General features: G+C 35.5%; 3 protein-coding genes across 3 annotated transcripts; 1 reads left to right on the top strand and 2 right to left on the bottom strand.

Annotated features, from left to right (window-relative positions):
* Window positions 1-1,541: 1,541 nt before the first annotated feature.
* On the top strand, window positions 1,542-9,709 carry LOC100377908 (neuronal acetylcholine receptor subunit alpha-5-like). Its single transcript, XM_006812457.3, has 7 exons — window positions 1,542-1,707; window positions 2,523-2,651; window positions 3,266-3,405; window positions 6,424-6,468; window positions 6,724-6,833; window positions 7,340-8,348; window positions 8,712-9,709. Exons 2-7 carry the CDS (start codon window positions 2,540-2,542, stop codon window positions 8,835-8,837), a joined length of 1,542 nt encoding a protein of 513 aa, XP_006812520.2. The 5' UTR covers window positions 1,542-1,707; window positions 2,523-2,539; the 3' UTR covers window positions 8,838-9,709.
* Window positions 9,710-13,979: 4,270 nt separating this feature from the next.
* On the bottom strand, window positions 13,980-19,563 carry LOC146737912 (uncharacterized). The gene is made up of 4 exons (XM_085504732.1): window positions 19,310-19,563; window positions 18,509-18,952; window positions 15,568-15,685; window positions 13,980-15,270 (listed from the first exon to the last, which is right to left on the bottom strand). The coding sequence occupies exons 1-4, from the start codon at window positions 19,512-19,514 to the stop codon at window positions 15,183-15,185; spliced, it is 855 nt and encodes a 284-aa protein (XP_085360858.1). The 5' UTR covers window positions 19,515-19,563; the 3' UTR covers window positions 13,980-15,182.
* Window positions 19,564-32,691: 13,128 nt separating this feature from the next.
* Window positions 32,692-49,145, bottom strand: LOC144363545 (uncharacterized). Its single transcript, XM_085504731.1, has 6 exons — window positions 48,905-49,145; window positions 47,923-48,071; window positions 41,727-41,940; window positions 40,744-40,833; window positions 40,178-40,289; window positions 32,692-33,261 (listed from the first exon to the last, which is right to left on the bottom strand). Exons 1-6 carry the CDS (start codon window positions 48,969-48,971, stop codon window positions 33,165-33,167), a joined length of 729 nt encoding a protein of 242 aa, XP_085360857.1. The 5' UTR covers window positions 48,972-49,145; the 3' UTR covers window positions 32,692-33,164.
* Between the last annotated feature and the right edge of the window lie 6,606 nt (window positions 49,146-55,751).

The following is a 55,751-nucleotide window of genomic DNA, read 5'->3' as shown; positions in this document are numbered from 1 at the left end:
GAGCAAGTATAACGTTTTGTCTGCATCTATTGCGAGCTTTTACATATTTTCTCGTTATATTATTATCATAAATTGACAATGAAATCATTTTCCTAATCAGATTAAAAGCAAAATGTCACCTTGTTTACTTTATGACGTCATAGACCCAAAACATATATATCCAGGCGATTTGGTTAAAAGCACGGGAGTACACAAAATTGCTATATTGGGAACATATTATTCAGTAGAAAATATCTCTACGTTCAATGTTTTGAAGTCTGCGGAATTGACGTCCATGTAACAGATGGAGATGAATGAAAATACTCACATATATGTATACATGTATAACCATGGTGAACCACGCGGCGCAAATAAAAATATTCGACATTTAATTTGATATAAAGAAAATTTTAAACTGGTCACTGATAGCCTAGTAGTTGTCGCATCAGACTCATGACCGGTAGACCCAAGTTCAAATCACACCTTAGGCTGAACATCTAAATGGTCAACCTCTACCCTGCGTGAGTGTGCCACAGACTCAATGAGAATGCCCTTTCCACTTACCGAGATGCATTCACTAACGAAAGCGACTTTGGTTAAGGTCATCAGGTGCTTGTGTTCGACCGAGCCTGGTTGACGCCAGGATAGCGCATTAAATTGCCATTTGATAGAGAGATGGCCACACAGCCCTGTCATGTAGTCCCAAACATGAATATGACTTCTATGGCAAAATGCACTATGTGTCAGCACTAGAACTTGCAATTGGCACATATAAAATAAGTCAGGAGAGACAGCAGTGACATTTAATGTCCGGAGCTGTCGCCTGGCACAAAAATGTATTTAAAAAAGTACATTTTGTGAACTAGATTAAAAGGTTTAGTGTGAACAAACAGTGTGTTTTATGTTTGTAGAAATATCTTGCTCAGAAACTTGAGAATCCACTTATACTTAGTAGGAAAATCTATCTAGATAATTTCTAGTGTCTTTCTCACAATGTTATTGCTATGGCTACATACTGATGGCGATATATGCAGTTTGTTTAATGTAATACACGTGTCAATTTACGACCCGACAAACAGTGAGTGACCTGCATCACAGTTCACCAGTTTAGGCTCTGACGTAAATATTATATATTGAAGGCAATTCTCACACTTACTTCAGTGAGATCGCACAATGAAACGATAACAAAACGAGATTTATATTGAGTAATCAATGTAAAAAAACGCATTCTATTTGTTTGGGTGCAAATATCGTAAATACTTCTTTAGCTTGCATTTCAATTATCCAGTGTTTTCGGAAAATATACGCTCAGGATAGCCCTTAAGTACTCCGTACTATGCTACATGATAATACTTAGACATCGAGAAATCCACCCACGTGATATTATACCTTAGATATACTCCAACCTCCCACGTACAACGAATTTGATTTTTGTATCACTGACATCAGCCAATCACATATCCGAAACGGAACTATTATTCGATAAACCTTTGAAGAAATTACTAAGTAATATTTTAGTGTCATTTCTTCCCATGTCTTGGTGTGTTTATTCAGCAGGTACATTTGATATGTTTTTACAGTAAACACGGGACACGTAATAAATGTACTTGTATGTACTTGATGGATATATAAATTAAGTGAGTGGGGCGGTTGAAAATCATGCTGCTTCAAAAATGACAACCAGTTGAACACACTGGCACGAGTATTTGAGCGATCTACACCTAGTAGGTAAGGAAACACTCAAAACGATACCAATACATGTCTGGCGATTGTTTAAGTGTTCATGTTATTAGCTTGTATATAGTGATGTGGCGTTTGTTTCCTATAAGCTACTTGTATTCAACTGATTTTGAAATACGAAGTGAGTTGTATTGTGTCACACGATTGTGCCGTGGATTTAAATTAATTATATTAAATGTCTGGCACAGTTGGCGGATGACGGCAGTCTGTGTATAAACGCAAATACAATGATCAGCAAATCGAGCGCAAAGATTTTTTTCGAAAAGATATTTGACAATACTGTTACTGTAAATTTTACGATCGAGTAATGCTGTTTAGGGTTATACAGACGGGAACTAAGTGTGAAATTAAACTATCAAAACTCATGCTTAAATAATGTCGAGTTCTGGTTCATGTTGGTGTGAGTTGTTAGCAACGATACTTAGCGTGACGAACGACACTCTCATGTTTCCCACTCCCAACACTTGGCAGTGTCATCGAACATAATAAATGATTCTACGCCATAAAATATGCATTTGTTAAGATAATTTACTGTTATGAAGCTCAACTTTCGATGTCGTATATTAGATTTCTATCAGTTTAAATACTGTTCCACGTGCCTTTCTATGTTTCCTTGTACTTTCAGCAGCGCCTGGTTATTATCGGGTTTTGGCACTAGTTTGTTGAGTTGTCTTGTGGCCAGTCATCTTGTTAGAAAATACACAGTAGTGATACTGTGCCACGAAAGGATATGTATCCTTATAAGGTTACTATGAATAATATGAAGATACATTTTACATTTTTTATTTTGATCACACTTGTAGAAAACGTGACGTCACTGATGCCACAAGCCAAGTCTGCGAGATTTAACTATTCAAAACGTTCGTGGTTCCTGTTTAACATGGACTGGAAATGCTTATATGCGCTCGTTGTATGCGTTGCACTGATAAACGGTAAGTAACAAAAGAACACGACCAACATGAAATCCATTAATCTAATTTGATTATAATGAAAAATTGTGTTTAGTAGTTTTCTCTGTAATATTATAAATGTCCAATTTTCATCGACTTACTCAGATTACTCAGATAAAGTCGTATGAACGCGCGACATATCAATATCTTGTGCCTTTATATTGTGGTAAACGTACGCGTCATGATACTTTCTCTGTGCTCGCGCTTTGCAGGAGGGGTTGGTTTGGTTAAAGTGATGTAATGAAATGTGTGTATTTACAGTTGAAACGGGAATTTATTCATAATGTGTTTTCATACGATATATTAACGCTTATTATTTCTAATGCCGATTGAATCTTGTTTTCTAACAACAACCTATATTGTGATATTGTCGATATCAGGATAAACCCTCTATAGGAAATCAAAAATATCCTTGGGTTTTATAAAAGTAGTGGTCCAGTGGTAATTTCATTGCTGTCGCATTCATGCTCCCGTCCAGCTAAGTTCCTTCACATATCTGTGAAATGGTATCATATTCAATATGTGCATATATTACTTTGTAGATTGTCTATTGCAAATATTTATTATTATATTTGTTCTTTATTGTTGTTGAACAGCATGCTCGGGTTCACAAGTAGAAGACCGTTTGCAAAGTTTGTTATTTACTAATTATAATAAAAATGTACGCCCTGTGGAAAGCTACAATGAATCATTAGTTTTGGAATTTGGGTTATCAATTACGCAACTGTTGGAAGTGGTAAGTTTTTCTCTTAGCAATTCGTGTATATTGCGCATGCAGCACACATCATCAATCTAACGAATGTGCCGGGGAATGTTTTTTATTATCAATCGAGCATTCATCAACCTCCATTGTTTGAGTTTAGGCGCGATGAAAAGTAAAATTATTCGAGGTCAAAGGTGTGCGTAGCCCGGCGTTAATTATTGTATTATTGTGTTTCGAGCGTTTCACAGGATCGATTCGTATAATTAAATTAATCATCGTTGTTTTTTTGTTTTTTTAAATGCAAATCACAATACAATGTTATCAAATGTTTAGCGACTGGGCATATGTATGATGCATATAGGGCATTTGAACGCATTGAAAATCGCTGTGTTTACTAATATTGTGACAAGTGTTGAAAATCAGTAATCAAATTAGGATCACTCTATTAGACAACGTACAATTTGTTCAACCCCCTCCAAATGTTCACTGTGACCCAGAATTTCAGATTTCAACTAAAACAAACACACTCACGCTTAGTAAAACATATTTTTGTTACGCTTATTAACATTTTCAGTTGCCTTTGGTCATGATTATATTGATTCTATATGCCAACTCACAAAATTTCACTTAAATTTGGTGTTCCTCAGTGTGTGGTCGGCTGAACCGCCTACACCATGATGACTGCCTTAATTTGACACAGACAATCAAGTTGCATCCAGTTATTTTATGTCTATACAAAACTGGATTAATTCTGGTTTACGCCAGTAAGACCGTTCTAAAATGTATTTACCAAGTATTGATTGCCATGTACTGTCACAATGGGATATACCGTTCAAAGCAAAGAAGGAATCTTGAATTCTTAGCAAATAAACAAAAAATAGACGCAAATTCTGCAAGATTATAAGGCAGACAAAGGTATGCATTCTCAGCCTAGGGGCTCGGTCTCTAATGATATTGAGTCCCCTAAGAGCTAGAAAAACATCTAATAAAAACAACCCTATTTATAAAATTGTATAATTCGATAGCTCGTGGTTCTAATGTTACTCTTAGGAATAAAAATGTTGAAAATTAGGGTGATGAGATTTTAAAATTAATGACTACTGCTCGTTAATTTAGATATAGTTAAATCAGAACTGATATTTCTTTTGGAAAGTTAATGTTCATTGAACTAACTAAACTAAATTATACACTGTACGATGTAACCTGTAAAGCAAAAAACATTTGGTTTTGTAATTGACAGTAAAATGCGAGCTCGAATGAAGTAAACCATAGTTCGTGGTTATTCGTACGCAAGTTTTCGGGAGTCTGCTGTTACCCATTCGATTTCAAAATTCCTTGATTTGATTTATGAATGAATTATGAATTTATGAATTTTATGATGCGTCACAGCATTATGGGAAGACGACAAAACTGAAATTGGGCGCCGCAATAAACATATTAACAGAAAACGTAACTGTCTAACGTAAAGTCGTAACACACCCACTGAATTTCAGTTTCTGACAAGAGTTATCCGATTTGTTGGCAGGAGCCATCGCCCATGAACGTAATAAACTGTTGACGGGTAATCCGAGTGTGGCCATATAAGAGGCCACCGGCCGTCTACTGGTATAGATGATCAGTCGACAAATTTATTAATTAGACACCATGCGAAGAACTCAAATACTATTTCACTTTAGCCAACATGCCGGCACTCCATGGTGCTGTTCGGCCACCTGTTCTGATAAAATATATTGAAATTATTTTTAGGCAATATCACGAGCAATGACAATAATGCGCTCGTAGGTTTTTTTAAGTAATATCACATATTTGAGGATGATTCTTGCCTACGACTCAGAATGATATAGAAGTGTTACGTGTGCTCAGTGCTTCCGAAACATCAAAATTTGGCTTTATTCATCAAACTCCATAAATATTCCACCTACTGATTTATTTTGCTATACAATATACGTCATTGAGTGCAATCAAATACTATCAAATTGTACAGTAGATTACGTTACTGGAATATAATATACCGAAAATGGTAATTGGTAACCGCAATCGTTTGTAATTACTCAACATAAACATACGGATAATGATCCTTCGTCTAATATTTGAATAAGGAATAAAACGTAATAGAACTTACGTAATTCCCAAGTGTCTAAAGTATCGTTTTGTTTGTGCTGTGAACCACATTGTTCACTGTGTGCCGTGTTTCACTTACATATTTTATTTCACACTCGTGGAGTAAAATGTGCTCACTCTAACACCATCTTTTGAAGATCATGTAACTTTTCATCTGTAACTCGTTTCATTCATTCATTGTGATTAACATGTCAATCGCTGGCATAATATCTCCGTATTCGTTATTAAATCACTTTTCGGATTATGTTTCTTGATATCGGTTAGGTATTGTATGTGGGATTGGTTGGTTGAGGGCACTGTCAAAACATCTAATAATAAAGATACAATAACGGATGAGAATATATTGTGTTCGGCACTGAATGTTGAAAAATCCGTTTGATTATGACTCATCGTAAACTAAATACGTTGTTTTTGTACTGCCACACAAAATAGTATTCGTTCAAAAAACTAATACGCTTAATATACATGTAGCCTCGTTAAAACGAACTCTTTGGGAGACATGCAATTAGTTTGTTATAGTGAAATGTTCACTATAATGAAGCACATACTACATTGGGTTTGTTATGAGCGGGAGACATGTTATGTGTTCATTATATCAGGAAATTCATTATAAGGTTACAGTGTAACTGTTACTATGACTACAACTCGTCTATAAAACATTTAGAGCGCATGCGTATTAGAGTTCTCAATTGTTTCGTCTAATGAATATTAAGTTGTGCTCAACAAAACAACGTTGTTGCGTAAAAGATAAAGCGTGTTAATTGTTAAGCACTATTATTTTCATCTTTTGCATATTCAAACTAGCAGCGCAAACTATCGACCATTATTTGATACAATGTACTAAATATGTGACGTCATCTAAGCTTGTTCACGTTACGGAGCAATTCCAGTATGACATTTTTTTAAATAGCTTTGATTTATGTTTTGTAGCATGAAAAAAATCAAATCATAGTATCAAGTTGTTGGGTTGAACAGGTTAGTTTTTCACTTTGTTTTTATTCTTATTTGCATAAAAATATTCATTTGAAAATAAAGTACATTTTGTGTTGTTATGTGATAATTGGCAATCATTCTATAATCTTGTTGAAAATTGTATTTTTTGTACACTGTGTGTTTACACAATGTCTGTAAATATTCAATATATTGTGAATATTACAGTGTTTGTGAATTATGATCCAATCACACACACAATGAAAAAATAACAGATACAAACGTGTTTTAACTTTACAGGTCTGGGTTGATTATCGGTTGTCATGGAATCCATACAATTTCAATAATGTTAGTTACTTAGTTATACCAACAGATTGGGTATGGCGCCCAGATATTGTGCTTGAGAACAGGTATGATTTTAACATAAAAATTGACTTTGGACGCAAATTGTCGCCGAGATCTCGTTAAGAGCGAGACTCACGAGTGTTTCATTAAACAGAGAGCCGATGAGTTCAGTACATTTAAAATAAAATAAAAATCGAATGCGTTGAGATTCTTAATAATGAAGTCAATTTAACTATGTCCGCTTTTCAGTTGGTTTTTGCTACAATTCACAGATTGAATAAAACAGTTTGGAAAATAAATATCTCTTGCAAAATTTTTTTTTCAAAATAGAAAATATTAAATTAATAAAAAATCAACTTATAGCATTGAATCGATTACAAGTTAATAACCAAACGCCAAAAGTGCGGTCTGTGAAAGTATCTTTTATCAAAACATTTAGTAAACTGAGTAATCCATTTTCGCCTGTTTCGCATCCCAGATTGTCGTCGCTGATCTAGAATCTAGACAACAGAATGATCCATTGTTCGAAAAATGTTCCGACAATTGACGTTTACACACTTTCCCTTTTCAGCGGCAATGGTGTGTACAACATCCCACTATCACAGTTCGTGACCCTGGAATCCGATGGCACGGTCTACCTGACACCACCGGCCATCTTTGAAGTGCCCTGCAAGCTGAATATTAAATATTTTCCTTTCGACGTCCAGCAGTGTAGCTTGCACTTTGGGCCTTGGGAATACACTGGCGAACACGTGTCATTGCGGCCATTGTACGATGTGGTTATTAGAGATAAATACACTACAAATACTGAATGGAATCTGATCAATTCAACGGTAGAAATAATAGATGATTTCCCTGAATGTTGCCCGGATGAGGTATACAGCGTTCTTGCGTTCACTCTCACTTTCGCAAGACGACCTCTTTACTATATAGTTAATATTTTAGTACCATGCCTGATGATGGCGCTGTTGACTTTATTGATGTTTTGTCTGCACCCGGATTCAGGAGAAAAGATTTCTCTGGGTATCTCCATACTGATCGCCATGTCTGTGTTTAGTTTGTTAGTGGCTGATATTATGCCCCCAACGTCGGAAATGATACCTGTGATTGCACAATACGTAATGTTTAATATGTTCCTCATTGCATGCTCTACTGTGATATCAGTAGGCGTGCTTAGTTTGCATAATCGCAACGTGCACAGCCTGCACATGCACCCGGTCATACGCAAGATTTTTATGCACTACATTCCCAAAGCATTATGTATGCAAAGATGTCATGCTAGCATTATGAAATCTCATTCGATCACGCATGATTTGTCACCGCATGTATGCGGGTCAGAATTAAAAACCGACAGCAAGACGGGTCAAGTAGTTGTTGTCACACACACGAACACAGTGTTCGATCAAGACGAGCCACAGGAGACAAATTGCAATTCATCTGTTAATATTGGGAACGGAAGACCACACAAAAAAGCAAAACACCGACATTGCCGGAAAGCGGATAGCACTACACTAGAACAGTTGTTGGAGGAGGTTATGCTCATTCGACAACGGGCGCAGCACGTCGAGGCAGAGAAATTAGTAAGTAAACATTATTTTCATAAACAATTTTACGCACGACATCTGTTCATAATGTAAAAACTGAAATCATCATACACCATAAGGAGTTTGTTTTGATTCCGAGTGACGGTTGCAACCTTAGTTTTGTAATTGCGAATACACCTGTCCAGTATGTACACCACAACAGGTACGAATGGGTAATATGACTTGTTCTCTGGAATTTCAAGAGTCGTACACATTCATCATTTAGCCTGCGTGCAACAATCCATTTAACAAAGAAACATGCAAACGTCGCTAGTAGTTGAGACAATATAACAAAATAGAATGCCGGATCCAGGGTCTAATGTTTTTTGACAATGTTTTTTTTCTCTATATATATTATAGATGCTTGATGACTGGAAATATGTCGCTGCTGTCGTAGATCGTATGTTTCTATACGTATCTACGCTCGTTTACATCATAGGAACATTTGTCATATTCGCACAGCCGGAAGTGTTGTCGTCATTATAAACCGAGAGGGGTATGGCGGGAGATTCTAACGTTATAAGTGGATCAAATCATCATTAAAAACTGGGATGGTAACATACGTACAATTGCAGAACGAAAACTGTTATTTACAGTAACTGTTCATTTACATGAATACGCAAAAATAACAGAGAAATATGTGTGAAATGTGAGAGACGTTCCATGCAAATCATATTTTGGGATGTGGTTAACTTCAAAGAGCAGAATGTGCCATATTCCAACATGTCCGATATTTTTCACAATGTTATTGTCGTTTTGATCCGAAACAACGGAACATCTGATTTATACACGTGTTCGTTTTTTTTTCAATTTTGTCTTGAATTTTTAATTTAATTTGAAGGAAGAGTCGCGTATAAAGTCTAATGCAATCGTGAAAACACATAGGAAATCAACAGAACTTAAAAAGGACGGTAGTCGTCGCTTCGCGAATGTGCGTAGTTTGTGCTGATAAACAATACGCCGGTGACTCATTCGAAACCCTCCAAAGAAATTATCTAGTTAAAACTTGGTAACGTCTCAGCCAAACTCGCCATCTTTGTTTGCAAGAGTCCCATATCTTGCGCATGCGTGTTGCGACGACCACCACCCTTTAAAGAACATTATGACAATATTGACCGTTATTTCACGACAACCGGATGTGTCTTAAAACCTAAAACACGTATGTTGTGTGTATATACAATCATATATAACTTTTTACTTGTATATATATATATATATATATGTATATAGCTACTCGCGAGATACTCGTATAGCTTTGTGTTATTTTATACCCACTCCCGAGGAAGTATGTTTCATCTAACTAATGTGCATTAAAGTACGCATGCCAAGAACATTAAAAAGTGATTGTTTGTCTGTCAGTTTGCAAAATATATTCAGTATAGTTTGGTTAAGGTATAGTTTTTGCTACAAGTCACCAAATGACGCCAATCAGTATATATTACGTTCCTAATATTGTCACATGACCATGGTATGGGTCAACCATGAGCTTATTTATTCATTAATTATTTAAAAACACAAATTATAAACATGAATAAGTGAGCGGCAAGTGTCGAAATAGATAATGCATCAGGTAGTGATTCGACAAAACTAGTGACAACACTACCTTTACAGACAAAATGAAATTAAGTGCCAAAGGAGTGGGATGATATTTCAAATTCGAGTTACGATTCCCAACCCATGTGAGAAACTTCATTTCACGTGGCTGACAAAAACATAGCCACTGATGCTCTTAGCTACGTGAGGGTAGGGGCAATCGAATTGGAGCATGGGTATCTATGCTCTAACATGGCATTATAAAATACTTGAAATACGTACAAACATTTTCCAACAAATAATAAACAAACTATATTTGCGAGTGGAATCCCCGGATGCAGAATCACACGGAGAAAAAAATACCCTTTTGGAAAAAAATACCCTTATCTGTTGTTTTCGATTTTAATAACCCTAAACACGTACTAACGTGGAGATTACTATCTGTTTGAAAACCACACGTAATACACGTTTTATGTGTTGCGGAATGCTTACCAAGTTTCGATTCAAGTGCCCACCCGGAGCTCATATGGCACGGGTAGCTCAGTGTGGTTGCAATGTTGGCGGTTCAAACTTCGTGAAGGATTCCAAGACGAGTTTCACATCACATCGGGGAAAACATCCACTAACAATAAACTTTAAATACACTCAAAAGTGTGTGTACTCTAATAATATTAATCATAAAAGTTCACCCGCAATTACCTCAGTCTGATCTACACTGATGGTATGCCGGATGACAGTGCAGCATTCAGCGTTTGTGAATCAAAGTTACCATCAAAACATTGTCGTCTGGCAACATTGCTGGTTCATATATTACGCATTATGTCATCGGTCAAGTAATATCAGGATGTGTTTCGAACGAAACCCACCCTTTTAAAGGCACAATATTTCATTAAAAATAGCCGTGTATGGTGCGTATTTTAAGGATTTCCTAGGCTTGTAACTGACAAAATTTGTCGAGGCGATGTGTTTAATAAATAACAAAATACCTGTTTATGACATATTCTACAATGTCGATGATAGCGCTGATTCAGATACCAAGTAAAATATAAGCATGCAACTTTCAACGCCGTACGTTTCTCTACAGGTATTGTATTAAACCATGTGGAGTGAACAGCTTTTGATATAAAGCGTTTTTGATCATGAGTATGAATCTTATGTGTGTGTTTTACGTTGGTATAATAATAATAATAATAATAATAATAATAATAATAATAATAATAATAATAATAATAATAATAATAATAATAATAATAATAACAACAATAATAACAATAATAATAATAATAATAATATTTTCATATAACAATCAAGGATATTTAGACATATATCTATACTCGACGTGTAACTACAAAAATATGTGTATCACACGGGAGCCTGGTTATTTCGTACTAGATATTTTGTGACAAAATGAAAAAAATATAAGAAAACAAGAACTGTGTTAAATTAATTGTCAGATGGGGGGGGGGTCGATCTTGTATAACTGCTGACTTAATTACCGCATTACATTTTATGTGACACGTTATGATTGTATTTCATGTTATGGCCTTCAAAGAACACGTACACGTTTCCTGTATATTCTGAAACGTATACATTGATACAATATTGCATTACATACAGTGTCATTACCAGTGGATTTTATGATGTCATCACTAAACATTATCCACCATGATGAATTCCCATAAGCTGCACCTAGGCCTCGGTACCAAGCATATGTTTTATTCGAAAACGAATAAAAGAGGATCGTTAATATTTTAATCGACAATAAAATAAAAATATCTATTTTTGTAAAATTTAAATATTAGATTTAAATTTCGAAACTAGGTAAATTATATTAGCACAAAGTCGCCCGGTCTATAGGCCGTTACACGCTTTGAGTGCGTGCACACTTTATGCTCCATGTACGGGCTCTACTAGTACCTTGCACAAATGTTTCATACAAAGTGTGCTTTCCATATGCGCAGTCATGTGTGTACCAGATTTCTCGTTATTTTATTCATGACGTGGAGAACAAATGAGACTGTTCTTACGCATTACAAATATAGTTTATTAACAAGGGTTTAATACTTTGATTGTGGTCTGAATTGAAGGTACTCGTCAAAAACCTAGATCAATATTTAGGTTCCAGACTGATGAGGAACACTTTCAATTGCGATTTACATGTATGACGTGGTGTAGACGGCCAACTTTAGAATGTCATTGACCTTGTCACGTGGATTGTAAAGCTCAGCAATTGGAAAGAATGTTTATAAGTTTATCCTGGAACGCCATAAGAATTTTAATTTTCACATTTTAACGTAAGAAATAGGTCGTCTAAAATGGTCGACGCATCGATTTCACGGCGGAGTTTCACAGATAATAAATAGTACTGATCAATATATTTGGATTTTCGGCCCCTAAGTGACTGTCATTAAACACTGTTGAATTGAGCTATATTCGTATGAAATTATTGTTAAATTCCGGAGTGGTTAGCCCCCCTGTACCAAATTGAATTATAGTTGTATACCAGTATATAGGTATTTCTTCAAATGACAGCGCCCCATCAGTTGCATAATTCTGATTTTATTTTTGGCCCTTTGGTATTTTGCCGGAGTGTTACACTGAAAATTCAAATTGTTGCAGGAGTTGTACACTTGCATGGCATCTGTGAAACACTAGTGTACAATAACGTATGTATTTTGAGTTTCATTTATAGTAAGAGTTTTTTTATTGTGTGCATGCATGTTCGATGAAATTATTAACTCTGCGCAGACAAGTCTAATTAAAGTAATTCTAGCAATAGTACAGGTAATGGTAGACTTGCTACTTTTGTGGGAAGAGGTATCACGCCATTACTATACTGTTTGGTACCTATGCTTTTGTTTGTATGGGCTATTTAGGCATTGTGGCGGGGGAAATATAGCCTTGGTTACTTGCGGGAATACTATTGTTTGTATTCCATTATTGCTTCACTTTATTATTGTTATTAGAGTTACTGGCATGTGTGCCTTGAAGCTTGACATTCTCTGTGGGCCAGCTTAACCAGGCGGAATTAACGTGTTTTTTCATGGACCCGCTGGTGATTTTAGTTTTCATAATCCAGCCTTGCAATTCCAAAATCCGACGTACACAATTTATGACTGCGTACTTTTGTGTGAATATTTAAGTTTACAAGTCACATGAATTTACCTTGGTAGATTAAAAAGGTTAGTCATACTCACAAAATCAGTGTTATTTGTTTTTATATTTTCCTTTACAAGCAGTTACATAAGCTGTTTTACCTTTTATTATCGTATAATAAGACAGCCTCTGAATGGATAATACACCGGGTATTCATGAATGCGTGAATCTGTTTCATTTATATGTTTATAAATTTCAAATGGCGATTGAAAACAACTTGATCGAATACCGCTCGTATGAAGCTCTACTACTACTACTCTACTACAAATTTAATGACATTTATCGTTTTCGCTCATGGCAGTATTTCTGCAATGACTAAAGAATTATCGCAAAGACTCATGGGTGAGTCGTTATCACATGGTTTATATAGCCAATGAAAGCACTTGATTTGAATGAAGTACAATAAATGTCCATAAAACCGCGACAAATTCAAGCCTTTATGAACCAGGTGTAATTTCAGAGTTTTATTTTTGTATATTTACGTTTTTTTTTCTTCTTTAAAAGTTGTAATCAAGTTATTTGAGGTGCATCAAAGTGGGTAATAAGATGCAGTTATTGTATTAATGCTTACTACATGTCATTGAGTGAAAGGTGGTATGAATATTATAAAGTTAAACAGATGAGACACTAATTTGCTGTTGAAAATGATGTGACTATGGGTGAGATCATTGCATGATTTCTAAAATTAATTGTTCAATGCACAGAAGGCATGATAATTTAGAGTTGAAAGTAATATGAATCCCGAGCCAGGCTCACCTGATAGTCTGTAACGTCGGTGGAAAACGAGTAGAACGCAATCATACAAAAGAGGATCCTCACAGGAACCTGGCCACATTAAATACGAATGTTCTGAGAAGTATTGACATTAATATTCATATGAATAATAACAAAAGGTAACTACGTAAATAAAATCAGTAAATGAAAAAGCCATACAAAACCTTGTGTATTTTTGAGATATTACAGATTATGGGTTAATTTATTAACGATTTACATGAATAATAATCAATCGATGTGTATCTGAAGGGGATTGCAAAAAAACAAAACAAAAAAACGCTCAAATACTAAACATGCAAAACCCAAAATATAGTTTGGTTGGGAAAATCTATACATTATTGTTTATCAATTACAAAAGAACAATTTATCAACAAATTGTTATATTACAAAGTTCAGTTGGAAATAAATTCGATAACATATCTGGATATCATGTCCTTATGGTAGTTCCGTACTAGATAGTGTAAACATTTGTTGAGCGATCACCGCTGTGTGAAGCATCTATATAGAAGTAGTACAATCTACGTAACAATAACGGTAACAAATCACAGATTAGCAGATGTCCTTCGTAGCTCATTTCGTAATCACTGCAAATATATATGGCGGCATGACTCTGCACTAACTTACATAACTATACATTCCTACTTAATTTCCCCAGATGACCAGACAACGCTTCCGTATTTGAGTGTATATGATACGTTTACACGATAACATTTTATTGGTGCCCTACGGGCGAATAAATCCTCGGGGTTGAACTTCGATATGGTTGAGCCCCGACATGGCTCCGACCGTGTATACGCATCGGGGCTCAACTATCGTAGCCGGAATCACGCCCTCAACCATCTTCTTCAACTAACCTTACATTTCAATATTGCGGAGACAACATCGTTTGTAATTTCATGCAATTTGTGGCTTGACGAAAAGGTACGCGCCCTAATATCTATTTGGCAGAGTAAAAAAAATACTGCGATAAACTGATAGCTCAACGGGAAACAGAAAAATGGCGTGCGAATAGGATGTAACACATTTAGCGTATTTTATCCTTATTTTATTCGAGATACCATTTTTTTCTCCCAGCTTAACAGCATCGTGCCATATAAAGAAACAACACAAGAACGACACCAACATCGTTTTCAGCCAAGTTTTTTTCATACTGAGTATTTGAGGGCACTATTATCTTCGACTCTGGTCGAACTGAATTACCTCTGGCAAATCTCGGCTTTCGCTTGGCCCGGACCATAATCGCTTGGAGGAGCAGTAGTTCGTCTCCAATAGAATGCTGTCGCGTAAACGTAGCAATTTTTTATTTCGTTATATACTATAAATGCAATTTCCAAGACAGTGTTATATTTTAGGTGTCCGCGCGTCGTGTCATATTTCAGCGGGTGTCACGTGATTGCCTGGTTTTGTATCATCATTGTCCATCAAACGCTGACGTCTTCTGGATCCTATGTGCATCCTGAATGCAATAGTGTAAAGAATGCATGGATTGATGAATGAAATGAGAGTACAGCAAATTAATACAAAAGTAAAGAACATCAACCATCAAAACGCCGTATCCGCGTTTAGCTACCCTCGTTCAATAATGCCCTGTATACGTATATCTATCAAAACTTTCATTCATCACTACGTGTCTTATTTCATTTCTGTCGCTCTTGTGACACTTGTCAGGCGTTGATCAACGACGCACACACGCCCTCTAGCAGACAAATACTCCGAGGCGCTGTATTCAGTAAATAACAAAGTTATGGCTTACTTTCGGATAACACATTCTGCAACCTCGATAAGTGCGCCGATACCAAGTAAAACAGCAGCGAATATAAAAATATAGCCTAATCCTTTCACTTTTGGGTTTCCATTTTCTTGCGTGCTACCTTTTAAGTAAACGATTTGAATGTAATTAATATTATTATTATTATTATTAATACTTCAATATAATAATCAATACATAATTAAAATATATAAATATATATATATATGACTTTAATTCTTCACTAACGAATTTCCTTTCAAAATACTTGTAATCTAACGGCAATGCAATTGTATGTGTATATACACACCGTGACAAAGAAATCAATTAATTAAGGGATAGGTAAAACCATTACGGCGGATATTCGCCAGGGTGACGCATACCAGCACGGAAATTGTAGACTCCGTTATGTTCACAGTCATCACAGCAGCATCATTAATATACGTCAAAGAGCGCAGCTGGGATTTCATTTAAATTGAAAGGGGGGGGGTATTATATTGAAGAAACACGCACATGTTTCTTGTATCGAGCTTTCTCAAACATTACATATATATAATGCAATAATTAAAGCGACGATAACAACGCACGCTAAAAATGCAAAGGCTCATGGGTGAAACGCTTGGTTGTAAACAACGACACGCTATGGCCGTTTGCCGCATGCGCAGATGACGACTCCCCCGCTTTAAAGATGCTAGAATACGCCATTTTCAAACAGTTGGTAAGAATACCAACTTGCTGGGCGAGGAGTTGATGAATGGGCGAGGAGTTGATGAATGGGCGAGGAGTTGATGAATGGGCGAGGAGTTGATGAATGGGCGAGGAGTTGATGAATGGGCGAGGAGTTGATGAATGGGCGAGGGGAACACGTCGTTCGCAGGTTTACGGTTATTGCGGTATTGTTGTGCCTGGGTGGCGCTGTTCACCAACATATTTATGTTACTTAGAAAAATGTGATTGGTTCTGACTATATACTCTCGAATGTTATCCGTTATAGTCGCATAAATGAAATAGTGTAACAATTTCATAGGAATGCGTTTTACAATCTAGTTGATTTAGCGCTGTTTACTCGTATATTTCATGTCCTTTTGAAAACTCATAAACACGCACATGTGATGGTTCTGCCTGTGTATTTTCCAGCGATGTGATATTAGTCTACATATTGACACGACTGTGTTGCTCTCAAAATATTTTTTTTTAACGAGGCCTCCTATCTAATATGTTATTAGACTAATTTTCCCAGTAGGACTGCAGGGTGCTTCGTGCAACATACACACGCAGCGACACGTTTTGATTGCCAAGTTGTTGATTATTACAAATGGACAAATGTTTACTAATAAACGCCGAATGGTGGCGCTCTCTATGCCAAAATGTATTCCTGGTCATTGCGTTGTTTGCCATACATTTTGAATGCTCGAATCTTGAGTCATGACGCGAAAACTGAAATATCACTTCTTTTATCCAATAATCCACTACAATTATCGACATTCTGGATTTTCACAATTTAATCAAATGACAAGTATACATGCCTATATATATATGTACATGTATATTACGTACAATTGTGAAAATGTCGATTGTTTGGTGTACAAATCTTCATTTGAGAGATTCTAAAATCAGAAATGACGTATATGAAATGATCTCAATAACTAACTTTCCTATTTAATTGACATTCATGACAAAATCCGCCTTACAAAAAGGATACAAAAGCCCCGTAAGTTGAATCGCAGATTTAAGCGTATGAAAGTCGTATTGCTTGCAAATTATTAAAAGGCGTCGGTATTTCCTGTATTGGTGCTTATTGTTGAAGTCCGTGGATTTACAAATTCAAATTACATATCAATATAAGAGTATAAATGCAATTGTGTTTTCACGCTGGAGTCCTGTCCTGTTAGGTCAGCTCAAAATTTGCAAATCTGCAATAATTACATGTCGCACTGTCGTATAATTTACTAAAAACTTAAAAGTGAAGCATATTTTAAATACTGAATATGAAATAAAATGGTCACAATCATGAGCGTGTTATTGCATTGCACGTTTGGCCACCATTTGCCATGGAATACCGTGGATTGTGGATTCAAAATGATTGAATAAATATAAAACAAAATAATCTTGAGTTTCTAAGAACAAACTTTTGGCACGTGACGTAATATTTGCAGCAATTCAAAACAAAAACAAAAAACAGTTTACAGATTTGCCTAATTTTTTAGTTTAATCTTCCCGTGTTATATTGTCCTGGAGGAGCTCGACGATAATACCCAACAAATGACATGATGGCGGTTGGTACTCTTTGAGTCAGTCGCACAAGAAACAAAACTAGTTTAAATAGTAGCTTACTATAGTCAATCAAAAACGCAGGGTTGTGACGAGCACTGACTACAGCGAGTGTAATTTGGGTACATACGGTAACACATAATTGGCAAAATCATAATAATGATTGTAGTAAATTTGTTGAGTAGTGGCATCTATTTGTTTTCGAGTTGTGTATATAAACAGTTTGGCAACAGATTGTATTTAATTTATTGTGTAGATAACACAATAAAATAGACCTAAACAATAATATCGTGTGGTTCCTATAACTCGACCTACCATATTTTACTGCCGGGCGTTAACTTTTGTCGGCCATATTTAAGAAAATTTGAGTGCAACTCTACGAAAATTAATAATACTCTACAAAAATTAATAATATTACTAAACTGGGTAATGTTAACAATTTTAATTATAATTGATGACACTCAAATCTGAAGAAAGCACAGTTATGTGCAAGAAAAAAATGAAACTAAGTTATAACCAAGAATAAATACACAGAAAATTAAAAAATTTTTTTTTTAAAATCCTACCTACATACTCTATCTATTGTTGAAAGGCTTGTTATAGGAACCATATTTTATTCTACCTAAGGTGACAAATAAGGTTGCGGATTAACGATTACTGATAAGGGTGTACATACTTTGTTTTGCATCTGGATCTTCTGAAGTCATCATGGAAGTCATCAAGATTGTGTCCGTAATAGCTGCTTCCAGGTGAGTTGTACTTTCAACAGATATTGTTGTATGCGACGTCGACGACGTATTTTGGTAGGCTGTTGGCAACGTTGGGTCTATTTGAGTGAAGACCGGTAGTAGGATCGTTGTATCCGAAGTTGACGTTGGCGGCGGCGTCGTGGTGGCCTGTAGTGAAGTTGTCGCCGCTTTAAATTTGGTGGTTACCTGACGAGTGGTGGTAACTTCAGAGTTTGTTGGGGGGCTCGTGGTCTCAGGTGTTGTCATGAATGTCGTTTTTGGCTGCGTCGTGGCCAGTACTTGCGTAGTTACAGGGATCGTTGGAGACTCATTTGATATCGACCGCGTCGTAGAAAACCAAGTAGGTGATGCACCAACACCGCTATCAGAACCTGTAAGTGAATATATAAATTAGTAACCTACAAAATCACAATATAGAAAAAAATGTACGACACATCTAACTGTACTCCTGCGTTGAGATGTTGATGACGTGTAGTGTCACCGCTCTGCCCGTTCTATACTTAACACAAGTCCCATCGTTTAGAGTCACAGTCTATTTCTGACTCTATAGCGATTAATTTCATAAAAGTTAATATTCACAAGCGTAAAAAGAGTCCACATTGCCACGTGGCAATGTAAACAATGAGATACTGGTACTCCCTAAATAAATAAATAAATAAATAAATAAATAAATAAATAAATAAATAAATAAATAAATAAATAAATAAATAAATAAATAACTTTCTCACCATCACAAATGTCAAATTGTACATTACTGTGTATTGGACTAAGACTTAATTCACGGAATGTGTAGTTAACGTATTGACGGGTAACACTTGTGAAAATCGTCAGATTAAATGGCGTTGTCATCTGTGTGCTGTCAAAATAACGATGATAATAATTTCTCTCGTCTCGAATCAAGACTCTCCACTCTCCGTAGTAGTATAACCTCATGGACGTAACGGGATATATGTGATTGGTGGCTCGTACAGCAAATACATCACTGTCTGTCTGAAACTGTCAAGAAAATAAGAAAAAAAAAGTAATATGAACCGTTTTATTTTCACTGTTACGATTTTTCGCGACTTCGAGATTGTATGCCTTTCTTGGTTACAAAATATTGCGGAAGTCACTGACAGCCGTGTAGTGAGATACCAACAAATTGTCACTGCTACAGTGTTTCACGGCCGCGAAATTTACAGTCATAATTGAAGAGCAGTGGCATTTTACAATACAACTCTATATGAACAATATACCATTTGTTTCCATTGTAGTATTACTGTTTCAATCTTGCGTTAACTCGCTTGTTTGGGTATCCTTCTTTTTTACATAAATATTAACGACCCATTGTATATAGTAACGCTTATATCTCTTCATTTTGTACACAATATAATCTACAACGAACATTTAAATGTATCATAAACCTTACCTCAAATGTGATGTTCTCTACTCCAACCAGACCAGGGCATGCTGTCAGACGCCAAGTAACATCTATGGCGTTCCAAGTTCCAGTTAGCATGTATATCCCTTCTTCATCCAGAGTGATATCATCCTGTTCGACGCATCCACGGCATTTGTCAATCACCATGGCAACTATATACGCACGTGCAGTTGACACGTTTACACATGCTCCACAATACTATAATAAGAACACGATGAAAGTATATTATCAGTCAATACAATATTCAATTAATTAATCAATCAATCCATCGATCGATCAATCAGTAAGTCATTGCATAGACAGACGACATATTCTTAGACACGAATGGACTTATTTAAACAGCGATGATCCACTGCCATATACATGTATATATATTTTTTTTCAGCTCACATGACATTTATTCGTGTTGTTTTCATATCTTTCGTATCTTGAATTTCAATATATCTTATAGGAAAGTGACATATGCCACTTGCGTCACAGCAGTTGAAATAGAACATTATTCAGCCTATCGGATTTATGCTTGGATACATTTCCTTTATTGGGGGTTCTCAATTTGATTTTAAAAACATGCAACCATGCTGTACTGACGTCATTGGGAACTAATTGAAAATTACTATCAACCAGTGTTAACTTTTCCCAGCCATGTTTTATACAAATTAGTACAATTTTATAATTTATATATTTGTGTCAGACTACAATTCAGGAATATCAAATGAATATCAACGTTGTATCTGCAAGTGCCAGGGATGTCAATATATGTATATACAATCCCGTCACAGCGTCAACATGCACGTCACTTCTTTGCTGGGATAAATGGATCGGTGGATGTTGTTAGTCATCGCAAATTAAACTTATTATGATGTTCGCCATATTTGAAAATGTATCACAACAATTTTTTTTAAATCTAATTGGCCAAACACTTTGCTATTGCGCCCAATCAGAAACGATCTTCAGTATACGCACTTATGAGTAGACATACCGCACGGGGTTGTGGTTAGAGGGATGCACAGAAGCAAAATCATGCGTGCGGACAGTGATCTCTGGACACGTACAAGACTTGTTCGCATGTCAACTAGGTGGCTTGTGCTTCATTTGCCCTTGCGTGGAACAATATGTATACATAAATAACTGGGAGTAGTGTATTAAGAGCCCTGTAACTAACTTACATATGCATCAACAACACTCCCGTCTCCAATTCCAGCAGAATATATACCCCGAGTTAGTGGTGGGGGTACTAATGAACACGAACCATTATAATTAGTGTATTTTGCTGGCGTAGCCAGGCCGTCATGATATAGTCCCAGGTCACATGATTCTCGACTCTCTCCAGGTACCTGGCCTATAGAAAATATTGACACATACATGTATTACGGATAACATCTACGAATCGAAGATGTCGGTTAACAAAATCGCACAGGTCAATTTACAAATACAAGCACAAAACACTATCCACAAAACCATCCACAAAAAATAAAAACAACTGACTAATACATTACACACCCAGTGAGAATATACCTGGAACCCATGGTATACATAAAGTAATGTCAAGTGTTCCGTAAAGTGTGATTACAATTTAGTTTCACCCTTGTCACTTGCCTTTCATCATTCTGAATGATACTAGTAATCAAATTACAGATTCTCTAGGTGATGTTGGGAGAATTGTACATAATAGAGTACACTGTCCAATAAGTGTATACTATTAAACTTAGAACATCATTTAAAATATAGCTTTATATTTTCTCACATCTTTTAACATCGTCTCCCTGACGGAAACATTAAAAAAGATTAATGTAATAACATTTAAACAATAATTTCCCATGCTGTAATGACATCGACGAAAGTTACAAGATCGTTATGACATGAGCGTTAATTATATTATTAAAAAAAAAACAATATAGCAAATTTAATATGTGAAATCATTTTTAAAACATTGTTTTTTATTCAAAGATGAATACATCATTTTGCAATGATTATCTCGCACCTCAAAACACTACTCAAAACAACAGTTTTGGATCACAAAATGACATTGAATTATTGGAGAACACTCTGGTGTATATTATCTAAATTAGTTGAAGTTGACGTTATCTTTTTCGGAAATTCAAATTCAAAAAACCGGATTTTATTTTGGATGATGATGCTAATTTAGCTGTAAATGGTTTCCAAATTTATAATACAAATACTTTTCAAATACCGCGTTCTAGAAAATATACTTCTGTAATTAACTTTTGTCAATCATTATTGTCGCTTTGTTTCTCATTCAATCTGCGAATGAATTGAATGTAGGAAAGTGATGCAGGTCTTTTGTCCTCAGTCAACATTACATATTATTTGGGATTGCGCACTGAATCAGTCCAGATGTCATTCACAGTTACTGTGCGTTATTGCTAATAAAAACGAAACACGTATATTCACAAAATGTGAATGCTTGCCGGATTAAACAAAGATTGTTATTCACAAACATGGAAATCGATTTTCTTACCCACTCTCTGGATTATCAAATTGATACCCCAGCCTTGGATACTGACATGTTTGTGAGTGACATTGTAATTAAATGTTATACATTCTACTGCTCAAAAAATGAATTATGGTCCAACAAATATACGGTGCAACAATATGCAACCACCATGCATGGTTTGATTTGGAATATAAACGCCTCAAAACTGGAAATTATAAACTTAGCAGTGATACGTAACAGGAATAATCTCAACCATCAGAAAAAAGTACCACGTAATACGTAATTTTTGAAAATGTTTGTCGTTGTGAAATACGTGAATATGTAAATCAGAATCGTTCATGGTGTATCAACATCATATTGGTCAACAGTGAGGTTAAGAAAAACTTGCAGTAGATCTGTCCCATCAGAAACTTCCATAAATCGAAGTGACTAGTTTCAATGACCTTCTTTCACAAATAAAAATTAATCAAGATTATGTTAATTGAAATTAATTGTGAATTGTGCTACACTCTGTTAACTATTGTATTCCTGTAACAATGAAAATTGATTGGGATATTTCAATATCAGAGTCCGTAAATATGTTTAATCGGCGGACCCAGATTACCTTACCGGAGAACTTAATACTCAGAATATATTGTGATCCCATATCTAAATAACCTTCACAATTCCATCTTCAAATCTCCAAATTCCCCAAGGTTTCGGTCCAACGCTATTATTGTTCCAATTCATAAGATTGACAAATAACACCAGTAACTATAGAACATACTCCATAACTTTATCTCAATACTAAACCGTTGACTTTACTACTGGGCCGAGGCACAAGCTGGTTTTAGGCAATTGATAATATATTTGTATTACAATAAATTGTGCAAAAATGTATAACACGAGAACGGAAGAAACTGTAGTATTTGACTGTCCAGTTGTGTCTGACACGGCTGCATGTTAAGACCCTTTCTATTTTTCTTTTTTATGAAAGAATAATTGAGTTTCAACAGTCAAAGCATTATGGTATACAACTTTTCTGGCCTTGTTGAAAGTTTTTGTTTGCTGTATGCCGATGGTATTTCTTTCAGAAAGTGTTATTGGTCTACAATACTTAATATATATTTTGAAAATCGGCCAGGTAGATAAGACAAAATGTGGTATTAAAAAGGTATACGTATTGAAGCAGTGTCATAATATCAATCTCTAAGTAATGTGTTCTCTTTTGTAGGCATGACACGGATGTTATTGGACCAACAAATATGACGTATTTTTCAAACGATTTTTATATTCCAGGATATTACAAATTTTAACACATAGTCCGAAATATGAGATTTTAGGAATTATAAGTGTCTTGAATGTGTACAATGTTTCGCGGGTAGCTATTTTCTATCTGTTTCTGCCCAGACCCCAAATGAATGTGTCTTGGGCGGGTATGGAAGACATTAACAACGGAAGAAAATTAAATAATATGTCACAAATGTCCAACCAAATGTTACAATATGCTTTATCTAATGGAAGAATCAATGAATGGAAGAATGTTAGGTCGTACCTGGAGAACCGGCATAAAAAAAATGGTATATTTGTAAAATTTGAAATAGTTGAAAACATTCAAGAATGTGTGAATACTTCCGGCGAAAGTTTCAAACGCTCTCCGCTCTCGTATTTTTTTTTCTGTTACCACTTAATATCATAAAAGATTAAGGGCGAGAGCGAGTGTTTTAATATAAAATGTAGTAAGTGGACTGAGAAGTCTCAAAAATAGCGAAAAAGGAGTATATTAAAGGCGAGATGAAAAACAATTATTTAACAATACTGACGAAAAAGCATTAGTACGGAAAGGCAACATTGTACATTATAAATTATTCAGAAATTCAGTAAACTATTCTATAAAGGTTGGAATTGGTTTAAGTTAGACTGGAAAGGAGGCTGTAGTGACGGCTTCAATTAAAAACGCGTGGATTTCATAAACACAAAATCGTGCCACAGAAAGCGCCCTCCAAGTGAAGGCTCTAAATAGCGCGTAATGTACACGGGCTTACAATGACTATATGGTCAATTCTCTGACGCCTCAAACTTTATACAGCATACATTTCTGTTAATATATAACGCAAAGTGCAAATAGCATGACGTGGGTGTGCAATACCGAGACAATAACTTGTTTCTTTCCGCTCATGCAATAAGTTTCCTGAATTAATGTTGAATCAGTTAAGTTAGATGATTTTTTGGGGGTAAGATTCGTCGGTCTTTTCATTTTCATTCAAAATGATTCTCTCAAAACCATTAGAAATGCTAGTCACGTTAAGTATTTCATATTTTAAATTAACCTTTAAAATTTAAAGATTCATTGTACATAATTTAATCTAAATTTGATCTTCATAAGTATGTATTTTATAAAAATACCTGAGAAATTTGTAATCAAATCTGTAACTGTGTGCTTTACTGGATATAAATTGCAGACTTCAATTTCGACAGTTTGAGAGATCTAATTACTCAAAGAAATATAGTCAAGCAACCGATGTTAGTCGAAGTACCCCATTATTAATGTTAATTAACTGAGTGTATTAATTGTTATATTTGCGATGGGCATATGAAAATTACTACATATGAAATTTTTGACAATTTCGAAGCACGTACACGGGCAAATTAATCATGTACGTGAATTTGAAATCCGTATACGTGACTTTTGAACCAAGGCGCATGTTGCTGAATTTTATTAATTTACCGCTATATAACGGAAACATTCATATGTACCATATTCCAAAAAGTTATTAAAAAAAGTAATTGCAAAGTCGTCAAAAGCCAAAAGTCATTACTTTGAAATAACTTGTTGCTATATTAAATGATAAGTTATATTTCTAGTATTTTAATGCATACTTTAAAATGTGTATTCATAGTACAGTTAAAATGATGGTTGTCAGTCTGCCAGTTTTGTTTTTGTTCATGATTTTGGGTTTCCTCAAATTTTTCAACACCTTCAAGGTAAATAGAGTTTATATTACCGATAATCACTAATTATTTTCTTCCCATGGCAACGACCAGCCTCAATACATATATTCAACCGATTTCATAACGACATTCATCAATTGTAATACTGTTCACCTAGCAACTGCATTTATTGTGGATTCTGCTCAATACACAACAGCAATATGTACATTGATGTAATGCTTGTATCAGGTCACATGGAAAACATTGCCACGGGTCCATTGAATCAATTTTACTTAAATCGCGACACAATCTTTGGAAAATATACTTTTGACAAAGCTGAGTGGAACAAAATGCTTGCTCCACCGTAAAGTATGTACGCAGGCATACAAAACATAACTCTTACGCTATTTATTTGAAAGTGTTTTTTACCAATGAATTAGTAAACAAAACAAACGTTCTATGCATACTCACTTATACGAATATTCATTGAGTTGTGACGCAGATCAAAATCTTTTATAAGTAATATTAAGCTAACAGTAGTCAGAGGCAAAACAGTTCTATAAAAAGGTGCGATGATACAATTAATCGCCACAACGCATCGTTATTTATATGAATTCCATGCGACATTTACAACGCGTGTAAAATACATCTTCACAAATTTAAAAAATTGCAATGCGCGGCTTCAGTGTTGCTTAAACTAAACAATTACTATGATGTATTTTTGCGGGGCTTGTCAAAAGATCTATACTGAAACTGACATGTTATTACAAAAAGGTTCATGCGCTCCTTTCTAATTTTGAAAAATATGATTCCCGACAAATTGTTTTATTATCTTGAAGTCTATCACACAGGACAAGCTGCTGAAGCTTTAATTGCACGCGTTTTGAAACCAATATCGTTTAAATATATAAACAAGGTAAACACATTTTATTTCGCGATTACATTATTTCCGGGGATTGATTTGCTTTTCATGTTATCACTGTAACCCATTTCAGTTCTTTCGTTTTTTTTACGCACCAATAACATTGTCAACTAGACGCATCGTTACAAGCTAAATGTTACCACATATAAAGGAAATTTCAAATGTTCGGATGAGTTAAATATATTTCAAATTTAATGCAAAGAGGTTTTTTGAGAAAGCTTAATGTATATACTTTGATTCTAGATGTGTAATTGTGTGACTTATAGTACAGAATATTGTTGCCATGGTTATGTGCTATATGTACTCACCGCCACAATTATCAAATTGTACATTACTTGTGATTTGACTTTCATTCAAGTTGTCGATCGTGTAGCTAACGTATTTCTCTTCAATAGTTGTATAAACTTTTATGAGGAAGGGCGTATCCCATGTATAGACATTCGCTTGTCTATGGTAATAGTTGCGTTCGTCTCGGACTAGAAAACTCCACAACGTCCCGTCTGTTGATACCTCCATGGCCGTGACAGGGTACGCGTGGTCAACAGCTCTTATAGCGAATTCAGTCATAGAACCAACTCCCTGAATCTGGTTAATAAAAAAAGTGTTATTATCTAGTGGTTGATCTTTAAACAAAAGTCGAAGTACACAACAAAAACGATCGACATCCGTTAGTAAAAAGTCCAGAACTACAAAAAGAAAACAACTTACAAGCAAACTACACCACAGAGCCAAGCCAGTAATAACATATTCATTAACCCATTGTATACATGTGACGTCAAATGTTTTGAAAATAGTAAGTACATCTTGCTTCGCAATAGGCAACCGTCCAAACAAGTAAACGATTTAATATTATAAAACATACCTCAAATGTTATGTTCTTGGTGCGAACCATCCCAGGGCATGGGATGAGGTGCCAACGAACATTAACGTCCATCTGGCCAGTATTTGCAGATAACATGTTCATCGCATCGATATCTAGAGTTATATCATAATCTCCTACACATTCTTTACATTCGTCAACAACCATGGCGACTATAAACGCATGTGGAGTTGACACGTTAACACATGAACCACAGTACTAAAATTAAGAATGATGAATGAAGTCAATACAACCTACCTTATAGAGCGGATTATTTTAATGAAAGTAGGTATTGAATTTTTATTTTATATATACAGAGTACTTCAATAGATCTATATGATATGTTCATTAGGATTGACGTTAGGAGTGAAAATAATAATAACAAAACCTTTAACAAACCACCGAAAAACAAAATCTGCAAACTTGAACCACGGGAACAAATATTGGCCAAACTCGCAAAATATTATTGCGCAAAATATTCATAAATCAAGTTTTATGATTACCTTTCACGGACAGTAACTATAACGTCTAATCGTTACATAATCATGTTAGTATCTTATTGCAATGATATCCACTATAGATGTGCAATTTGCCTGAACACCAAATTAGAGTATAGTAAATTGTTTTCCACAATGGCCTTTGGGAAATGCAATGACAAGAATCTGCATTACAATGTAATTAAAGATAAACCATACAAATTATAGTTTATAAAAGACGTGACTGTCAAGAATATCAGAAAACTCTCGTGTCAGAAATGTATTTGCCTCGTCTATCCAGAATAGCCAATTGAGGTTTCACCGTGACATGTAACTATGTAACAAAGTCACTCACGTGTAGTAAAATAGTGAAAGCGGTGACACGAGAGAATGAACCACTATTTGAAAGGATACAAACAAATCCAGTGGCACTCTCGATCTCAATGAGATCTCGGCGACCATCTACCCTCTATTGAATGTCACCAAAAGCATGATTGTTTGTATACATGATAATACACACATGAACTGACTGACTGACTTACATATGCATCATTTGTGCTTCCGTCTCCAATTCCAGCAGCATATATATTTGGTGATTGCAAGTTCAATAAACATATGCCCTCATCAGCATGAAAAGTTGATGGTGTAACTACGCCGTCGTGGTACTCACCCAAATCACATGGCACCGCCACACACTTAATGACAAAAACTATATTAAAAAAGAGAGAACGAAATGTGTGTACATGTATTATCGTAATGTCTTGTCTATAATTTTATTTTTGAAAAAGACGTTTTAGTTTTATTGAAATTGGGGGGGGGGGGGAATTTGATAGATTCTAATCCAATCTACTGTTTCAAAACAACTAATACAAGAAGTTGGCACTTATTTTAAATTTTGAAAATGCCATTGATTTTTCAAACCTAACTAACGATTAACCAGCGGACTTTTAAAACGTCATATACTCGTATGCGGATCGTGTCGGTGTATGACGAGTTTATATTAATAGTCATCACACATCATGGATGTACAAATTCTGTCAGCATTATTTCAAATATTATCCTGTTTGCCAAGAATCTAAACTGGTGTTATATTTGTATTTGCACATTTTAAGGTTAAGGAAATAAAATATCATGAAATCTAAGTTCAAACATAATGCGCAAGATAGTCGAATAACCGATATTATATAACTCGACACATTACATTAGGCACATTAACTGAAGATAATTGTCTAATTTGACTGGAAACTGCATGCAATCCACATATTTATGTGTATATACGTTGTATATATAACGCACGTTACCATGGTGATGAATTACTGTATTGAGCGGACAGAAGAAACATAACCCATGCCAACAGCAAGCAACAGTATAACGTGCAAACCGGTCATTTTTCTCAACTCAAAAATAAGAATCTTATCAAGCAGTATGTATCGCAATTACCTGTTATGACGGTACCAAATATCCAGCAGTATGAGTTCTTCATTGCACGGAATATGAATTGAGAAGCCGTAGACGCTACCGTTATCCAGCGCTAGTATCATAAATTCGCGGTCTGCTGGCTTCACGGAAGATGAATTTATTTCTGTCGTTACATATCAACGCAAATTATATCACAAAAGAAAGCGTTTCATTTCTACTTATTGCTAGGGTGACCATTGATCGATATATTTTAATATCAAAGAGACGAAAATGGCGCGTTTGTAGTTTTTCTTCCATTCTCATATCCTCGTCTTTCTTCTTCTAAGTGAAGCCGGATACAGCACTCTTTTCCACGTCTGAGTGAATTCGTGTACCCACACAGGTGTCTGGTGAATGGGTGCATATTTGCATGCTATATTTCGTGTGTCAATTATATAAAAACTTCATTGTCAACTCACTGTGAAATCTATTGTTCATGTTGTCAAGACTTATCACGCATATTGAACCGATCATCGATCGATATAAACTTTTGTGCATCACAACAAAAATGAGTATGTCCCAGTTGTAATATCCGACTATAGGAATAATCTGCAGGAAATAAATTATTCGTTACCATGGCAATTGTACCGTAAAACACATTATAGTAGTTTCTACTTACGTGAAATGTGCTATACGTTTACTAATGGCGATCTTTCACTAGAAAACGATTAGAACGAGAGCTGCTCGTCGTCAAATCATGGCTGTTATTTGTCTGCTATATTTGATTAGCCAGTAAGTAATCGTTTTAATGTATTTTTTTTTATTTTAATTTGTCTTACCGTTTATAAATGTGAAAAATATATCTCAGAATGAAATTATATACCACATAGGTACGCATGAATCGAACTTTATATCTCTGAAAACAATTGTAGCTTGCCATAATTCACGCGGAATTGTAGTATCTCCAGATTGTATATAAATTTAGAGATAATACTCAAATTGTTTTGGGAATATTATTAGTCCGCATGAAGCTGTCTGATCGGCACCGACACAGTGTTTTGCACAGGGTATTTGCACAAATCAAGAGGGCGCTCTGCCGAAGTTTTGACAAAAATCAGTCCCATGTGTGATCGTGTTTCATATTTTACATTTTGTTTTACTTCAAGAGATTATGTAGGTTCCCATTATCTTGACTATACATTTAACAAACGAATAATATGATATCGTTTATACTTTTTAAATCTCATGTTGCTTGTTTTGACTACTGAATTCATAAATATATTAAGAATATTTCATGGCGAAATGTATTGTGCACACCAATAATATTTTTGTAATTATCGATTACAACACCTCGGCTTCTTTCATCTGTTTCTCCGCTTCGCTAATGAAAATATACTCCAGAATATTTGCTAGACAATTTCTGTTCCGCCCACTATAAATTTGCAAATCTCGACATCTTGCCCTTGAAAAAAACCCAATCATGTGAGACATGGTGTCACCAAAGGTCGAATAATTAATAAATTACATGCCTATATTTTTCAACTGGCGGGTGATTCCAATTCCACGGAATCATGTAGGCGTTCGATGTTGTTGTATTTATTGTTTGTACATTTTCGAAGTCGCAGTAGATCAATTCCATGTCGGTAGATAATATACAATTATACATACATACAGAACATCATTCACTGGCGCCTTTATTAGTGAATGGATTTTGTATGCGGTACTTTGTCGCATCAAAGAAAACTGACAAAATGTTGCATAATGATTGTACTTTTGAAATGCACACTTCGAAATAGAAACTCCCGACAAAAATACTTCTTTGTCAGAACGAATTCCAAGGAGGATTATCAGCATATCCTCTGATGACCACTGTCATATACGTGTACGTAACTTGCGTGTATCTGGTCAACTATTAAAATCCTATATAAATGTATTCAAATTGAACCGAACCTACCACGATACTAAGTCATCAAACACGTATCGAACGACTTACCGCTTTAGTTGCAGTTAATGTCGACAAAACTTGTCGTCACACATTTTGCTGTGGTTGCAAAAAACAACCTGAATGTATTTTTTTAAATGATACAAACTTTCCTGAATATCTTGATATTTTGACACATTCATCAGCCGATGTAGGTATTTAGACTCATATTGATCAAACTAGGTGCACTGAAGTTGTCGGCCCGGCCACGAACTTCCACCAAGCAGCGAAACATTTCTACCCTGCCAATGTAATAAACATTCCGCTCATTGCGTGGTACTTTCAAGCGAAATATACGACGAATTTGATTTTACGCAGAGAGGGCTTGTGAGACTGATCGACAAAGCCATCTTGTATCTTTGTTTATATCCCGTTTATCCACCCGTCTACGTACACTAAGTACTAACAACTTACGAGTTCAGATTACTGTATAAAGGTTAATTCTTCACTGGGTTTTAATTTTGCTTATTTCTCTGACTGGAAAATGCGCTAAATTAAAACCAAGTAATATATAAAATTGAGCATATACACATTATCTAAATAAAAACCGTGAATTTAAAACCCACTGAATATTCCTGAAATGCTAAATCAGTGAAAATTAGTTAATTTACAGTATATCAGTAACATTGGTCATTATTTTGATTAATCTCAATTATTATAATTATTATAATAAAATGCTACGACCAAATCGTCAAGGGCGGCAGAGTCATATGGACTACAACACAGGGTGAATGATAATGCTATAATCCGATGACAATAAATTTTTACAGTAATACGAAAACAAAATATTTTACGTTTTTGTGGACAAAATCTACGAGAACAACTACGACTATTACGATGTCTTTTAAATGATTGTGGTGCAAATAGGAACTATAGCATTGTTTGTATATAACATTTTATTCAAAAATGAAATATCATATTTAAAACACTTTATATGGCTGTTTAAATAGCGCCACCTACGGAGAAATTAATTCAACCAGCACGTTGGACGGAGATTTGAGACTGGTGACCTAGTTTATTCAAACTAAGCACGTCATTTACAATATGATGCTTTCCAGGATGTAACTACTTAGTAGAATTGAAACGTTAGACGAAACTCGCATGCGCCCGGATTTACCGCGCATGAAGTTTTCACAAATCATTGAGTGAATGGCGATTTATTTTTTTGCCAAAATACCACTCCTATGACTACAATAAGTCGTATCATGGCAGTGTTATTAAATTAATATTAAAGTTATTTTAACATTATCGAAAATACTCAAAGTTGCCCACAAATGTCCCTAACAATTATCAAAGTGAAAATTGAAATTGTCTTCCCGTTAAAAGTTCTGGAAACGGTAATGCCAAACACAAGTATATCATAGCATCAGAACAAACCATGTGCCACATACTTGCTGGTTGTCTGTTAAACTAGTCTTTTACAGTCTCTTCTCTTTTAGAAATGACAACTTCACCTTGAAATGCGCCGTTGTGACTTACTGACGCCAATATTGGCATCATAATAACAGCGCATATTTAAAAAGAAAAATGTTTAAACTAGATGATCCAGAAGCCAAATAATTTTGTTGAAAGTGCAAGTATCCGTTCTTCATTTCGCTGAAGCAATCAGTAGAATAACAATTTAAAAAAAAAAAAAAAAAATGTACATAGACATCATAAGATTTTCAATTATAAAATGTTATGGTGGGTTTAAATTACCTATTTTAACAATGCTTTAAAATAGTAAGTTCATTGAATTGTTCTCTTTTTATAATGACGCATAAGCTGTCACATGTTCACAGACCGACCTACGCAATGGTCACGTGGTTTACTATAGTACACGGATATGATAGCGTTGACGTCATCACCATTTCACTGAAGACGATCATAATTTAAGGACAGCTAACAGGTGACTAGTCTCATTAATAGAGACGAGTTTGCGTTATTTCTAGAAGTCCAGACTTGTGGGTGGTTTGATTTACGACCTATTGTTCTCCTCGTCTGAGGAAACCCCGTAGATCGCATTGCATGTCGGTAGTTTGACAATTAGGAATATAGTCCCTGCGTCATACCCAACTACAGAAAAAATACGAAGAACTTTCAGCGCAATTAGCACAATGCTCAATGGGCCAAACGACCATAAACTTCTATTGTCTTCACGTATTAAATGTTATACGTCATCTTTAGCTCCAAGCGTTCTTTACCTCCGCTTCCGGCATGTCAGGATTGGTCTCGCCATTTTCGGCATCTTCGTCTTCGTCACTTTTGTCAAAACATAATCTTGAATAGGAATAAATTGTGAGAACGTTATTAGAAATTGCAAATACTTGAAAACGCGTCAACCGATATCGAAGAGAGTGTAGTCAGAGTGTGATAAGAACAATATTACTGTACTGTGAACGATCACGACTACCACCGATTATTACGCCATTAACACTTTCTTGCGCAATAAACTATTACTAGTTAAACCATTACGTAGCGTTGCCCCGTTACGTCACCTAGCTTCAATATGCAATTAATCACGCTGTTTCGTTTGAGTTCCCTTTGGGAAAACAACATTACGACGTTGGTCGTGTGTAAGAATTCACGTAGGAAGAAATCTTTCACGGAAACAATATTTTAATAAACAGCGCATGTATGTATTATACACTGTTGACTTACTACCACTTAAGTATACATCAATTTCAAAAGTTGTATAGCCTTAAAAAACTGATAATAGAATATCCCAAACTTGGAAGTGTTAAAACAATTATTCTGGTTGCGTGTATACGATCTTCGAAGGTTAAAAACACAGTCAGCTGGCGCACACGCGATATTTACTATATGGGGGCCACCATCTTGAATGCGGCATAAAACTAAATAAGAGACAATTTGTGAAACCACAAATTACCATTCCAGCTCAGCAGCCAATCAACGACGGCCTAACAGTTAGATGACAATTTCGGTTTCAAATACCCCGGCTTAGTGTTCTAGATTATTTCTTTAATTAGATGTTTGTATTTAAGGGATTTTCCACACAAAAACGCCGAATTCGCTCGAATTTTGTTATCGGTTGGCTTAATATAACCCCAACGAATCGCATTTCTGTGAAAGATTTCTATTTTTGTGCGTTTAACAACTTGTCTCTTATTTAGTTTTATACTGCATTCAAGATGGCTAGCCCCATATAGTAAATATCGCATTTATTTTATTATCACGTGTGCGTCAGCTGACTGTGGGTTAAAACGTTATTTTGTGCTAGACTTTATAACTTAGAAAGTATAAGCACCCGCTAGATACCGAGCAGCATGGGGGTGAAATATTGCTCCTGCTTCACCGGCAACGAATTATAATGTACATTTATTCATATATATCAAATGGTGCGAAGAGAGTCAAGTAATTGTACCCATACAAATGTTTATGTATTTTCCACGTTGTCGGTGTATTTTGCTTTTGTCTGTAGGTCGCATTTTTTAAAATTTGATTAAAAAGAAACAAATAAAAAAAAGCAATTTCAAAAACTTTGACTTTGTTTTAATGAAAACGTGAAGTATACATTAGGGTACGTATTATTATTTATTTATTTTGGAAACTCAATTTTTAACTGAAGGAATTAAACTAAATTAAATAATCATGTTATAAATGACTACTGTTCAACTCCGGACGTTTAATTGTACTTAGCGTATGTTACTATGACAATCAACCAATTCGAGAAAAAACAGTCGACAATGAATAAATGCATGGTCACAGCCAAATCGCTGTTTATTTGAAATACAAAAAAAATCAAAGAAAACAGAGAACTCTAAGACAGGAAGAGAAACACGAGCGATGTATTCGAACAACAGGCATCACGAAAACCAAGTTTGTTTCACCTCGATCAATGCAGTAATATCCACGATGCACTATTCCCATAAGCGTGGGTATGTTGAAGTTCATATCCAAGCGTACTGCGGTCAAGAACAAGGTAAGAAATTACGTGACGAGACCATCCCGATGTGCCGTCGATTTCCGGGTTCGGGTGCGTTTCATACAAGAAGTTCGATACGAACTACACCGCCGAGTGTAGTAGACATAATCCCGATGGCAATAGGAAGTTCGAAGGAAGCTAATACAGTTGATTTATAACAGACGAAGTAAATGGAAATCACTTTTCAGTCCTCTTTGAGACACAACGTAATTTAATACACACTACTACAGTTCGACTAAAGTTTACAAACACCACGGTCAGTCACACAAAGTCCCCAAAATTCAAAAGGGATTTTTGAATGCACCGGGGAACACGAGACGAACAATTGTGCATACTTAGATGACGACTCCACGCTATACGCAGCGTGAAAATGGCAATTTAAACTTTGCTTGCAGATTTTCCTGGCCAGATTTACATAATAATACAGTTCGATAACACGGCCAGTCACATACAATCTATCAAAAGGTAACTGCAAGTCGTATAATTCCAAAACAATACTATGATTTCACAACTTTCGAAATACGTTCTCTTTTATCGACGTCCACTGTACAACAGTTTAATGTCTTCCCGTTCACAAGAACACAAAGCCTAAACTATAAGAAATTCGTAACACATAATTCGAGTGATGGAATAACAAAATTACACATCTTTTGTAAATTCAATCCATGGAAAAAGTATAAAAAACATTTTTATAAACAATTTTTATTACATAAATACACTTTGAAAAGAAACAAGATTCATAAACATAAATCTACATGTATTTGAATACATTCTCACCACAAATTACACAATACGTATTTTCTAGTGGAGTTTCTTCACAAACACACACAAACTCTTGGAATCATGCACACGCGTGAGTACTTCGTTGACACATTTTATTGCTACGCTCAAAATAGTCTATCATTTATTGCGCAACTGTGACCACACGACATCATTCTATTAACATCCACACATTCTCATAAAATTTCCATGCACTTTTTGACCTTTCATAAGTAAAATACACTACAATTTACTCCAGAAAAACAATTTTCTTGGTACATTCCTACATTCATGCATACTAATGAGGGATTCAGACACATTCCAAGCTGAACAATTTTCTTGGACTAATAACAAAGCTGGTCAATCCTTTCCCAGCAAAAAGGAATAATTAATACCATATGTATAACTGTTAGGGATTATGGTAACGAATGGATTTTACACATTCCCAATAACAGAACACTATAATAAAATTACGTTCAACCTGAAGTGATTTATATACTCAGACATGTCTGCTCAAAGTGCAGGAAATTGAGTCGATATGAGATTCATTTTAGAAATTAAACACGTCATGTTTTCATTTTAAATCTGATCAGATTTTCAGCTGTCTCATCTAATCGGCTTAATCCTATTCGATCACACGAACCGGTTCAAATTTCAATTTCTGTCCGTAATGTGATACTCTGTGATGAACGAAGTGTTATTAGACGAGACACAGCGGTTTTTATAACCCAGGTTATTAGATTATAGTTTATTTTAAAATTTCACGTGGGTAATACGCAGAGACGACGTAGATCGTTCGACTTAAGATCTGTACAAACGTTTGCAATACAAGTCACGTCTCCCTCATTAATATGCATACATGGTAACATATATACATATGGGGCGCATACGGCATCACTACAATAGCGGTTGCAATTGCGTTTATGTTGGTGGTGAGTATGAAGTGGAAAAACAGTCAACATCGGTGACGTGCAGTGATAATTGCACTAGAAAAGCGCACACATGTATAGTTCGAACGCGCGTCACCTCGCTATAACCATAGCTGTCACTCAAACAAAACACATAAATAGGTATTGCTTCTTGACATGCATCGGTTTAAAATCTTCACATTATGTGCATATGGTAGAATGAGAAAGAAATGTTTTGCTTTCTGTTTCAGAGGATGCTTCGTTGATTCAAATAAACCTTTTCAATACACGTTTTCGAAAGCATAATTTAATTATATGTTAATTAAATATTGAACTTATACCTTGTTTTGTGGTATTAAAATAAAAATCTTGATACAGATAAGAATAATTAAAACCGCGCCACCGAAGCATTTTAAAAAAAATATTCCTAGGACGAGAAGTTTTTTTTTTACCTGAGAGGTAGCAATTCTCGAACCAAGTGGCGTACAAATAATTGAACGCATCGACCAACTGAGCCATCAATGACGCTGGCTATTTGCTCAGTCTCGCACCAAAACCCAATGTACCATGGGATTCGTCCAACTGAATTTCAACTCCAGACGTTCTATTGTTCACACGAGACATTTGTCACGACGGCAGATTCGATTTACTATGTACTCTCGCAGTATGGACACGGGACCACGAGGTAACAGTACATCAAACTACAACAAGGGAGATGTCGTCCAATGCAATTTAACAACCCATTGGAAATGAGCTTTGCATTATAAGCGGCATTTATGATTTGCCTTTGTTGTATAATCAGTGTATTATATTGTTCCTGATTTATAAACATGCCTTACAGCACCGACATAACCTATCAAGTCACTCATATTGTTATATCTGTATTCCAAATGAGGTTTTGTTTTACGGTTTTTTGAACAAGATATCGTATATCAGTCACCGATGTGGCTACGGATTAACGATGTAGTAATGAATACTAGACAAATACTAGTACATGACGTCACTTTGTTCATTATCACCAATATCGTGTTAAACTGTGTTAGTCATTTGGTAATCATATTGACCATTCTTACAAAGGTGTACAATGTATAACCACGTATAGTTGGAAGAATTTAATATTCTGATGATTGTAAAAGAGAGAGCAAACCCTCGGAATTATATCCTTCAAGCATCTCCTTTGTAAACAAGCGCACGCAATCACATCAGTGTAGAATATTTACTTGCTTAAGCATTTCAGTTGATCTTCGTTATCAACTGTATTGATTCCAAATGACTGCTCTAAAAATTGGTGTGTCCGTAGCTCGAGATCGGCTGAGCAGCTCGTATCTCGCAATAGTATGACTTCCTAAATTCGACTCAGGCGATCTTGTTGCATATATTAAATATAATGTCCACACAAAAATGCCATGTGCCGTTATAGGATGCGTGGTCAAGCATGTATGATGGACTAGGTTCCATAGCGGAGTTGCTGGTTCAGGACACAGCGTAACTAATTTTTTAGTTATTTTTTTCGTAACCGTGACAGAATACAGGCTCTCCTAGTCATTAGAATTCTTTATGTATGTTTTAAATGGTTATAAGCATAGTGATTGGAACTTACAATACCAAATCTGTATATATATATGATATTATGTCAAATTCAATTAGTTGATACATATAGTGAATCACACACATGATTTAGCCAAGCACGTAGAAGGGAAAATGTACTCAACCATGCGACCATACGATGCTGATTAAAAGTTAACTAAACCGCCTCAACGTTAAACTAGATGTCGTATCGTGAATCAGAACTACGAGTCAAAGTATTCACTAGTAGCTAGCATGCTACACATTTACTTACTTTCAATAGAAGTACACAAATGTATTCTTTTGTAAATGTCATACTGTTTGCTTTTCAGCGAACGTATGTTGCTGTCATATGCTCATGATATAAGCCCACTCCTGATTCCATCTGCTCTTAATTAGTTTTGATTAAAGATTTGTGTGCTGTAAGTTTTTATGAAATAAACACGGCTTGTTCTTTAATTAAAGAGTGCATACCTTTGACGTATATGCTAATATTATGGAAGAATTAAAATTAATGTTTAACAGATGTGTGGCGTGCATATTCTTATCACGTGTATAACTTCACTTGTAGATATAATTTATACGACAAACTTATCATTTATCTTCGTTATCCAGTGATTCATCGGCGTGGATATTCAATATACTTTGATTCAGTACTCGTTCATCTTACCTGGCATTGAAAGCCGAGGGGTACGACTAATAATGGTACGTGTTTTGAACATGTGCGCATTCTACAGCGCATACAACAGTGACATTATTTCGTGTTAAAAATCTGACTTTTATTTATTAGTTCAGTATTAGTCAATTGTAGAAGGACTTCTTTTGTATACTGAAAATAAGATTTTCCGTAGACCACAGAGTTACGCCAAGTTTCACACCAACATTTTCGATGATTTGTAAAGATAAATGTGGCATATGTAAAAAAATAAAGAATATTACATAATTTTCATTATCGAGCAGCAACCTCCTCAATAATGTGACTTACACTGACCCATCACTGGGAACATATATGTTTTATTTCAGGTAATCGAAAGTCAGTTTGCATAGCATGCTGTGGCAGGTGGGTCTGTGCATGTCTTTACCATGAATCTCATGTTGCTTACATAGATGTCTATGGTTTCACGTATTATGTGGCGTTGCGAGTGAGTGAACGCTTTGTGCAGCTTCTAAGACACCCGATCGCTTGTTTGGGCTTGGATGCGAGTTGGATGCAATGGCGATATCGTGAAATGTCATACTATTTATAAATTGGACGCCAACAATGTAAAAACTAGTAGCTACAATCTAGTGAAATATATTATAATATATATTTATATAATATTATACCACGGTCTTGGTCAGTTTCGTTTGTGATTAATAATTAAACTGTCTTCTGTTAACCTAAATAACCTCATGTTTAATATGTATTTTCATTATTAATCAGGAATTCTATTCACACCATAGATTCTGACTACAGTAATCCAATAAAAGTGGCATATCGTACGGTTGCGTATCTCTTATTACTGGAGCTTATTTTTGCCGCACAAAGCTTTGGTGTACTACACCTTCAGAAAGTATATAATCCCTCATACTACAATGGCCTCAATAGATAATACCTGGTCGCCGCTGTAAGTCGAATTGTTTCGTTGTCTGGGTATCCTCAATTTTACATATAGAACCACATATATATCATACTGATATACACGCGACATCAACATTTGAGCTTTGTGCAGTTTTGGCCAGACGCCGGTGTTATGATTGGTTTCGTTTTCAAGTGATTCCCAGTAATCATGTATTCATATTTGCGAATTCACTAATACAGATGAATGGAACGATGTACTCGGCGACGCACGTACACAAACGACGACATGCTATTGACCGTATGTTGTTTTAAAATCACGTGTTTGATATGAACGTTGATTTGCGAAGAATAGCACACTTTCTAATAACAACGCCCTGCCGTCTCACATTTTCTCATGTTTGACAATTGAAAGCACAATATAATAACATAATTGCCGCATTACCCCGTGCTGCCTACCTTTTTACTACACAGCCTACAATAGTGGCAATAATGGCTACCCCAGTCAGTGATCCGAGTGTCGCCAGAATAATCACTTCTATCTGTGACGTAGATAATCCGGATCCGTTTCCTGTAAAACAAAAATAACGAAAATAGAACCAGTTACTTGCTTTAATCCGATACTGTTTTTCTTTTACGCTTGAACCCTCCTCGCAAATATAGATTACTTTGAGCTTAAATTAATAATTCATATTATTATTTTGCCTTCAGTCTTTGAGGCTAAAAAATACCTATTTCGATATATAAAGAAAATCTATGGTTTATAACCCGTAGCTGGCATTTATCAGATACGCCTACGTAGCGGTAAGGTGATGGAAATTTTTTCCTCCCGGCGGGCAGCAAACAAATCGTGGCATCAGTAATATAGATGAGACCTGCATAATGTGTCTGAATTGGGGATATGTTTGAGATGTATGCGACAGTTATGTATACAGGCGTTTTACTGACACTATATGATACCCAGACACCCACGACTAACGATATGATCAGGTAATCGTAATCGAACGAAGTAAATGTATACCTACTTGCAACTATATCGTAGTCGATTGGATCGGTGCTGGCTTTACGTATCACCAAATTTCGAATATGCTGAATATTGCAAGTCTTGTGGTACCCTGCAGGTGATTAGTAGAAAACAACCGAAGTTGCGGAATATGATTACTATTTATTGAATAATAATTTGAATCATGGCTTATATACAATTAACACAAACAATATACATAAAGCACATGAAAAGATCCATAACAATCGAAATACAAAATTATTATAGATTGAACCACAAAACAGATTACAACTGGACACATTTCCGCACACAGAATTATAAAATTTAGTATTTATAATCGAATTTGATATACGACAAAACTTCTCAACGCAGATTTCTCACATACGGGTCAATTGCAAATTCCCTGGGTTTGACGAGATGCCACGTATGGCGAATTTGAAACGTGACAAGTCACAGTCACACGATAAAGGATACTTCGCGTCAAGTCTGAAAGTGATATCATGACGAACAAAGTTATTTACCATTTTTACTATTCTTGTACGTTTTGATTTGTTGCCGCAATGAACAATAATACGTTTCAGAGCTGAAAAACGTTTCAAATAAATTTATAGCTGGGAGAGTACCATTGATTCATGGGACCAAATATCTATAAACATTTGTTCGAATATTATTATTATTATTATTATTATAATATATAAGTATGGAAACACTGTGACTATATTATTCTTATAAACATTAATTGTTATTGCTTGAATGGCGGTCAATATATGATACATGTATCTACATTAGAATGTAGAATATGTCCTTTTATTTGTCGAAATTCGTCATAATTATTGATTCACTAGAATTATAACCACCCGGCATTGGGATGAAGGTTACGTCATCCACTGATGCAAAGACATACTACATTCAATATTGAAACGCAATTATTTGATTATATTGTTTTTAATTAAGTATACATTTAATACGCCATATGTGCTGTAATGATATAGAATGCATAATTACCAACGTCGTCACTATGCCGAAGCGTCTGAGTGAATAGCGTTGAAATTGTACTAGTCTGTAGAACAACAGTATGATCAACATACGGACAATGGATTAAACGATCCGCATCTATCAAGTCCTCGCTGTTTCTTTGAAGTTCTCCCGTCCTCGTTCTGGGATGAGCCTTTACTTGTATACCATTTGCAATGACGTCACGGAAAGAAAAACTTGGGAGCTGGGTAATTTAAAAAGTCAATTTACAACAATGTATACGTTAAAAAGAAAACCGTGTTTTGTTCTGTGTTGTGTTTCACCCCCGGAGTCGTTGTTGCAATCAACTATGAGAATGTATGCTTCTCTTCCCCATCGATTCGTGGGAAATTGAGTTCATTGTAGTCTATTAAACCGATGTCAGTGTAAATGGTATTATTGTAGAAGTAATCAGTGCTGAAGAACCTGGCATTGTTCCACATACGCGTTAGTCGCAACGCGGTGTTAAATTGTACGTTTGAGTGGCTTGAGCTCCGTTCTAGCAACATTTCAGTAGGAGGTAATTAGGGTATTATTTCGAGATGACGTCCCAGTGTTGTGGACATACAAATAACGCAGATTGTAATCGTTTGGGGGAATCAAAAATATTACCCCACGGTTTCTGAATCTTCTATTACTAAGCTAATCTGTTAAGGTAGTATAAACTAGACGTGTACAAATCTGATTGTGCTATCGTAAAACTGTTCATCTAGGTCGACCGGACGCGGCAGCTCTTGTCTCTGGTAATTGCATGATGGGAGTTGATAAGCTATTTGCATGTAAATGACTTTTTCTGATTCGCCATGTTTTATTAGTGTCAATATATGCATTAACGTTGTTGGGATAGATATGGTTGAAACCGAACGATGCTCTTGGGACATTATCTGAAACGTTTGAAATCTTGCGCCCGGTTATACAAACAGTACTTGGGAACATCGCCATGCCGTTTCTATTGGCGAAGCATTTGCAACGGACTTATGTAAACATCGATCGTTCTAGCGATCACCGAAGGAGATCTCACTTTGACGTCACGCGATACGTACAGGATGATACGGTTAATTTAGCTGAATAATGAACCTTCAGGACGCACTATTTCGGAATGTGACTGGGCACGATGACAATCCAATTACTGTTGCGCTTAAAGCAAACACAATATGCGGTAATTTGAATAAATGTTGGCCAGTGTTGAAACAGAACCGGCCGCTCCTAAAATTCCTACCTCCCACGACCACTCCACCTCAAACAAATTGTATGTGTGGCCAGTCATTGACATCCAGTGTAGAAGCAGTTTAACATTTCTCCTTATTCACCACTGACGTAATATAAACAATGACGTCGCAAATATATATATAAACTACTTGCGACGTACTAATTTATATTTACTTCAGTATATATAACAGATTTGGGCTGCCTATTTTGTAATATTCAATTTAAGAGAGATACTTTCTGTATGAGTAAACGATCGGTATTAATATTTGTAGTTCTATTTTTTTTTAAAAACGCAAGTAACATGTATTAATGACCATTAACGTAAATAATTTAGGTGGCTAAATGGTGTATTAGAGGATTTAATTTATTCAAAAAAAAAATATTTAGACTGGACTCCTCGTGATAATTTACAATGTTGTAATATGTTTACAGGATTTTACGCATTTTACGCCGTGTTTCGAATAGTGACTTGTAATGCGTACACGCTAACGTGAACGTCACAATTAGCATATGTCTGGATCCGACATTAACACGCGGATTTGCATATGGCTATAATGATTAAACAACTAATTTGAAAATTGTTGGCGCATATTTGTAATCATCGTGGCACCAATCCAAGGTCTCACTGAAGCGACTCAATACATAGATGCGTGTTCATTTTGTGAACATCGCTATTGCAAATTACATTCCCTAAACCATTAAATTCTAAACGAATTATATAAATGTACTATAATTATATTTGAGACAAAACATAGAAAAGATCATTGGTAAGGAAACCACTATCCATAACTACGGCAATACAAATGTCTACACATCCAGTCACATTTACATTGACCTTTGACATACTTGTAACAGATATAATGACCACAATGTAAGAGAAAATAATCACTTAGTCCCAACAATATTACGGGAATAGGTTCATGGCATCCTCAAAGAAAAGTGAATTCCATTCAAGACCAACAGTGATAGTGTTGCTGTTAAAGAAATAATAGCCTTGTGAATGCCAAGAAATTAGAATTTACGATTCAATCAGCAAACTAAACAATTGGCCTAATTACAGTGGACGCGCCCAAAGAGTAATCTGCCTAATAGTAAATTCTTTGAGTAAATACACAGTGCATCAGAAGTAGAAACAAAACTAAAATCATTCACTGATTTAAAAGTACAATCACCCAGTCATCTAACAGTAAACAGTATTTGCTACTACGTCGTCTAGGAAAACTTGAGGGAAATCAGTTTGAATGGGCGGTATTCATTATCATCGTACCTTGCCTAATTATCCCAGTCAACAATGAATGTGACCTTACTTGTTAATCATTATTCCGCGATATGCCTCAAAATCATAATAGTTACAAACCTAACCCAATCATAATACAGGTTCTGTCCCTACGAATCATGGAAATAACTAAAAGTCCATAAAGTAATCCCTTAACCATGCTTCAGTAAATGCAATTACTTCAATTTTGTTCTATAATAAAGTCAGTACTTGTTAATTCGCTTACTTTGGATCTTCAGATTTCTTGCACACTTGTGCTACGGGAAAAGGCAATTTCACTAGACCTTCAAGTTGATTGAATGCCTTGGCATCCAGCGAGATTTATGTGAAAGTGGAAGGTATAAAACAGGAACGCCTTATACGTTTCATTGTAAATGAGATTCTGGTGCGTATGAATTTATTAGATTAGCAATTTGTAGAATGATATAGAAACGTTTCCAGACAGCTCATGTCACAGTTGTCTACATTTCCAAATTTTTTTCAAGCCACCATATATTTTCTAATTATTTGCGATACTGTGATAGATACAAACTAGGATTACAATGATTGCGAATTCGATGACGCGTTCCGACGAAATTGAACTCATAAATTGGTCATCATCATCTTAAACTAATCATCTATATCTCAGCGCAGTGTTTCATAGTATCTTTATTCGAAATGTCAACTCTCTTTATACAGAACGATAATTGCAAGGTCACGCTTTCATCTACTATACCGAGGTTGTCGGATTATTATATTAGAGAGTAATAATTAAATAACAGTTTAAAGAGGAGTAAGGACAAGGACAACGTAATCATAACAGCTACTATGTTTTTTTATGACGATTATATCTACCCATGCTTGACTACACGCTAGTACAAGAAAACAAATGATTATTTATTAGTAAGTTGGCCTTGTTGATATTGTAGGAGTAGTATTTTAGACGAGATAAATGATGTTATCAATGACTAATCGTCAACAACAATTATAAAAAAATATTATTTGGATTGTTTTTTATGAATCACGTGGGAGGCTGATAATGTTCAGGATACAATAGATGTGAAAGGCAGTTGTGTTAAAATAACTAGTATTGGCAGATTGCTGAATTTAATTGGCTGTTAACTGGAAGATGTGCATGTAGATATATTAATACCATCATAAACTAGTGGATTAGACTTACTAGATGTCTAAATATAGAGTTCGCCTTCTATATTACCATCTAAGGAGCTCTATTAAATGATCTCGTTATATTTTACGCGTAGGCTATAACGTCTGAGTGAGCATCATAAACTTTGAAGTTACAAGTCATACCCGACCGTTTTAAGTATCAAGCAGTCTGTGTGAGATTTTGAGGAGTGCCAGTTTTCTGTCTGTAGGATTCGGCTTATTTTACAACTTTATATAACTGCGGAACAAGCATTTGTCAATATTTGTTTTTGTTTTTTAGTGCAGTTTGGTGCAAGGCAAACATGTGTTTCTTCAATTTTCACCATAGCGTTACGGTTTATTCATCAATTCAACCTCTGTTTTGGATAATATTGTCGACGTCGAATAAAGAGGACGACTCACTTGGTCGAATTGATACTCTTATTAACTTATAACTACTTACAAGCTATGAGAAATCCGTCTAGATATTAAAAAATAGACTGACCACAAGTGTGTTTACTAAAAACGACATCTCAGTAAACGACAGACGTATTTTCTATGGTTTCATTTATACTCTCGCGTATATTTTATCCGGAAAATAATAATGTTGCGTGTTCTCTCAATCACGATCTTAGACAGTTTGACGGAGATCTGCAGTTTGTCTGTTATGTATGCTCGTAAACAAAATCACTAGATGTACGGACACACATTCGTCATCTAAATGAAAAATGAAAATGTTATTGTAAAATAGTTCTCCGCTTTGTTGTCTTTGTGGAAGAGTAACCGCATGTGAAGTATCTATCTATTAAAACACAGCTCTGATGTCAGGGATTTACAATCGAACGAGTGTACATGTGTTCCTCAATGCTAGGTTACGTACGTGTTTTTTCTACTTAACAATTCCGCCTTGTTTAGATATACAATGAACCACAATTATGTTTCAACGAAAAACGAAAGCCAATTTTATTCAAATGGGTTTTCAAGGCTTTATTTATAAAGACATGGAATCCAACTGGAAGAAGAATGGAGTTTTAGTAAAGACGTAGATCCGAGTGATTTGAAAATGAAAACAAACCAATTACTAGAAGTGAGGGGAGGTATATGTAATGTAGAAATATCGAATGTGTACGAATGTAACGTACCGTGACTGATTCAGCTCAATGGTCTAAGTAACCTGCCACGATTCAGCGATGCAAGTAACCAGTCGTTGAATGGCTGAACTTTCCATATAGACTGTTCTATGAAGCTTAACGATAAGTGACATCTATTTTTTATCTGCAACCTTTCAATTTTGCAACCAATGCTCTTGTGACTAATATTAGCTGTTTCCATGCCGACCATTAATTAACCGTGACTTTGTATGTGTCATTGAAAGAATATGATTTATTTTAACGGAACAGCAGTTACTGTTGTCTCCATACAATATATGTAACCCTAGCATTAATATAGTTGTATTTCCACATTTCAGTAACTAGATTAGAATGCAACGCGCACTTCTATTTTTGCGGCTGAAAGTTCAACAAGGTGCATACACTTTAACCGGATTGGCGCACATATTTGAACAGGATATTGAAATTGGTAATAGTTTATTATATCCAGAAATAAGAACTGTAAAACATGCAATCAAACCTCCGGTCGTTCAATAACCACCAATTGATTCAAAAAAGAGATTACAGCAATTCAATAGCAAATCATCATTATTATAGTGTCTGTAATTTTGATCGATATTCAATGTTTTATTATTTAAACACATAAATCGATTGTAAATATTTCGATGAATCTCGATCCGCGATTACCACGATGTTCTTAACGTCTTTCCAATATCAGAAGCGAGTGCGTTTTTTTTGCTAGACATGTTTTATCAGTTAAGTGGCTTTCACATTGAAAGGTTCGGAACTATTTAATTTTCGCTAGTTTAGTTCTTTTAAGTTAAAAGCGTATTACCATTTGAGCATCAATATAACCAGCTCTATTCAAGTCTTTTCCTGAAGGTGATCCGTCAACGTTAAAGTGATTGCTAAATGGCGTGGGTCGGCGCAGTTAATTGTGCCAGGATTGCAACGTAAAAGTACGTGTCGTTTGTATCGCTATAACAATTAGACATAGTAAATGCACGTATTACAACATTACGTGCATTACATACAGGGATGATGAACGAGGGGTCCAACTAAATGTATTTTCCGTATCATATTGAAATATGTAAAATGTCTGTAGATCTTTAGTGATACGCATGATTCTACAAATGTATATATTTTTTAAATGTACAGAATGATCAAATCGTAGTGATGTGATCAGTAAAGCTGCACACACGGTACTTAATCAATTCTTACGGAGATGACTTTGTTTGAGGATTTATCTAGCAAATTATTATTTGGTATCCAGAACAATAATTTCACTCATATACCACCATCGTCTATCCGCAATTCAAACTTCTACTTGCACACTATGTAAGGTATTCGTCACTTGTACATAAATACTTTTGAAATGTTGTTGTTTCATAATTGTTCAAAAGCATTATTTCATGGACATACAAATAAATGAGCAAACTTTCGAGCAATTGCGGTTACTGAGACTTACTGAAAGATTTCTAGCGCTTGAAAATGTCGGTATTTCAGACGTAATTCCAGTCAACAAACATGATCCGAAGCTGCCAGTATTATAAAACTTGTCCCTATCCTCGGAAATAACAGACCCCTGTGTCGACGATCGTTCTGTACGTCGAATACCTATTGATGGATAGAATATAATGCTTATAATATTATTGAGCTTGGGTGTGCCTTTAAGACAGGTAGCTAATACAAAACCGGAAGTGCTTGTTATGTACATAACAAGGAATAAGCAAGGATTGTCTATTTCAATCGTCCATTGACTTCCTTGCGCAATAGATTACGCACATGCACATGCACACGCACGGCGCCATCACGCTTCATACTTTTCGAATACTGCTTCTTTTTCGTGAACATATATCTCGATTTACCTGCGCCGATATTAGCACAATCCATTAGGCAAAACACGATGTGACTGACATGACCTCATAACATTAGTCTAACCTAGACAAATACGCATCGTGCTAGATTGTACTCCATATTGTGTTTGGTAGAACACCTAAATATTCTAGCTTAATGGTTTATTCCACAAAATGCATGTGGTCGACATATCTCTGTTCTACCTCATTGCTCTGAATAGAAAGGTTAGAGTGCTGACGTAATATTAGAAAAACCATTAAAATGCTATTACTGGCGCTTCATTATTAATATACAGTTGCGCTATAATAGCCAATTAGATCAATATCTCTATCAGAAAATCGCTGTTTATTTAATGATGATGATGGATATTACGTCATGTTTCCAAATAAATATTGAATTGCAATATATTTATCCATTTTAATTCGACTACGTAAACTACAACGTTCAATTAAAATTTCATCAAAGTACATCAAGTATCCGCCCCGTTATGTTCTGATCCCCGTTAATAGTATGGAAGGGCGGCAGCGTTATGAAAACGTATCAGACTCTATTCCATATGCTAGTATTTTTTTTAAATTTACATTCAACCTTACCTGATGATAGATGAGTTAAAGTGGATATCCTAAGAACTGCACAGAGCACGATATGTGAATACAGCATATTTTGCACTCTTCCCAGCGAAGCTTAGGCGGCCGTCGCTATCAGTCGAAATGCATTATAGTGGATTACACCCGTGTCCAGTACATGATAATCACCTTACATGGGTGTTCAGTGAACGAGAGAAGAGAGCGTTTTAAAAAGGCTGTGGAAAGAGACAGAGAGAGAGGGAGTAAATACACTGCGATGATTTGATTTACGCCATGTTGAAAATGGTGCTCCTTTAAATAAATTGAGGTTGCCTAGTAACGCGTCCAACTGATGATGATATTCCACGTGACTTGTACGAGTATGGGAAACCGAGCGATGCGGGCATCAAGCAAACTGAAAGCGATTACACTGACATCGACGAATAGTCAAGGTTAGTTTAAAATAAATCGCGACAAACATCGCTCGATTTATGCAGCATACGACTGGAACAACATTAATATTTATTACTCCAACGTTTGTGATGTTCCATTATCTACCTGCTCCTCAACCACCATTTAATTACACTAGTACCACTCATCACTTGATTGAGATGAACATCTTTTGCCTAATAAGATTTTTAAAAGAAGTTGTGTATTTTGGAAGTGGCTTTTGAGACGGGTCCTTCGAAGCACGTGGTTGTCAAGGTTATGAAAAACGTTCAGCTGATCTAGGAGTTAGGAACGTAGCAGACTCTAAATTGGCAACGCCAGTTCATTGAAAATGTTACGCTGATCTGTATATATTTATGCATAAGGGCGAACCGTGACAAAGACTGTTAAAATGAGACAAACGTGCCTCTCATATTTCATTGAGTATTCCCCCAATTAATTATGGATGTGGACGATTGGAATTCGAATGTTGTTTATTTCACGCGAGGCAAATTAACTGTTCCCGCTCTTGTCAGAATGCGTCATCTCCTAGAACATTTTTTTTACTTTTTGATCAAAATTATCAGATGATAAGTTGTATCTATGACTAAGTAAGTGCAAGACTATTCACTCCGATTTTGAAATAAAATGGAAACCAGATAAAATATTTAAATACTTATATAAGTAGGCGATGGGTAAATCTGACTAAGGATGAGTTGATTCATGCTAAATACATACAACGTATAAGACTGAACAGCCGTACAATGATAACCAGACGTTCAGACTAATCAGAATTCCGTTCGTATACACAGGGTCAAGAGGTGATGACAGCTATTTCACTAAATGTGAATATTGCGTGTTCCAATTACGTCGTTGTCATGCCTTGTTACTATGGTATGATAACGCATATTGAACTAAACAAATTTGCCCAATATCTCTTTAAAATTAGATTATTCAGCGTCGACGAAATACTTCGCCCACGGCGAATTGTACACAATATTATTTCAAATCATTGTGATTCGGGACTCACTGCTTGATGAACTACAGAAACTTTGTCATAAAATGCTGAATATGTCGAATTCCTAACTGGACTTCATAAAACCAATCGTTAGATCGTTAGTATTATTCTAGAAATGGTAGTTTCATTGTTTTTATTTTCTATTTTTAATGATCCAGTTTCGGTTGATGATTATTCTGGTCGTCTGTCTGATGAATCGATGATGTCGCATAAGTGACTGTGTGATATCAGATTTATTAAACGAGTGCGGTAATTTTCATTTGTTCCGAGCATTTGGCGGAGAGCAAACGAAAACTACTACATTAGTTTAACAAATATGATATTGCAGGGTAACAAATTTGATATCTTGTTTATCCAATACGTGTTTTGGCGTACTTTGCGATTTCTAGTCATGAGGTCAACCTGTCGCGGTGTCCTGGGCGTGGTCGATGACAATATTGGTAGTGATTTACACTTATAACGTCAGATTAAACTTATTATGCCAATCCAAACCGTAAATATATTCCAATTTTATTCATAGTTGAAATGCCTTTATTTGAAAGTTAATGATTTGTCATATTTGAATTTAATCGTGCTTCAGGTGAAAGAAAACCAAGAAACAGCGGTCAGTTGTAGTTAGAATCTCGGCCAAGCTTTAAGGAGAGTCCACATCAAGATGGTATACACTGATTGGATATGTTTTCCCCGTGTTAAAGAGTGATCATATTTTGAAGAAGAAACACGGCTCTTCAATATGTCAGCGAAACCGTAAAATACATTCTCATATGCGAGGCACGTGAATTCCATTTCGCGCTTGCGAAGTGGATTAAATCTAGCAAACCATGTCGTCCGTAAAACTATATTGTACAATATCTATTGGGAATTCCTTGAGCCTTTCACAAAGTGTGCACGGAATAAAGAAACACGTATATTCTCCCAGTAACAGAAATCCTTCAAGAGGCACGTATTCACATAACACTGTGATGTGTAATTACATTTCGGGTATGACGTAATAAGATTTGGAATAAGTAGTTGATGTACGTAGACGCCGAACAAAGATGTTAACAAGAGAAGAGGGTTGCTGATGGTAACCATCGGGAACGGTCAACTGCAATCAATGCATGGCAATAATGAACTCCTCTTTGATATATAGGTCGGTTATTGCGAGATAGAAACACCACGGCGGAGGAGCACGCTATTATGGAAGCAGCGTTCATCTAAATGTTTTTCAAAACTGTAAACATGAATGCTGCCAGCATTTACTTCTGGTAATCATCATCACATCTTGGTAATATGCCGACAATTAACATTCCTATGACGTATTAGCCCCTCCCCGTTTCGGTTGATTGGCAGTTATTACGCCCAGGTACGAACGCACTAATATGCACTGAAGACTAATACATAAGCGATAACAAGAACTTACATTGATTTAATTGAAGAAATTTACCATGTTAAGCCCCCCAAAAAATGCATTCACCTGTCGTGTTCTCTTAGGTATCGCTTCTCATCTTCTATTCCATCGTCATCAAAAACATGACAGCGCTGGACTGCATTGATGTCGCTTACTAACGAGGAGACTGTATATAATTAGCCATGCAGTACTATACAAATACAATGAACTATGCATGTGCCAGCGCAGTATCCAACCATTCATTTCATTATTAAGCTTGAGTTCTTGTTTAATTCTCTAAAAAGTGGCGTTTTGCTTTAAATGCCAATCTGTCAATCATAGAGGGTAATTATTTGAGATGCTGCACTGCCAACTGAGATCTTTATTAATATAATATCACTATATTAAAGAATGTTTATTATAGTGTCGTAGTTCACTTCCATCCTAATCGCAATCCAATAATTAAATTCGTGCGCTGAGGCCATGTCAGTTTCCTCTTTCAATTATATATTTGTTCCCAAACTTTAATTACAATTATTTAATTTTCCAAACATAATTTCCGCGCGTGACCATGTCAGTGCGCATATAAATAATAATCAATATCTACTAACACGAAAACATTGTATCACTCATATTTAAGTTCAAGATAAATCCGGTTATACTAGTACGTACACGGTCATCAATACAAAAAACTGTAGACAGTATAGCAAAAAAAGTGTGTCATGAACATTTCAGAATAAACTATTACGTGTAGAATGTATCGTGAAAGTGTGTCAAAAAACTGTAAATGAGAGAATTTTGAAATAAGTGGAAAAAGAAAGCGCGTAAAATAATTGTTTGTTTACATGAACTGCGATGTCTGTCTGATTGTAGAGTTTCAAGATAAATCTTCTTACATAAAAAAATGCGTGCTTGGTCACGAAGAAATATGTGAGTCCTGTCAAAGCTTGGTTGCATTAAATTGCAATTCGATAACATATATAAGCACGTAGAGTAAAACTATAATTACAATGCAACATATAGTATGTATACATGCACCATGTGTATATGCAATATGCTCACTGAGATTTTATTGCGATGCAATGTTCCCGTTTTGGGGTTGCGTGTGGCAGTATGGGGATTAATCTTACAATCCAGTACAGAAAATTGAAAACTAATATACAGAATAAAACTACTCAGCGTGATCGCATTGCATGCTATATATTTGTCGATATTTTACACAATACATCACGAACAAGAATGTCAACAATAAGGCTCTGCAAAATTGATATACGGACCAATTGCATCACAGAACGAAATGAAGGCTTGGACATGCTCGATTACTTAAACAGAATTATATTCAAAAAAGAGGAAAAACAATACACGCCCTGTAACTACACATGATTACACAAGAAAAAAAAAACAGCCTGAGCCTAAAAACTAACAATTCTTTCATAGACTCACTCAAATGAATTTTTATCAAAAGAAAATTGGCTTGCGATTTGTTGATATCAAATATAATCGTCAGGGCATATAACAGAATATGCATACTTTTTTTTGATAATCCTTGTCGGGATATATTTCATAACATCGCAACACATCACACTGTCATTTGTTGTATGTACAATGCTCTTGACATTATTTTCTACTTCAGTCATACCTAATACACTAGTATACATCTTGTTTTTCATTTACGAGTCAACACATAATGTCAGATTACTTGAACGATTAAGTAATTTCCACTTTTTAAATGTATCTGACATTATAGGCTTACAACATGTGATTATGTTTATCCCACATACCATTTCGTAACACAGCGTACGTACGCAATTTTTATCGTCTATTCAATACATCGTACAGCGTCCTGGAGCATTTAAATAACAGCCATCGTTCATAGACACCGATTAGTGTAAGTTTATTTTATTGAGATTAAGAAACAAACATAATATTTTTGGAGCCATCACTATATTTTCGGTTTTATGTAATTGATACATAGTTACTAATTCTGAAGTTAGTTCAAACCTAGACCTGTTCACAGTGAAATGTTGCTACAAGGCATTAGTGAAAATGAACTCGGGAAGGTCGAGGTTTGGAGAACTTGAAAATAACGTCTTAAGTATAAAGTACTTTATATTACACACGCGTATTAGCGATACTGATGTATTTTGTCACAGTCAGCTGTGATATATTGCTATAACCTTATAATACTTGTTTTTAAAGCTGGATGATAGGAGTCACGCCATAGGCTAGTATTATCGACGAACCGAAGACGTGTGGATACTACTGACAGTACATGCCCCTACGAGTGGCGTCATGTCATGTGGCGTCTGGTATTTTATACGAATCTAAACCGGGCATGGCTAATGCAAGAATCAATATTCTACGAATCGACGATTTACAAATAGATTTACTGAATAGCGTTTTCAGTTTCCCAATAATGAAAATAATGACGTAATCCGTACCACCCCTTCTGTACCGTAAATTAGATAATTAAAGAAGATTTTGGCTCGTCACAATAACTATAATATATTACATTCAGTGCAAATTAAAATGAAATAGAGCATTTCTGATATCGAACTAGCCATACCCGACAATACAGACAATGTATCTGTCAGTATCAATGCTGCTAATTTGGCGTGACGTTTAAGCGCGTCAGTGAACACGCATTTGCAGTTCCTCTCGCCGATGGTTTTCGTAAGACAGTATTAACCCTTTTTAGCGATATTTAAAAAAACACAACCATTAAGTCAACATCATTGTGAGTTATTGACGGGCACATGTTATTGTCAAATCTGAAATCCAATCGCAGTGATAAAACCGCGGCTTAGTTTTTTCCGCATATTGCTCGCTCACGCACACACAAACTGGTGACGTTTAGTGTATATATCGGACGTTTAGTGTAAAATAATAGTTTTACACTAAATGTCACTACTGTGTGCACTTTGGTCATGCGATATGAGATAAACACACATAATACTTGCGCTGATATGGAATGCATCGTCCTCGCATCAGGCTTTACACCGTTATTGCAGCCAACAGTACACGACATGTCACTTAAACACATCACATTGCACTCTCTACTCATTCAAGCATAATAATGCATCTGACAATTATCCCATTCGGGGTTCGTAGCAACGACAGTAAAATCGGTGTGATTATACGGCGGCTACCCATGTATTCATGCATGGTTGGAAAAATAATAGAACTTGGCAATATTCACATTTATATCCAACCACTCGTATTTTGTTATATAATACAATTCCTCACTGAAACGGCGTGGAATATATTTACATTGGTTTCTGCCAATGTATTGAGAACAGTTTTATGAACAATGATTAGGTCATACAGCAATCTCGTACATCAATTACACAGTATGTATGTATGTATGCCTGTGGCAATATATGCAATGTAATTTATTGTAAGGAACATTATGCCTACCAACGTCAGAGTTAGTCAGCTTTTTATGATTCTGATACTACAAACACAAACCGCCGTGTAGCGCGCGTTCGAATTGAAAAATAATAGATAAAATAATTCTGTGTAACATTGAGCATGAAGCACGTTTTAGATTGTTATAATTATTAATGGTTTTAGCGACGAAGTATACGAGCGCTGTTTCGAGAATTAATCTGAAATACTAAGAAGATACATCATTATCAATCAATTTTTGTTAAAAAATAAAATCAACATACCTTACCCAATAACTGGACACAACTACCAAAATGGATCGATTTATACTAAACAATGCCAGCATAATTACCTGTTTATGCCAACAAACCCTACAATTACACAGAAATGGTAGCCCAACAATATCTTTATCAGATAAAAAACAACAACATAAAACGACATTAAGCTCACTAAACTTAAACCGTACATTTGAATCGCGCGTTAACAAGTCATTTAGTCTCACGCCGCAGGGTTTCACATTTATCTACCGAAGAACAATCTAATGGACATACTGCCAGAAGATTTTAATACATTACATTTGACATATACAGCTATTCAATAATTAACCGTTTCACCTTTAACCTTCTCAAACAGTTTGATCTTTAAATTTAAAAAAAGAATTATGTTTATAT

This window comes from Saccoglossus kowalevskii, chromosome 10 (assembly GCF_978046115.1).
Source record: "Saccoglossus kowalevskii chromosome 10, keSacKowa6.1, whole genome shotgun sequence".
In the NCBI taxonomy this organism is placed as follows: Eukaryota; Metazoa; Hemichordata; class Enteropneusta; family Harrimaniidae; genus Saccoglossus; species Saccoglossus kowalevskii.
This window is presented reverse-complemented; position numbering and strand designations above follow the sequence as displayed.

Bases quoted from the DNA above. Each gene is read 5' to 3' on its own strand.
- LOC100377908 (XM_006812457.3), top strand. From the start codon at position 2,540: ATGCCACAAGCCAAGTCTGCGAGATTTAACTATTCAAAACGTTCGTGG. The intron at 6,469-6,723 runs GTTAGTTTTTCA...TTAACTTTACAG, and splicing joins CAAGTTGTTGGGTTGAACAG to GTCTGGGTTGATTATCGGTT. The intron at 8,349-8,711 runs GTAAGTAAACAT...TATATATTATAG, and splicing joins ACGTCGAGGCAGAGAAATTA to ATGCTTGATGACTGGAAATA.
- LOC146737912 (XM_085504732.1), bottom strand. From the start codon at position 19,514: ATGAGGTTATACTACTACGGAGAGTGGAGAGTCTTGATTCGAGACGAG. The intron at 18,953-19,309 runs GTGAGAAAGTTA...ATTCACTTACAG, and splicing joins ACAATTTGACATTTGTGATG to GTTCTGATAGCGGTGTTGGT. The intron at 15,686-18,508 runs GTATGTACACCC...TTTACTTAAAAG, and splicing joins AGATCCAGATGCAAAACAAA to GTAGCACGCAAGAAAATGGA.
- LOC144363545 (XM_085504731.1), bottom strand. From the start codon at position 48,971: ATGCTGTATTCACATATCGTGCTCTGTGCAGTTCTTAGGATATCCACT. The intron at 41,941-47,922 runs GTAAGTCTCAGT...TAAATTACCCAG, and splicing joins CAAGCGCTAGAAATCTTTCA to CTCCCAAGTTTTTCTTTCCG. The intron at 33,262-40,177 runs GTAGGCAGCACG...TTCCTATTCAAG, and splicing joins GTAGGCTGTGTAGTAAAAAG to ATTATGTTTTGACAAAAGTG.